This window comes from Phyllostomus discolor, chromosome 8 (genome assembly GCF_004126475.2).
Source record: "Phyllostomus discolor isolate MPI-MPIP mPhyDis1 chromosome 8, mPhyDis1.pri.v3, whole genome shotgun sequence".
Taxonomy (NCBI): Eukaryota; Metazoa; Chordata; class Mammalia; order Chiroptera; family Phyllostomidae; genus Phyllostomus; species Phyllostomus discolor.
Window position 1 is genome coordinate 102104895 of NC_040910.2, and position 69664 is coordinate 102174558.

The 69664-nt window shown below is 54.3% G+C and overlaps 1 protein-coding gene and 1 long non-coding RNA gene across 2 annotated transcripts; one reads left to right on the plus strand and one right to left on the minus strand.

Annotated features, from left to right (window-relative positions):
• Positions 1-18138: 18138 nt before the first annotated feature.
• Positions 18139-30160, minus strand: LOC118502319. The gene is made up of 3 exons (XR_004905029.1): positions 30043-30160; positions 20889-20897; positions 18139-18173 (listed from the first exon to the last, which is right to left on the minus strand). It is a non-coding gene; the product is annotated as an uncharacterized LOC118502319 (long non-coding RNA).
• A 4402-nt stretch (positions 30161-34562) lies between these two features.
• On the plus strand, positions 34563-44314 carry PHB (prohibitin). The gene is made up of 7 exons (XM_028521774.2): positions 34563-34641; positions 35785-35899; positions 37337-37498; positions 39898-40040; positions 40228-40344; positions 42512-42607; positions 43940-44314. The coding sequence occupies exons 2-7, from the start codon at positions 35812-35814 to the stop codon at positions 44150-44152; spliced, it is 819 nt and encodes a 272-aa protein (XP_028377575.1). The 5' UTR covers positions 34563-34641; positions 35785-35811; the 3' UTR covers positions 44153-44314.
• The last annotated feature ends 25350 nt before the right edge of the window (positions 44315-69664 follow it).

The following is a 69664-nucleotide window of genomic DNA, read 5'->3' on the forward strand; positions in this document are numbered from 1 at the left end:
GGAAGAAAGAAAGAAAGAAAGAAAGAAAGAGAGAAAGAAAGACCAAGGTGGAGGGAAGATGCAAGGGAGGTGGGAATCACTCTGTTGCGTGAATATGTTTGGTCACGTCACTCTCGGCTCAGAACCCTCCACCAGCGAGATGGAGGCTCGCCATCTCCCTTAGAGAAACACCAGAGGCCTTCCTCCCCGCCTTCGTCTCCTACCCTCCACCTGCCTGCCTGCCCCTGTTCAGCCACACCGGCCCCTCCCTGCCCTCAAACACACATTCCTTAGGCTGCCCCTCCTCCTGGAACCATTGTCCCTAGCCCCACAGTTCACCGCCACACCTCCTGGAAGTCTTTACTCAGGCGTCACTTTCTTGTCACTTTCTCAGCGACACCTCCCCTGGTGACGCTGTTTAAAACCACACCCCCCCACCCCAGCCCCACCCGGGCACTCCGAGTTCCCTTTACCTTGCTTTCCCCCTTCCCCGTAGTTCTCACAATCTTCTAACATACCCCCAAACCGGCTTATTCTCTCTCACAGGAAAGCATGCTCCACACAGCAAGAATAATTCTCGGTTTACTGATATGTCTTCAGCACCAGGGACAGTGACTGGCACATAGTAGGTGCTCGATAAGTATTGTTTGAAAAGCTGACTAAGAGGAGCAGAGGGTATAAGTGGGGCTGGGAACGGAGTGGGAAATCATTTTGGCCTCGGTCCGCTGGGGGTAAAGAGGACCAGGGCGGGCAGCGAGCCCACGAGCAGCCACCCAGCAGGCCGGGAACAGCACTGTCCCCCTTGCCACCCAGTCTGTCCCGGCTCTCCTCCTCCTCGCCTCCCAAGTCCTCTCTGGGTGACGGTGCTCCTGGCATCTGGCAGCCATCAGTCCCTTTCAGAAGTCCCTGGGAAACGAAGGGGGGTGGCTAAAGTGTTCCCAGATTGGGGGCAGGCAGGCATGTGCTGGCAAGCTGCCCTGGCCCCCAGCCCCCCCACCTCGGCCCTGCCCAGAGCTACCAGCCCACCGGCTTCACCACCCCCAACACCCTGCAGGCCTGGAGGCTGTCGTTGCCAACCACACACAACTCCCGGCTCCGGACTGGAGGGAGGGGGAGGGGAGCTGGCGGGAGGGAATGGGGCAGGCAAATGGGACCTGACAGGGGCCGGGCACCTCGGGCAAAGAATGTAAATAAAAATCAGTAAATATTTAGGGGAAGTGGAGCAGGAAGTGGGAGAGGGAGGGGTGGAGGGGACGTGTTGGATTTCCCACAACATCTGGAGGGCAGTCCCCTCCACCGCCTCCCCCACAGCCACCCCACCCCACGTGGGAGCCTGCAGTGTGAAAGAGGGTGCTGGCTCGTGGGCGGGCGTGTTTGTGCCGGGCTCTCTAGATGCACGTGTGCCCGGGGAGGACTCTGGCGGCCTGCAGTGTTTGCTCGGCCACATGCACACAAGGTCAGCCTCACCCAGGCCCAAACTGAGTGCTTCCCTCTGAGTCCCTAGTGTCCTCCCTGCCACAAGGCCCTGCTGTGAGCCAGGTGGTGGTCATTCTGAGATAAAAAGACCATGTCCTTACCCTCAAGGAGTTTCTAAGTGAACGGACGATGACAACATGTGAGGCGGGCCTGGACAGAAGTCAGCTCAGGGGGCTATACACCCAGGCCAGGCAGGGGGTAGTGACATGAGTGGAGGTCAGGGAAGGCTTCCTGGAGGAGGGGGATCATGGAAGCACAGGGAGATATGGATGAGAAAAGCATGCATGTGTTACAGAGGGAGGCTTGTCCAGGAGAAGCTGGAATATGGAACATCGATGGGCCAGACAATGACAGATGATGGAGCAGGGGGCCAAAGTGGACTGAGCTCTGTCTAGCCCTGGGATAGAGTCAAAACGCAGAGCCCAACTCTGCAGCTGAAGGGCATGAGAAGGGACAAGGCAGGACGGGCCAGCCTCCGTCTCACCATCCTTCTCTTCCGTAACTTACTGATGGACCTGGTCCTGGATGGGGATTAAGTCTCTTCCCTTCTCTACAGCTTCCCCGTCAGCCCCTGCCAACCCTGGGAGCACGGTACAGAACGGGGGAGCCCAGGGTGTCTCAGTCTCCTGAGTCCCACTCCATCAGGCTCGCAGGGGAGGACAAGGGGCCGGAGAAGGGAAGTGACCTGCCCACGGGCCCATGGCTGGCACTAACTGGTTCCAGTCAGGGCCAGAATCCGGGGTCCCTGACTCATGTAGGAGAAAGGGGGGGTGTGGAGAGTTCTGATCGCTCCCTGCCACTCCAGAGCCTGCCACGGGGACCCAGTCTATGCCTGGGCTGTTTGCAGATTACATGAAAGAACACACGTCCAGCCCACCCCTGCACACACTCCCCTACTCTGCTTGCTCCTTCAGCACGCACCGCTGATGTCCTTTGCTGTGGCCCTTCCCACCAGAGGACGTTGGGTAGCTCTGGCATAATTCAGAGGGAGCTCCGGAACTGGGAAGGGATGTGCCAGGATCCTGACTGCGCCCAGAGCAGAGGGGGGGTGGGAACAGGCCCAGGCCAGGCCAGACCCTGAAGAGAACTGAGCACAAAACCTCATAACGCATAGGTGAGGGGATGGAGGCATTCATTCATCATCTATCAACTAGGTTTTAAGCACTTAGAGGGGACTGGCCTCTGGATGCTTGGGGGGACAGCAAGAAGCAAAACCACCTAAAGCAGTGGTTTTCAAACTATGCTTTGTGATCCCCCCCCTTATATGCTGCCATGGGGGGGGAGGGATGGGGAAAGGGGCTTGAGGAAGTCTCTGCCTCTCACCCCACCATTCCCACCACCTCCGCCGAAGTAGCTCCCACCTTCCTTCTGCTTTACTGATCAGACTCCCAGGAAGATTTCACTTGCAGGCTCCCAATCCTATCGGGAACAAAGTTTGAAAACCACTACTTTCCTACAGCAGAGAAGACAAACTCTAACCACGCCTCATCCTCCCTCCAGACAGAGGTCGCTGGTGGAAAAAAGGAAAGCAGAGAGCGTTTGCACTTGCACTTAACTTCAGAGCAGCGGGCTTAGCGCCCCGGGACTGAGGTTAGACCCCAGGAAGGCCTTAGTAGATTTTCCAGGCTTTACCTCTGCCGTGCAAACTGGGTCAGCGGCCCCTCAGTGGGGCCCGCCACTCGGCGCTGGCCTGCCCGCCCTCACACCGAGGTCGCCCCGGACACAAGTGCAGGGTCTCAAAAGTGGGTCCCAGGACTGGAGTGTCATCCTCCCACCTCCTGCTTCCAAGCTGGGGAACAATTAGGACCTTTGTCCAGCAGGAGAATGCCCAATGGGTGAGGTCACCCCCAACATGGCTCTCTTTGTCCCAGAGCCAGGGAGACACCAAGGCTGAGTCCAGGCACCCTCCCCCTGCCCCCTGTCCCCAACCCCTGGCACCAACCTCCCACGAAGGACTTCCCTGGGGGCCCGGGGAGGAGTGCCGACAAGGAGGGAGGCTGGTGTGGCCAGCACCTGTGCAGGTGAGGAAGGTTCGAGATGGGTACACTCAGGGCAGGGGCTGAGGAAGAGTTCCGAGGTTAGAGGGCAGCCCCTCCTCACAAGGACCTCCAGCCAGGCTCTCATGCCGCTTGGCCTGCAAAGACAGTTCCACACCCAAAAGGAGAAAGCGGGGAGTCTGATCCCAGAGAGCCTGAGAGCTTTCCTCCGTTGTTGACCAACAGGCCTTTGGGAAAGGGGGGTGAACTGCAAGTCCCTGCAGGTACCGTCACAGGGACTCCCCCGGCCCCGGCAGTCCCCGCCTCCCACCGCAGAAGGAGAGTCCGGAGCGCAAAGGACAGGACGAGCTGGGGATGGAGGAGGCAGGAAAGGGTCCAGGCCTGGGAGGGCGGCGGAGCCGGCGTTGGACCCGAGTTCCTGAGAGGCTGAGACCGGAGGCTTTCAGGAGGCGCCGTAGGCAGAACAGACTGAAGGTGGGTAAGGGCGGCAAGAGGGGCGGGCCAGAGCGGTGGTCTGCATGGAGTGTGGAGACGTCACCGTGGTGTCACTAAGCACCAGGCTGGGAATCAGGACACTGGCTCCTGGCTCTGGCCCTGACTCGCCCAGGAACCCTGGCTTGTTTTCCTCTCTCTGGGCCGTAGCCTCCTTCACCTGGGCAATGAGATTCTTCTGGAGTCAAAACTCAAGTCGTCTGGACTAAGCGGTTCTAAGCAGCTTAGGGTACAGATCTGAGGCTCGGGATGAGGGGCCTTGGGGTAGTCGGACAAGACGTGGTGGACATGGTGGGGCAGGAAGGGCCCCCCTGAGAGCGTCAGCTGTGGGAGCAGCTGCCTCTGGGGAGCGGGGTGGGAGCAAAGCTACGCAGGAGCCAACCGCGATGCGGGCTGATGAGGAAGACAGTGGTGCCGTTTGTGGAGAGTACAGCCATCCAGAGGCCACCAACGCTGGGACAGTGGAGGGGTGGGTCCCCTCACAGGGCTGAATGGACAGCCGGAGAGCACCAAGAGCATTCTGGGAGCAGGGGGCAGTGACGGGACACTGAACGGTCTGACCAGGTCAGCCTCTAAATATGGATCCTCAGACTCTGGGAGCAGCGTGCCTCCCCCAACCCATTCATTCTGGACCAGGCCCCACCCCATCTTGGTGGAATGTTGTGTGAGCTGAGAATAGTCACTGCTGGGGTCAAGGAATGGAGGGTCACCAGGGACTAATTGCCCTAAATAAATGAGCAATTAAGGCTGTTACAGGAAGTATCCAGACCCCTTCTGCCCACCACCCTGAAAAATTACCATGGCAACCACTGCTGACTCTGCCCCAAGAAAGGCTGAGCCACTCGATTGGCTCACATGGCTGTCATTCAGACAGTGGAGAGGGTGTGGCTTCAGTCAAGAAGAGCAGAGAAGATACCAGAGTGGCTAAGGAGGGGAGGCAGAGGGGTAACGGGGGTGACATCTGGATGAGGATTCTGGGTGATTCCTCCTATTCAGTGAGGAAGAGAGGAAGAGTCTGGAGCACATTCCATGACGGCAGCCTGCAGGACAGCTGCCCCCGTGGTAGCGGGGAAGACAGTTGCCAGGAGAAGTAGACCTTGCCAGGTCCCCATCTCCTCTCAGCACCCCGGCCCCTCCCCCTACACTTCCTGTAATGGCGTCTCCAATGGGGAGGCCATTAGTCCTGCTCAGGGCAGCGCCTAAGTACTGTGGCTGATAAATATAACATGAGCCCATCGATTAGAATCCTCTAGTCCTGCAGCAACTCAGCTCCCTAATGGCTCCCCCTCCCCTCCGCACACTGACTACCCACCCACACCCCCCACCGGGGGCTGCTCTTCTTGCTTACTTGGGGCTGTGAGGCATATGTTTTAGAGGAACGGAGTGAAGTGATCCAGGCAACTCCCAGGGCCCGGTCAGAGGGGCCACCACTTGGGGTCAGGCTGGACCGGTCTGGGCCAGTCTGGGCCCCGCGGTGGCCCGGAAGCCCCTCTGTCAGTTGGGAGTAGGGAGGACAGGAGCAGCCCTGGCAGGGCACACAGGTCGTGAAGTGTAGAAGGCAAAGAGCTGTGCCCTCTAGAAACTGGACAGACAGCTCCCGCCTTTGGGACCCTCCTGGTGACTTAAAAAGTCTGTAGTGAAAGGAACGTAGACCCCGTCGTCACACCCTCTCCTCCCCCCGGGATGTCTCAGCACCCCCACAGCACCCGTCTAGCCCAGCCGAGCAGTCCCCTCCCCGTGTCCCCCAGCCCTGATGTTCCGGCCTTCGCTTCTCTCATCCCTGGGGTGTCCACACTCCTTCTCTAGACTGGGAGCCATGAACGCAGGGGCTGTGCCCCCCCATCAGCCTGGGGCCCCAGCGTGGTGGGGATCGTCTTCTCTGGATTCTGGGACTCTGGGAGTCATGAGCTCTCTCCTCAAAGCCCTAAATCTGGCCCAGAACAGCACAGGGTGGGGTGCGCCCTCCGTAAGATAATCAGACCAATTAGACCTTTAGACTTTGTTAAGCTCGGTGCTAAGAGCTGAGCCAGCAGAGCTGAGACAGCTCTGTGCAACTCCCCCCAGTCCGAGACCCCTCAAGGCTCTGACCGGCTGCTTGAAGACATCTGGAAGGGTCTTGGCAAGAGATGCAGGCACAGCTCCTGCCTGGGCGCCAGAGGGGGCTTTGATGGGTGGGGGTCGAGGCCTGGGAGGGGGCTGCGGTTTTGCAGAGCCACGTCTCTGGGCAGAGGCTGCCCACACAATCTTCTAACAGGAAGGCCGAGCCAAGCTGGCTGCAGCCAGGAAGTTAATCCTTAATGTGCCTCTGGCCTCGCTGCCGTGCAAACTCACCACTTAAACACTGCAAGTCGGTGGGGACGAGCCACAGAGCCCACACTGCTCGGGGTGGGGTTGGGTATCATCGTGGCAGGCTGAGCACCAGCGCAGCTGGGTGTCCTGCAGGGGTGCCTGGCCGCCCGAGTGGCTTTGTGTGAGAGGAGACGAAGTGAATGCTCGTAGGTTGGTGGTTTAAGCGCCATTCTTCTTTCCCATGTGCCTATTAATAGCAGCGGCTCTAGCGATGGTGGCTGAATTGCAAGAACTCCCTAATGCGCACTCAGTGGAAGACTGACGTGAGCATCCTTTGGGGGAGTGAAGGGTTACCCTGTGAAGAATCTCTGGAAAAGAAGTTGATTCTGGGAGAAATGGCTGAAAGCGCGGTAATGGGATGGGCAGATGGGTTATCCTTCTGAGACGTCTTAGCCAGCCTGGGTTGCCGTAATAAAATGTCCCAGACTAGGTGGCTTATACAGCAAAAATTTGTTTTCTCAGAGCTCTGGGGCTAGAAGTCCAAGACCAGGGTTCCAACCTTGTTGGTTTCTGGTGCAGCCTCTGTTCCTGGCCAGCACGTGGCCTTCCCTTTGGTGCATGTTTGCCAGTGGGGAGGGACAGGGTGAGCTCTCCAGGGGCTTTTTAAAATAGGGACACTAATCCTATGGGACCCGGGCCCCACCTGGATGACCTCATTTAACCTGGATGACTTTCTTACAAGCCAAATAGATATATCTCCAAATATGGTTACATTAGGGATTAAGGCTTCAAAATATGAATTTCTAAGAGGGACATAATTCAGTCCATAGCACAAAGTGAGAATTCTCTCTCCTTTTTTAAAAAAAATCTTTTAAATTTAATCTTTATTGCATTTTTTCCATTATCATTTAGTTCCCTTGTATCCTGCCCCCGCCAGCGGTCACCACACTGTTGTCCATGTCCATGAGTCCTTTTCCCTTTTTGCTCCATCCCTCCACCCCTCCCCTCCCTGCCCCTCTCAACGGTCAGCCTGCTCTCCATCTGTGAGTCTGTCCCCATGTTCCTTGTTCGTTCAGTTTGTTCATTAGGTTCCACCTATGAATGAGATCATATGGTATTTGTCTTTCTCTGTACTGGCTTATTTCACTTAGCATAATGTTCTCCAGGTCCATCCACACTGTCACAAAGGGTAAATTCTTCTCTTTTTTTGGCCCAGTAGTATTCCACTGGGTAAATGTCCCATAGTTGTTCTATGCATCCGTCTACTGATGGACACTTGGGCTGCGTCTGTATCTTGGTGATTGTAAATAATGCTGCAATGAACATAGGGGTCTTCTGCTTCTTTTGTACATTGTATGCCCATTTTTTAAAATAAGCTAACTTGGACTTCCCCTTCCAACTTGCCAAGCCAGCTCTTTTCTACCCCTCCCCACCTCCCCAGGAAGTGCCCACATATCTGATCCTCTCCCTACTCCCCTCTTTCGGAGCCTCCTCTTCTCCAGCTCTCTCCGGCCCGGTGGGCCTTGGGCAGAGCAGCTGAGAGCACGGCCCCTGAATGGCCTGGATTCAGCCCCCAGCCCAGGCTATATTTAGTCTGGTGCCTCCAACACTGGACAAAGCCACTTTGCAAGATGTGAGTGGGGACAGAGTTGAGAAGCAGCTGCCCTTCCTGCCCCTTCCTCTTCCCGATACGGGTACCCTTCAGTTGCCCTGCTGCGGTTACAGGGATACTGTTCCCAGGGCCGTGGGCTGAGACTCGGTGGGACTTGCATTCTATTTCTAGAGCATGCCCTGGGAAGTGAGTTCTGAACCCCCTGCCCCAGCCTGAATGGGGCCATCCTGGGCCAGTTTTTCTTTCATGCCCTCACTGTGAATCGGGATCATCTAGGGAGCTTTAAATCTGCGGATGCCCAAGCCCTACCCGAAACATTCTTATTTAATTGGTCTTGGGTGAGGCCCTGGAATACTTTTACTCTTTTTAAAGATCTCCCCAGGCGACTGTAATGTGCAGCCAGCATGGCAAACCACTGTTCTAGATCCTTGCCGCTCGAAGTGTGGTTCCCGCATCAGCAGCATGGAGGGACAAGGGAGGCCCGGTAGAAATGCAGATTCCTAGGCCCAGCCCCAGCCTGCTGGATCAGACTCTACATTTTTTAAAATATTTTATTTATTTATTTATTTCTAGAGAGGGAAGGGAAGGAGATAGAGAGAGAAAGAGAAACATCCATGTGCGGTTGCTGGGGGCCATGGCCTGCAACCCAGGCATGTGCCCTGACTGGGAATCGAACCTGCGACACTTTGGTTCGCAGCCCGTGCTCAATCCACTGAGCTACGCCAGCCAGGGCTCAGACTCTGCATTTTAACAAGATCCCCAGGGGATTCCAAGTCAGGTTCAAGTTTGAGAGGCACTACTTTAGAACTTTCCACTGCAGTGGCTAAGACTCCGGGTCTGTGCTTCCCAGGCGTGCGAGCAGCAGGGGGCTTCAGCCAGGCCCAAGCAGCAAGGGGTCCCTGTGCTCACCCTGCCTCTCTGCTGTACGCTTAGGAGAACGTTCTGGTTTGGTGGGAGGGTCCACCTCTCTCCCCCTGGCCCACAGAGTGGACTCACGGTGGTATGTGGGTCCTCCCTTCTCTCCTCCGCGTGTCCTCTCACTCACACATGCACACACACGCACATCCCAGATCTCAGTCTGTACCCGCACGGCAGACAGACTCTCCACCGCCCACAGGCCATGCTCAGAGCGGTTCGGGAATGCGTCTTGAGTCCCATCATGCAACGCCCAAATTGTTGGTGCTCAGCTCTCATCTCCACCCAAGAACCGTCCACTTGCTCTGTCGACATCAAATAAAAAGCCCCCCCCATGTTCCTTCCCCAACAAACCCCAAGAGTCCCCAGTCATCAGAAATTCTGTCTCACGTTCAGCCTGAATTCTCAGGACCCACTTCACAGAGAGCATCCCGTAGGCAGTTCTCGTCTTGCCTTCACTTAAAACCCTTCACTGGCTCTCCTCTGTCTATAAGACAAAGTGTAAAGTCCTCAGAGGAACATCAAGGCCCTGCAGGATGGCAAAGACCTTGCCCGCACCCCCACCCCCACACAGAGCTTCACTCCCTGCCACTGTCCCTACCCTGCACCCAACACTAGAGCCAGCAGGTTTCTGCTGGCCGCAGAGCACACAGGGCGGCCTGGGGGAGGCTTCCCCTGCCCTGCACCACGTTGCATTTGCTGTTCCCAGCGGGAATGGCTTTCGCCTCTTCTTCGCCCATCTCCCAGGCATGCTCCTATTTATCCTTCATGTCCCAGATCAGATCACCTCCTCCAGGCAGCTCTCCATAACCCTCCAGGCCCAGGAAGGGTTCCAGTGGCTATTTATAAGGCCCCTCTTCCAGCCCCTATCAGCAGTACATCCTGTCCATGTCTATCTTTGCCACTACTCTCCTCAAGGGAAAAAGCAGTTTGGTCCATCTCTGTAACTCCGGCGCCTTAGCCCGGCACCTGGCAAGGAGTAGGGCAACAATAGCTAACATTTACTGACCGCTCATTCCATGCTAGGCACCATGCAAACTACTTTCCAGGTATTTTATCATGTATTATTCACAACAACCCCACAAGACAGGTGCTTTAACCACCCCCATGTTATTGATGCGGAACCTGAGGCTCAGAACGGTGGAGCCGCTCACCCAGGGTCACACAGCGAGTCGCGGCAGATGGGGTCTGGACTCGGTCTGGCAGGCCCCAGGGCCCGCGGTTTCCACCACTGGCCTCCCCGGGGCTCGTTAGACAGCTGACAGAATCAACGTGATGGCTCCTCCTCAGCGGGCGTTGCTGGAATCCCCTCTTCATCAGCACCTTCTTCTTCTTCCTTGGGGTCAGTCTCATCTTTCTGTCTTCCTCATTCCGTTTGTCAGCAAGCATCCTTTGCAGGAGTCCGGCGACGATCGTCCCGGCACCGTTGGCCGGTCACGGGCGTTAGGCCGTTATTCCCGGGCTTCCGCTTTAGTTGAATGGGTTTGGGGGCGGTCAGACTGCCTGGGTCCAAGTCCTGGCTCTGCCACTTCCTACCTGTGTGACCTTGGACATGACACTTCACCTCTGGGAGACTCTGAGCAAGGGCTTCACCTCTCTAAACCTAAGTTTATATATTGGGGGTAGAAACGGTACCTGCCACCCAGGGCCGTGAGAGGGTACGGTGCGTCCTCCGTGCGAAGGCCTGGCCCGCAGCCATAGCCCAGCTTGTGTCCGCTGGTGAGCTGAGGCCCAAGGGGGGTCAGCGTTACTACAGGAAGATGGCGTTGTTGGTTCAGACTTCCCTTCATCCTTCCCGAGAGCAAGAGATGTGGCTGTTTGGTCACTGACCTAGACTTGGTCCCCGGAGTGGGAGAGGAGAGCTTTGAGAATGATGGAGATTGTGTCCAAGTGATGAGCCCGAGGGCTGAGGACTGAGGATGCAGGGAAGGTGGCGAGGGTGCCTGGGCCTGTGGGACCACCCCTGGGTGGCTGCCTGCCCCGGTCTCCATCCATTCCCACAGTGCCACGGCACTCTAGTAAAACCTGGAGGTGACCCCTGCGTCTCAGACTCATGCCTTCCTTCTTGGCCCCGGGACAGAGCCTTCTTGGCACCACTCCCCAGAGGGCTGGGGGGAGAGACAAGAAGACGGAGAGCGGGAAGAGGGGACCTTTGTCCAAGCCCCCAGGGACAACCCCGTCCCCGGGTCAAGGCCAGGCCGAGGAGCCAGCGAGAGCCCCCTCCCTCCGTCCTTCCCTGCCCCATGAGGAATGTGTCCTCTGAGGCTCACCAGCTTGGTGGTGGACTTCAGCTCACAGAGGGGGCTGTGTCCTGCCACCCATCCCCTCTGAAGCCGCCATTGTCAGGCTGGGGGTGGGGGCTCAGGGACAGGCTGGGAGCGTGTCTCAAAGGCCTAATGTTCTCAGAGGTGGGGAGGCTCAGGGGCCCCCAGAAGGCCTGGCCACGGGACACCTGGCTCTTCTCTGCCTCCCTGCCTGGAGGCCCAGTTGTGTTGGCGGGAAAGGAGGCCTCCCAGGAAGTGGGACGGTCATAGTGCATCCTCTGCGTTTGCCTGCCTGTGCTGCGCTGCTCCCTAGGCCTGGCAGACAGGCTTGAGAGGATCCAAAACCAGCAAGCAAGCAAGCAAAGCAGCAGGTGGATGCAACACTAAAGCTGGTTTTGTAAGGTCTCACTGAGGGCCAGCCACCATGCCATGGGTTTCCCAGGCATCACACCCACCCTGCGGTAGCCACAACCATCATTATCGTCTGTATACTGCAGACGAGGCCATGAGCTGACCTGCCCAGGAGACAAGGCAGTAAGGGGCAGAGCCCGATGAACCCAGGACAGTTAGACGCAGAGCTCGTGTCTGCAAGGACTGTGTGAACCAGAGACGGGAGGGCACTTAGGAGGCAGAGTGATGGGGAAGGTAGACAATACCCATGTGCACCCAGAAGCAGCTTCCAGGCACCTCCAGGACCCCACAGGCCTCCCAGTCACTGGTTTACATCTGCTCCCGGGATCCTGCCCTCAGTGGGGTCTCCAACCCACGGCTTTGACTGCTTCGGTGTGGGGCCCACTGGGCCGAAGCGCCATGTGCCCACCCATAGCACTGCACTGAGGCTCCACCGGCCTCCACCAGAGCCTCCTCCAAGCTGCGTGGAAAGTGCTGGTGCATTTTTCCCCTGGGGCACGAGGCCAGCAGTGCTGGAGGAAATAAAGGCCCTGGAAAGGAAGCACAAGATGTCACTGATGGTTTTGATAAAAGCACCAGGACTCACTCATGGAACCACATGTGGTCCTTTTCAAAGCAATCTTCCTTAGTAACCCCTCGCATTTTGTGAAAATCCTACCATGGGCCAGCTTTAGAACTAGCAGCTCAGGCCCCGGCTCTCCTGGACAAGGGCAACGCTTCCTGCTGTGAGCGGTGAACTAGAGTCTAGGGGACGGCCAGGAGTCACCTGAGTCCAGTGTGGTGAGTGAGGGATGCTTCCTCCGTTTGGGCAGGCGGGCATCACTCAGCACGCAGCCGGAAACCGGGCACTTACCCGGGCCGCGGTACCAGGCTGGATGGCAGCGGGGCTGGCCCAAAGACGGACAAGGGATCCAGGACACTCATCATCTGGTGGGGAGGAAAAAAACGATCCCTGGGGAGTCCAGGCTATGTGGACCACCCATGTGGGACCTCCCGCAGGGCAGGCCTTCTCCGTTTAGGGAGCTCTAGGACAGGGTGAAGTGTAGAGGGACCACCACAGGGTTCAAAAATCAAGTACACCCCAGAGATTATCTCCAGAGTGTGGGGAGCGGGTTACAAAATCCAGGGTGGCTTCCTGGAAGAGGCAGGCTTTGCTCTAGGCTTAAAAAAGGTGAGTAGGATTTGAACAGAGTTAAATAGGAAGGGGATTTCAGGTAGAGGGGACATGCTGGGTGGCGTTATTTTGGTTAAAATAAATCAATAAGTAAAACCAACCCCGGCCTGGAACAGTTATCACTGGAGGCCGGGCATTACTCTGCAGCCACATTTGAAGTTCTAGCTGGGACGTTCCACCTGAGTCTGCCTCCAGCCTCAGCCACCACTACCTGCGTGGCCTTGGGCAAGTGACTTAATGTCTCCTACCTCAGTTTTGTCGTCTAAAAAATGAAGATACTAATAGTGGCTTCTTCCTCACAAGATTATTCGAGCACGAAACAAGACGTTCTGAGAAGCAGACGCTCAGTGATTGGCCGGTGGGAGGGGCCCAGCCGAGGTCAGTTCACAGAACAATGGCACCAGCTTCTTCGGAGACTCCTGGAAAGACTGGAGAGAAGAGTTCTCCAGAAAGGGTCCCCCAACTACTGTGAGTCATGGGAGGCATGTGACGTGCCCCTCGTCCTGCTCCCCAGCAGGGCTGTTGAGAAAGGGGATGACCCTTTATGGGGCCCACCCTTAGCACACGGTCCCACCCACGGGCGCTCCTAACCAGTCACCCCCTCGTCTCCTCTCTCCGCCTCCCACACCAGAGCGGCAGCCCTGCCGTAGAAACTTCTTCGTACGAAAGCTGTGCTCACTGCCTTTCCCTCTGCCTAGAACAGCGGTCCCCAACCGTTTTGGCACCAGGGACCAGTTTCGCTCGAAGGCAATTATTTTCACGGACAGGGTAGGGGGGTGGGTACCAGTCTGTAGCCCGGGGGTTGGGGACCCCTGACCTAGCACACCCTTTCTTCCTTCTCTGATGGTTAAACCCTAGACATGCTTTAAGGTCCAGCTCAGACATCTCCTCCTCCCTGGAGCCCTCCCAGACTTGATTCCCCATCAGGGACTGTGGCCTGCTTAGGGCTGTGGCCCTTCTGTAGCTGGCTGTGAAGCGTGGTTGAAAGCTGGGGCCATACTTGGCAGCTGCTCAGGACTGTTGCAGAGTGCTCTGGGGGCAGAGGTCGCTGCTGGGAGACGCTTGACCCCACAGCCCCCTGGAATGGAGCAGGAGGGGGCTCCAAAAACCTCCACAGAGCCTGGCACGGATGCCAACCACCCGGATAGAGCCCAGGCGGCGGTGCTGGCACAGCTCCGCTGCCGGAGATGAGGGTGAGACAAACAGCAATTAGCCAGGCACAGGCTGGGCTCTCAAGGCTAATTACCAATTAGATGGGGCTGGGCGATTAGCGACATGAAAGACACAGTCAGCAAATAATCACTGGCGTGGCGAAGGGGAAGGTGGGGGTAGGAGGGGGGTGGTCTGTTTCTGCTAACAGGCCTGGCCTCCTCATGGTTAGCCCGGTCCTATTAGGGGGAAAGGGTTTCCAGCAACGGAGGGGCTGACCTCCTGGGGCGACTTGAGCAGATTTGCCGCCTTCTTTTTTGATTCCCAGAACCATCTTCAGAGTGGGACTCCCAGCCTCTGTTTCTAGGTGGCGTCAGGGTGGTGGCAGGGGGGTCGGTGGTGAGAGCCGTGTCGCCCTTGGCCAGGTGAGCCCGGAGGACCTGGGAGCAGCACGGAGCCTATACCCAAGGCGATGCCTCAGTGTCTGGAGCCTTGCCTGGCACTGCCGGGCTGGGGGGGGTGGGGTGGCTGAGAGCTTCCTTCCTCCTGTCTCTTGGCTCAGCACTTCTTGGGCTCTCAGTCTCCTCTGCCGCCCTCTCCCTCCCCCTCCCTCTGCTCGTTTGCTCTTTTTCTTTCTTTCCCCCTCCTTCTCATCCCCTCCATCCATCTCTCCATGGCACACCTCTTGGGCTTTCTGTCTCTGTGTGTGTGTGTCTGAGGGCCTCTCCCTCCCTCCCCGAACTCCGCACAGCCCCCTGCCCCTGCTTCACGTAAGGCGGGGCCCCCACCTCGCAGGAAGAGTTGGAGTTGGACAGATACAATGACTTCCCAACAACCAAGGCCAGGCCACTCCAGGGTGAGCTGTCCCTGGGCGGGAGAGAGTGGGAGCGGGGAGTGGGCCTCTCCCTTCAGACAGCTTGGGGTGGGGGCAGTGGGCAATAGTGATTTGTGTGAATGATCCTGCGAGGAGACTGCACGGGAGGGCCCCCCATCATACAGATTCAGGGCCAAAATCAAGTTCAACCCTGAGTGTGGTTACTAGACGACCTCCCAGCCATTCACTCCTCTCCAGCCCCCGTTCTGCTTGGAGCCCGGCAGGCCCTGCCAGGGCCAAGAGCTGCTGGTCGACCTGCTGAAATGGCTGGTGACCAACTGTGCCCACCTCACAGGCCCAGATGAGCCCTCTTAGGCTGGGCCCTGGGGTGGTGGTGATGGTGGTGATGTGTGTACTCCGTGTGTGTGCACGTGCATGTGAATGTGTGTTTGGGAGCTGGGCATGTGTAGACCAGTGAGTGCCACCTGTCTCGGCCCGTCATGGGGTCTGCCTTGTGGAGCCCACCCTCTGGGGCCCAAGGAGACAGAAAGGAAAGGACAGTGCTCTCCCAGAGAGGAGGTGGGCGAGGGATTCGGTGAGGAAAGAGGATTCAGCGAGGGAAGACTTTCCATAAGGCCAAGTGCTCAGCGAGGGGAAGAGGATTTCCTTAAGGGGAGGGGGGCTCGGATCTGGAAACTAGCTTAGGAATGCAGACCTGGCCAGGACACCTGGTTTGCACATCTCTGCTAATCTCGGCAGCCCCCACCCCTAGCACAGTCTGCACAGGACATCAGAGCATCCCGGGCTCTCATCCCAGCGTGGGTGGGGCTCCGGGGACTGCCCCTGCCCCTGGGGACAGGTGCCACGTCCCTGCTTCCCTTCGCTGTCACTGTGTCCGGAGCCTCCTCCCCCCCTTCCCCGGAAGGCGGGGAGATTCTGCCTCAGGAGCTCCAGGAAGGAGAGAGCGGAGCATCTGCTGGCAGGAACTCAGAAAGAGGCGAGGAGGGGCCGTCCCCCATTCCGCTGGGCTGTCGTGAGGGCAGGTGTGCGTGCTGGGTAGCCCTGGGAAGGTGTGGCCCTTCCAAGGATGGCTGTGTCTGGCTGGCTCTGTGCTCAGTCGTGTGTGCCAGCCCCTTCCTCCAACAAGCAGGCTGGCGGTTTTCCCTGAGTCCCTGCGGCTGTGGTCAGGAAGCTGGTGACCGGCCCGGCGGTCGACCTCTCTGGGCTCTGAACTCACCCCTCAGCTATGCCCCCCAGACAATGGGGCTTTTTCTGCGCACAACGGGCACGGGGGACCCTGTCATGGACTTGTGGCCTGAGGGACAGGGCTGCCCCCGGGGTCCCTCCCAGCCTCGGTCACACTTGTGGACACTGACTGGCCTCGAGCCAGGGTGGACTGAAGAGGAGAGGCCCTCCTTCTGGCCTGTCTCAGGAAGGCTCCTCGGGGGAGGGCCTGGCAGTCTCCCCAGCTCCCTGCTACACCCACGGCTGGGTTCTGGTGGGCATGGACTGGGCAGTCAGGAGCCCTTGGAGTGACCTGCTTCCCAGAGTGCCAACACCCAAGTGCCATCTGAGTCAGCACTAAGTGGAGGGCTGAGGGATTCAACTAGAGAAGGAATCAAATCCAGGTCTGATGGGAGACAGGCTTCCCCAGAGCTTAGGGAGCCCTAGTCTGCGGGGGGAGTGGGGGTTATGACCCCAGCCAGGCAGCTAATCCAATGAGAGACGCAGCCCCACTCCCTCCCTTGCTAAGTCCTCTCCTGCTGTCAGAACCCCAACCCCTCATGGAGGGAAGGGTCTGTCTGACCTGCCCCCCCAAAACAGGAACAGAAGCAAAGGCAACCTAAGGAGATAAGTGTGGGTGAAGAGCCATTGAGAGCAGGAGGGGCACTGGGGAGAAAAGGGTGCATTCCAGAGAGAAGACCAGGAGGGCTTGCCCCAGGCCCGGGTGGGGGTGAAGTTGGGCGGGGAACTCAGGCAGGAATGGTCTGGGTCTGGGGGGATACCTGGTGGGGGCTCAAAGGGGAGGTGAGGATGCAGGGAAGAGCTTCTGGGGCGACCCCATTCCCGCTATCAGGGACGCCCCAAAGACTGCCACGGAGAGGCCGGGTCTCGGCTCCAATATAGCACAGCACGTGAGGAGGAAAGGCACGGGATTTTACCCCAGGTTTCCGACTGTGGCCCAAAAAGCCTTTTCCCGTCCTCTTCCCCCTTCCCTCGCAGCCCACACCTTGGGCGCCCTGGAGAGATCAGTGGGGGGCAGGAAGCGAGGTTCCAGCGCTCCGCGCCCTCGGCCGGCCGGACAGCTGTTCTGCGCAGCTGTTGGGGGCTCTGGGGGCTGCGGCGGATTTGATTTGATTCAGGCCCCAAAATAGCCTTCGTAGCAGGAAGCGGCCCCCTCCCCCAGCCCCTCCAGGATTCCACATCCGGGGGCTGAATTGACACCTTAGAGGTTCTGCCCCCTCCCCGCCCCCACCCCACACCCGCGCGCGCACTCACCCCCTTGTCTCCGGTGACCCATTCCATTTTTCCTCCCTTTAGGCCGCAGCCATTCTCCTGGCACCTCCCCTCTGTCCAACTCATCTCCACACTCCCTTCCTCCAGGAAGCCTGCCCTGGTCACCCCCTCCCCCTAGCGCCTACGGCCGTTCTTTGCCCACACACGATCCCCAGCCCTTCCCCCATCCCTGCCCTGCTTGGTTCGGGGCCGGGGTGGGGAGGGGGCGGGCGCCGCAGGGGAGCCTAGGGCTGGGGGCCTGTGGCCCGGCACGGGCGGGCTGCGGAGGGCACACAAAGACGCGGGCTGCCCTGGCCTTTGATGAGTAATCGCCGTTCCCTGGAGCCACAATTCCACTCGGCCGCCTTGGCCCCCTGCCCCCACCCCCCTCCAACTCCTCAAATAAGACTCGTTTTTGTTCTGAGGACACAATGCGAGAAAATGTCACCCAGGGGGCGTGCCCCCTGGCCTCAGCCCTGACAACCGGAGCTCTTAATCACCCGGCCTTCTTCCTCCTCGGCTTCCCTCTCCAGCAGCTGGCTGAGCTGGGGGAGGGGTAAGAGGAGGGCTGCGGGGGACAGTTACCACCTTCGTGGGTTGATACTTCTTCCAGCTGGAAGTCTAAGGCGTTCGCCTTTTCTCCTCCCCGGGATGCAGCCCTGCAGCAGCCTCTCACGAAGGCCTGGACCTCTGCTCAGCCCTTGGATCTCTCCCCGTCAAAACCCGCCCAGGGTCCCTAAGGCAGGGGACATGGAGAGGAGCCTCCAAAGTGCACCAAAAGCTCAAAAGGGGGCCGCAGCAGATGACCACGCCGGGGCTTTGATAAGTGCTACAAAGAAACCAGGAATGTGGCAGACAGTGATGGGGATGAGGGGCAGGCGTCATCTCTCCAGCGAGGCTCCAACGGGACCCTTCCACGCGAAGGCCCTGTGGCCGGTGGTGGTGCTCAAGAGTGGTTTGGAAGGGCAAACCCTGCCCCTCCATTATCTCCCTACATATTCCTCTTCACCTGCCCACAAAGAAATGCAGTTTAGCCCTGGCTGCTGTGGCTCAGTGGATTGAGCACCCACCTGCGAACCAAAGGGTCGCCGGTTCGATTCCCAGTCTAGGGCACAAGCCTGGGTTGTAGGCCAGGTCCCCAGTTGGAGGCACGTGAGGGGCAACCACACACTGATGTTTCTCTCCCTCTCTTTCTGCCTCCCTCCCCCTCTCTAAAAGTAAATAAATAAAATCATAAAAAAATACAGTCTAAATTAGAACAGTAAATAAGAACAGTGTGCTTGCTATGCACGCAGCTTCTAGACAAGTCCCCTGCCCCCTCCCCCCTTCCAACCAAACAACTGCCCCCAAACCCTTCTATACAGGAATTCTGGAATCTTCGCTACTCAGGTATTCCACTACTCAGGTCTTTTTGTCTCTTGCCCGTCTTACACACTAGCCAGCGGTCCCCACTCCTTCTGAAACCCAGGCCCGCCTGCCCACTTTCTCTGTCTGCACTGCCACTGCCCCAGCTGACGCCATCCCTCGTTTGTGCCATTTCGGCAGCCTCTGTCTGTCTGGCCTCCCGGCTCCCCTCGGTCCCCTGCAGTGCGTTCTCCAGAGAGAAGACACAGCCATCTTTATAACATGAAAATCACATCATGTCACTCCCTCGCCTAAAAGCCTCCGAAGACTTCTCATTGCTTTCAAAACAAAACTTAAGTTCTTCTCCGCAAGTAAAAGCGGAGAGGGCAGGAGACTCACGGAAGTGTCTGTGGGCGCTCACTGTGTGTGAGGAGAGAGACCAGAAAAAACCACAACCCAGCCGGATGATGACACAGACGGGTGTGATAAGACTGCCTCACTCCGAGGAGTGTGAGCGCATCGATCACACTGGTGTATGTGAGATACAGTAAAGGAAAAAAATCCAGATTCCTTGTGTGGGTCCCCAAGATCCTGGCTGGTCTGGCCTCTGCCACCTCCCCCACTCCCTCTCCTCCCACTCCTGTCCTTCCTTTGCTCGATGGGCTCCAGCAGAGAGAAAGGGAAGGTTTCAATTCAGCATGCGATTTCCCAGACCATTCATAGATTTATTCATTCAGACTTGTGTATTGAATCAAGCATTGATTAGAAGCGGAGCTACAGTGCCAAAGAGGGGGCTTCCAGCCCAGTGGGGGTGGCAGGCAGGTAACAGAGGCATAAGAAGTGTGATGGGAACCCTGCCTGGGGTACTGGGGAAAGGCCTCACAGCCTTCACAGCCTTGAGCTCCAGGACGAGTCCAAGTTAACCAAGCAAAATCAGGGTCAACATTCTTGGCTGAGGGGACTCTGTTTGCCAGGGCAATAAAGGCCAGAACAACACGGGCTTATCAGGCAGTGGGGAGAAGTGGGGAGAACGGATGGATCAAGGAGCTAGGAAATGAACTTGGGCTGGAAAGCAAGGGTCGGACCATGAATGGACTTGGAAGCCTCATTAGAGCTTTGGATTTATCTTTAGGCCACAAGGCTCCTGCCAAGATTTTAAAGCAGAGATGTGCATAATCAGATTTGTGTTTTAGAAAGAGCTCTTTGGCAGCAGCGCAGATAGATGATAGATTAGAGAGAGGACAGACTGGAGTCAGAGAGACCAACTGGTTCCGGAAAGAAATAACGCAGGCCTGAACCAGGACAGCAGTGGGGAGAGAGCGAGAGAGGCGAGCCTGTCTGGGCGTTTGGGCCCCGTGGACACGGGCAAGGGGAGCGTGAGGAGAGAGGGGTTGAGGTCCATACCTAGACTTCAGGCTTGGGGGAGTGGGAGGGTGGTGGGGCCATTCCTGAGATGGACGGCCCAAAAGGGAGACCAGCCCGGAGTCGGGGGCAGGGTGGCCTAGGCTGGGGTGTGTCAGGGTGCAGGCGCCCTAGAGAGTGCAGGCGGAGAGGTCTGGCTGAGACTGGGAGCGCTGTCTGTGCGTGGGCGTGAGTTATGGAAAGAAAGAGAGGCATGGGTCTGGACAGAGATCCCCACCCACCCTCCCAAGGACTCTGCCTCCCTAGCCCCCTTGTCCCCCAGAGAAATGTTCCTGAACTGGGGGTAGGGGAAGAGAAAGCAGGGGCAGAAAACTTCGCGGTGGGAAGGGCTGAGAAAACGGGCAAGGACAATGCTAGGAACCGGGGGACTGCAGGGCCCTCGTGGTGGTGGGATCCTTGCTTTAACTGTAGCAGCAAGCCTCAGAAACCATCTTACCGATGGGGAAACTGGGGGTCAGGCATGGACAGTGCCCTGGCCAAAACTGCCCCTTAAGTTGCTCATGCTCTGGGCTGGGCAGGTGAGTGCGGACTTGCTTTAGATGGATGCACCATCTGCCTATTTCCATGGGAGCTGTCACCCACTCCCCACCACCACCATGGTTGTGACAGAGAAGGAGACAGCCCAGAGTCAAAGGGGAGGTGTCTGGGGAGACCTGGACCACCCCTCACACTCTCCCTTCCCACCTACTGAATGTTCCCTCTCCCTAGAGAGCACCACCCTGCAGTCCACTTGAGGACACTGGCTCCTTCTAGTGGTCATAAGGAGTATTGCTCTTGCTCCCAAATCAACTTAAAAGCCCAAGTCCCTGGAGCATAGATAGGACCTCAGTTTCCTCTGGCCAACCTCCAAAATGGGCCCAGTTCCAGTACCCAGACAAACCCTCCACCTGCCTGTGTGGGGGATATTTGCTCTTGCCACAGCTGAGGCCTAACCTCAACGAGATGCCCTCTCCTCCAGGCCAGACCCCGGGGCATGGCTGATGTGTTTCTATGGCTTACGATGAGGGTGGGGTCCACCTCCCACCCTGTCGTACCGGAGTGCTCTTCATCAGACTGAGAGCTCCTTGGGGGCAAGAGTCATGCTGACGTCACTTCGTCTCCTCAGGGTCTGACACAGCACCCTGCACGCATGTGCCGAGTGGTCAGTGAACATCTGTAGGGACTGACAGCCCATCACCGCTTGGCCATCCTGGGAGCTCAGTGGTCCCTTCCCCTGATTCACACACTGCCAGGACGGCGGGGGGCGGTGGGGGGGGCGGTCTATACTTCTTCAACCGCCCAGTCTCAGATCATCATTAAGTCCTCCTTTTTTAGGAACGCCCCCCCCGAATACTCTGTATGGCTGGTGCCAGGTCCTTCCAGGCTTCTGCTGAGATGAAGGAGCACCCCACAGAACCACCTGCAGATTTCTGTTGGGGTCTCTTCCCCAGCCCTCAGCCCCCCTGCTGCCAGCCTCCTCCCCACCTCCTTCTCTGCCCCTCCACCGGAGGGCAGAGGCGAGTCAGAGCCCTCCTCGGGGCTTCCTCCGCACACCCCCGAGACCAGCTGTTCCTTCTTCCACGTGGTCTTTTCGAAGCTGAAGGTTTTCGCTTACTCTTCAGTCCCGGAGCAGGGGAGTTGGGATAATTTTCATGACTTTTCCATTCTTTTTTATGTGAAGAGTTAGTGGTGTGTGGCATCTGTTGGGAGGTCAGCGATGTGGGCTGTGAAAGAATTCACACCGAGAAGGAAGTGCAGAGAGCAAAGTTTTCACTTTCACTTTCCCAAGGGAGGGAGAGGGCTGGGTGTGGAGCAAGGCACCAGCCCCAGGGGTCAAGGCCTTGGGCTTTTGTCGGCTGATGGGGCGGCTGTAGAGCAGGATGCTTCCGCTGGGCTACAACTTGTTTTGATGTTATCCTTGGGTGCAGGATCCTGTCTGGGTGGGTCCGGTGTGTCCTGTTTTGCGGGTTCCTGGAGCCTCTGAGCCTTCAGGGCGCTTCCAGTAATTTTCTAGTCCTGCGATAAAGGCTCATAAAACAATTAGGATCAGTCATGCTTGCTGGGGTCCAGGCAGCTCTGGGAAAGAGGGTGTGAAAAGGGGGCTCATGTCCTGTTAGCATCTGATTAGGGTGGAATGTTTCCCTCACTCCCGGGTGACTGCAGTTCTGAGGAAGCAAGATGACCAGGCTCCTGTGTGAGGAGCGCGTCCTCAGGCTGTCGTTGTAACAGCAAGTCTGGAGGGGCCTTTGTGCACCACTTTGAACTTGAGAGGTGTGTTCCTACAGCCCCACTTAGCAGTGGAGAAAACCGAAGCGAATGCCTTGCGGAAGGTCACGGAATTGGCAAGAGTAACAAAGTTGGGACTTAACACGGACCTCCTGATTCTCAAGTTCAGTGCTTCCCCTGCTACAGAAGTGCCCCCTTTACATGATCCATGGCCTTTCAGAGGCAGGTTTGGTGACCTGGAGAGAATGGGTTCACGGGACTGACCTAGACACAAGGCCGATCCCTCCCTCCCTCCCTCCCTTTCAAAAAATTCTGCTCTGTGTCAGGCGTTAGACCTTGAAGTCCAGGAGACCCTGGAAGGCAAGAACCATGCCCTTGTCACGTGTCTCTGAGCATTCTGCCAGCACTGGGCTGGGCACAAGGCCACCGGAACATAGCGGCATTGAAGCAAGAGAGGAGCCAACACATGAATGACTGGTCTTCCTAGGTCACTGCTAAGGTGGCCCCTGTGGGCTTAACCACAGGCCTGAGGCCCTGAGATGCCCAGGACAGTGTCCCCTCCACTGTGTGTGTTGGGTGGCGGGGCGGGGGGGGGGGGCACAGGGAGCACAGTTACCAAAGAGGAATGGACTTAGAGAGGCCACAGTCATACCGCTGCCAGAAACACAGCCCGAGGCAAGGGGGGAACGAGGAAGAAACTCTCCAACTTTTCTCCCATCCCATCTTCTACCAGTGCCTCCCATGGGCCCACCCACCTGGGAGGACCTGGCAAGTGAACCGGGTCGATGCAGGTCAAAAGGATGGGGCTCTCTGCCTACCGGGCAGGACAGAAAAGGGACCCGGGGACTGCAGGTCCAACCCAGACGGACCAGCGCATTCATACACAGTGAGAGTATTGCCAGGGTATAACGCAGCGCCAGATAACAGGGAGCACCCAAGGAATACTTATTAAATGAACACGTAGAATAAACTAGATTCCCAGGTCCATCCCGGCAATCCCGCTGCCCATCCCCGCTTGTCCCCTCTTTCTGTTGTCGTAAGTTGCCTGCAAATCCTGCCCCGCCCAGGAGCTGTCTGCCATATGCCTTTTCCAGGCCCGGCCAAGTAGCTGGCCGCAGCCAGAGAGGATCGCACCGCCGACCGGAGTCACTCGGTGTTCATGCTCACGAACCTCGCAGGGGCTGGACTCCGCTCAGCAGTCCTGCTGTGTTTCTCTGGTGGTCTTGCTTCCACTGCACAACACACCTGGAGCCTTCTCACAGTCCCTCCAACCTCCCGCCCCTCCCCCTCCGCCCTCCTCCCAGCTGAGGACCTCACCACCTCCTTCACCGGGGAGCCATCCGCGGGCTCCGCCATCCCCACCACCGAACCCTCACCCCCCCTGCGTGTGCACCGTCCCTCCCTCCTCCTCCTCTCCTCTCCCACGGCAATGCCTCCACTTCGCTCCAAAGCCCTCACCTTTCCAAAGGCTCTGCGCCTGCAGTGAACCCCCTCCCGGCCTTGAATGATCCAGATGGCCCCCAGCAGTTCGAGAACAGGATGGGGTCTCTCCCCTCTCTCCCCACATCCCCGGCCTTCGGCTCCCACCCCGTTCCTCCCCTGCCCTTCCCCAGCGAACGGTGGACCCACTTGATTTCCACTTCCTCGCTTCCCGGTCTCCTGCTCTTCCCCTGTGCTCACAAGGGAAATTTAAACACAGGACAATCCTCGCAAGAGAATGTGAAGTGAAAGATGACGTGAAAGATGGCAGGCTATAAAGCTGCAGGTTGCCTGATTCAGATTATTTGTACATTAAAAACGAAGGAAAGACCACATTTGATCATTCCTGAATGTTCGGTACAGGCGACGTTTATTTGCTTTCATGGGCTTTTCTTTCTTCCTATTTTCTACAGGGAGCACACTTTACATTTTTTTACAATCCAAAATTAAATAGGACACAAAGGAAATATCCCTTTAGCTAAAAGTCCGTGCTGTTTCACCGAAGAAGAATATATGTCTTCTCACACACCGGATTGTCCTGTCGTCCTCTGTGCTTATTTGTTAGCAGTTCGGGGGGCGGGGGGAGGGAAGATTTCTGTCAAATAGTCTTGTGCATGCTTTCTCCTTTGGATCCTTTTTCCTCCTCCTTTCATTGTTATTTGTAATCTAAAATAGATGTGTATGCAGTTAAAGAACTTGAGGAGCCCCGAGGTTCCTGAAGACGGAGAGAAGTCCCGTCCTGTCCCTCCTTCTTCACCCCAGTTCTGGGCCCCAGAGACCCGCCCTTTCAGTTCTTCCGTCTCCTCCTGCTAGGGTTTCCCTCCGCATTTCCAAACCAGATGCTGACACAACTACTCGCTGGGTTTTCAGCTGTAAGTGCTGCTTATTGTCTTCCTGCTACGGAGGGCGGAGATTTTCAGGGAAAATCTCCCTCATCTTCCCTGTAGAGCTGCTCACTCATAGTCTGAGATCATTCGGTGCTTTTACTGCTATGACTATGGACGTATTATTCCCAGACAAGCCAGCGTTGTCCACTGTGATATTGTTTCCTGTCTTGAATAACTTCATTTCCCCTGGAATTGAACTTGCTTCTTTAAAAAAAAAGGGGTTTTTTGCTTGGTTTTCTATATACTTATTGCTAATTAATTCCCACATATAACTGACAGAAATTAAAATCTTCTCTCAGTGTTTTTTAAAAATTTTATTTGTTTATTTTTAGAGAGAGGGGAAGGGAGGGAGAAAGAGAGGGGCAGAAACATCAATGTGTGGTTGCCTCTTGCATGCCCTCTACTGGGGACCTGGCCTGCAACCCGGGCATGTGCCCTGACTGGGAATCAAACCGGCGATTCTCTGATTCGCAGGCCAGTGCACAGTCCACTGAGCCACACCAGCCAGGGCTTCTCTCAGTATTTTCAAATCACTTTTTTTTTCTTCGCAGCACCCTTGTTGAGCCCCTGTTTCCTCCTGCTCCCATCTGGTCTAGGTGCTTTCTGGGCTCCTACAAACTCCTCTGACCACCATTCTAGAGATGCCTTCTGCGTCTCCTGGTGGGACCTCCGATTGCCTGAATACCACTATCTTTACTATTTTTTTCTTCTTCTTCTTCTTTTTTTTCCCTGCAGCTTATCCTTAAGCAGCTTCCTGAGAAGTGGCCCATGGGAGGCCAAGCGTTTGAGACCTTGTACTCTGAAAATGCCTTGATCCCAACATCTCGCTTGCTGGGTTGGCTGGGTGCAGAATCCTAGGGAGCACACCAGGCTCTGCTGGAATCTGAAAGCATCTCGCGTCGCCCTCTGAGCTCCAGTGGGGCTGCCGAGATGTGCGTGCCGCCCCGATTCCAGTTCTTTCCTCTCCGGGAGCAGTGAGCATCTTCTTTCGTCCTCATTGTTCTGAAAGTTCATGAAGACGTCTTCATGATGTCGGTCCTTTCCCTTCCTTACGCTCTCCTCAGTGCCATGCTTTGGGTTGAAACCCATGTCCTCCAGTTCATTGTTATTTATTTACTCAGACCTTCCTCCTCCGTGGGCTCCGTTTTTATTTTCTGCAGCTCCTGTTAGTAGGGTGTCAGACCCGGATTATTCTCTAGTCCTTTCTCTCCTCTTGTTCATCTCCTCATCCTTTTGTTTTATTTTCTGGGAGTGATTTTATCTCTCAGTCCCTCTGCAGAATGCTTTATTTTAAATTTTATCTCAAAATTTTCATCTCCAAGACCTTTTTTGTGTTTTCAATAATTTGTTCAATAAGCCCTGGCTGGTGTAGCTCAGTGGATTGAGCGCAGGCTGCAAACTAAAGCATCGCAGGTTCGATTCCCAGTCAGGGTACATGCCTGGGTTGTAGGCCACGGCCCCCAACAACCACACATTGATGTCTCTCTCTCTCTCTCTCTCTCTTTCTCCCTCCCTTCCCTCTCTAAAAATAAATAAATAAAATATTTTAAAAAAATAATTTGTTCAATAAATATTTACAGTGAATCTGCTGTATGCCAGGCACTGTTCTAGGTGATAGGGTAGGTGATAAGGATATGGCAGTGAATGAAGAAAAAAAAAATCTCTGCTTTCAGGAGCTTATTCTCTACTTCCTTTTTTAAAAATCAACTTTCCTGAGGTGTAGTTTTCATGGAACTAAATTAGATGTGCATTTAGACAAAATTTGATACACTGTTACACTCATGTAACAACCACCACAATCAAGATATAGAAAATTCTTTCCCCAGCCTGTGTGGCTCAGTTGGTTGGAGTGTCGTCCTGTAAACTGAAAGGCCGTGGGTTCGATTCCGGGTCAGGGCACGTACCTAGATTGTGCATTCAATCCTGGTTGGTGCACATACGGACACAACCGATGTTTCTCTCTCACATCATGGTGTCTCTCCCTCTCCCTCCCTCCCCCTGCCAAGATAAATGAGCATGTCCTCGAGTGAGAATTAAAAGATATGTCGAAAATTCTTATCACCCCCAAAATGCTCTTGAGCCCCTTTGCTGTCCATCACCACCTTCTCCTGGCCCCAAGTACTCTCCATTCTGCCTTCTGACACTGCAGATCAGATTTGTCTTTCCTCGAGTTTCACTTAAATCGAATCACAGAATGTTTCCTCTCTGTGCCTGGCTTCCTTCACTCCGAATAATGGCTTTCAGATTCTTTCACACTGCCGCTACGTCAGTCATTCCTCCTCGCTGCTGAGCAGTGTTCCATGGCACACCACAGGCCTCCCCCCGCCCCCCCGTTCCCCTCCTGATAGGCACTTGGGTTCCTCCCAACTTGGGGTTATCAGGAAGAAATCCAATAGGGACATTTGTATACAAGTCTCTGTACGGACATAGGTTTTTATTTTTCTGGGATAAATATCCAGGGATGAAGTTGCTGAATTGTAGAGTAAATATGTGTCCAATTTTATAAGAAACTGCCAAACAGCTTTACGAAGCGGCCGTGCCATTTTCCAGCGGAGTTCCAGGCTCTCCGCATTCCCACCGCATGTCGGCATCGCCAGGCTTTCCGTTCCCGTCACTGTCGTGGGTTTACAGTGGTATCTCATTATGGTTTTTGTCGGCATTCCCTTGCTGACTGGTGGCATCAAGCACCTTCTCATGTGTTAGCCAGTCTTTGCTGAAGTATCTACTCAAATCTATTGTCTATTTAAGTTTTTAAAATTAAGTTTGTATTCTTATGATGGAGTTGTAAGCTTTCTGTATGTACTGAATACAAGTTCTTTGTCATATAAATATACTGCAAATATTTTTTCCCATTTTGAGGGAGAATTGTTTTTCTTAACCATGTGTTTTGAACAGAAGTTTTAATTTTAATGAAATCCAAGTTATCATTTTTTCTTCTATGGTTCATGCTTTTCGTGTCCTGTGGAGAAATCCTTGCTGTGGTCAGGAAGATTTTTCTCCTGCTTTCCTTCCAAAAGTCTTACAGTTTTAGCTTTTATGTTTGGGCCTATGATCCATTTCAGGTTAATTTTTGTGTACGGAATAAGATAAGGGTCAAGTACTTTTGTTTTTCCATCAGTTGCTCTGGTGCTGTTTTTAGAAAAGATTATCTATTCGCCATTGAATAATATTGCCATCTTTGTAAAAAAAAAAAAAAAAAGCCAATTGACCACAGACACGTGAGCTTATTTCTGGATTCTTTATTCGTCCCGTTGAGAACCAACACCACACCTTCTGTGTTACTGTGTGCAGTTTACAGATAAGTAGACACTATGTGCTCCACGCACACCACACCTCCCAGCCTTGTCCTCCTTTTCGAAATTGTTTTTGCCAATTCTAGGTCCTTAGCAATTACATATAGATTTTAGAATTACTCTGTCAATTTCTACCAAAAAAAAAGCTTACTGGAATTTTATTTGGGATTGCTTTGAATCTGTAGATCAATGTGGGGAGAATAGATATTTTGACAATACTGAATTTTCATTGAGTGTGATATATCTCTCCATTTATTTAGGTCTTTCAAAATTTCTCATAGCAATGTTTGTGGTTTTTATCATACAGGTATTTTTAAATTTACCCCTCTCTGGCTGGCATAGCTCAGTGGATTGAGGGTGGGCTGCAAACCAAAGCATTGCAGGTTCGATTCCCAGTCAGGGTACATGCCTGGGTTGCAGGCCAGGTCCCCAGTGAGGGCCAATGTGACAGGCAACCACACATTGATATTCTCTCTCTCTTTCTCTTTTTCTCCCTCCCTTCCCCTCTCTAAAAATAAATAAATAAAATCTTTTTAAAAATTTACCCCTAAGTAGTTCATGTTTTTGACGCTATTATAAAAAGCTTTAAATTTCCAAATATTTATTGTAGATTTTTAAATATTGATCTTATGTCCTGTGTCCTTGTTAAACTCACACTGGTTCTAGGAGGGTTTTAAAGATATGTTTAAGGATTCTCCACAATAAACTAAGACAGTTTTACTTCTTTTCCAATCTGTATGCCTCCTATTTATTTTTCTGGCCTCTTGCAGACTGTCATACCGGCTTAGACCTCCTAATGTTAAACAGAAGTAATGAGAGTGGGCATCTTTGCATATTCTTTTTTTTAAGATTTTACTTATTTATTTTTAGAGAGGGAAAGGAGGGAGAAAGAGAGAGAGAGAAACATTAATGTGAGGTTGCTGGGGGCCATGGCCTGCAACCCAGGAGTGTGCCCTGACTGGGAATTGAACCTGCGACACTTTGGTTCGCAGCCCGCACTCAATCCACTGAGCTATGCCAGCCAGGGCTATATGTTCTTGATTTTAGGGGAAAGCATTTGATCTTTCATCTCTACCTATTTTTCTTAATGGTGTCTTGTTCCAGTTTCACGGATGATAGGACCTTTCTCTTTATTTGAGAACATCAATGACAGGATCGGTGGGTTTGTTCAGGTCTGCCATGCTTTTGCCTTGTCTGATTCCACCAAGTGTTTTACTTGTGTCGCCTTCATTTTGTTTTTGCTTTGCTTAGTTTTTATTTGACTTGTCTTTCTCTTTCACGTGATGGCTCTTCTCAAGCGAACTCCTGGGTCCCTCGTCTGACTGTTCATATGTGAGAGTGAGCTGCTGCCGACTGCCGGTTGGTCCCCACATTCTTTATGTGTGCCTACTCGGCTGCCCCGCTAAAGAATACATTCTCCAGCCTCCTTTGTGATTAGATGAGGTCATGCATGTAACCAAGTTTTAACCAATCAAATGGAATGGAATGTGTATGTGCTGCTTCTGCCTTGTTAGCTTAAAACAAAATTGCTGCCCTGGATTTTCTCTGCTTTCCCTTCCCGCAAGCTGGAGCGCAGATGGCCCTCTGGCTGCAGGAAGACAGTCTTTTCAGGGACGGCAAATCGATGAAGTGAAAGGAGAGTGGTCTGTAAATGACCTCGGGAACAAAGAGAAGTTAACTTCTGTCTGCTTTTCTATCTGTATTTGGGGGCCTTGGTACAGCCACTTAACTTTGCTCTAACTAATTTCCCAAGCAATGCGGGCCCTGAAAAGCTGGTTGGAAGCGTCGTGGGCCTGAGCCCTTGAGGGCTTCCCCTGTGGTGCGTTTTGCTCCAAGGTAGTAGCTCTCCACAGGTGGTCCAGGTCGTCCTGGGGGCCCTTGAGGCCACTTCTGGGGGTACTTGAAATCAAAATTATGTTAGTGGTATCACGAAATCATTACTGTCCTTATTCACTCTCGTTCCCTCCTGAGTGTGCGTGCGAGTCCTTCAGAGGCTGTGTGACCTGCGAGGGCACAACGGGAGGAACCGAGGACACTGAGATTTCCAGAAGGGTAAGACAACGCCACTCCTCTCACTAAATATTTATGTTTGGGGAACTCTAGTTATTTGTCGTAAAATCATGTTTACACATCATGAGTTTATTCTTGTTATGTCTAAATGAGTAAATGCCTTTTTAAAATTTCTCACTTTAATTGTGACTAGATAGGACCCATATTTTAAAAACTCTTTGGGGTACTTAATAACTTTTAAGAATATAAAGGGGGCCCTGGCTGGTGTGGCTCAGTGGATTGAGCAGGGGCCTGTGAGCCAGGCAGTTGCCAGTTCAATTCCCAGTCACAGCACATGCCTGGGTGTCGGGCCAGGTCTTCAGTGGGGGGCTCTCGAGAGGCAACCACACACTGATGTTTTTCTCCCTTTCTTTTTCATTTCATTTCCCTTTCTCTAAAAATAAACAAACGAAATCTTAAAAAAAAAGAAGAGGGGTCCTAAAATAAAAAATTTAAGAACCACTGCACTTGGGTGACCTTCTTGGGCTTCTGCATTGGGGATTTCCAACTACGAGGATCTGTAGGCTTTTCTCGGGGGCTGGTCATTTTCCCCATGGAGGAATTACGCACACTCGTGCTTAGGAGCACTCAGGGACTTCTCACTACACTTAAAACATTTGAGCAAAGCCTACGACATCTGGCACTTGCTTATTTCATGGTTGTGATCTTGTATGATTCTCTCATTCATACACTGCGCTTTGGCCACATTCATCTTCATTCAGTTTCTTCAATGGACCGAGCTCTGACCTGCCACAGCGTTCCTGCGCTGCAGGGAAACAGCGCCATCGTGGCACCTGGCAACCTTACACATCACCACACAGCCCATTAGGGCCAGACTGGAAACTCTGCTGAATCTAGGTCTTGGCAAAACACCTGTGCTCCTCCTGGACCACTAGGGGGGCTTGTGAGGAGCCGCTCAAGGCCATGTCCCCTTCATTTCCCTACCTACCAGGAAGCTGCTGCGAGAACCGTTTCTCACAGCTTCTGGGTTTTCTCAGGAAAAGCCTCTGTCCTCACCCCACTGAACCTCTATGGCTTTCTAGGGAAGAGTCCTCACCCAACTAAGAACTCCGCTGCAAACTATGACACTGCGCTAGCCGCCGTAGGGCCTTGGCTCCTACACGACAGGGCGTGCTAACGTCTGTGTTGCTGTCATCTGGCCCCATCCGTTCCAACTCTGCCCTAAACCAGGGCCCACAGGAGCTGGCACCTTCGGCTACTCTGCCTTTTTTCGGTGTCTGTGTAAGCGGCAAACTGTCTGACTCCAAGACAGGCTGCATTACTGGCCACATCTATCGGCCGTGCCTTGCCTGTGTCTGACATGCACGTGCTATTCCCTCCACTCGAGTGCTTGTCTCCCACCCACCCACACTTTGCCACCTCTCGCTTCTTTAGATCTCACCTTAAAAGTCATGTCCCCGTAGAGACCTCCCTGGTCAGCCGGTCCAAAATAGACCCTTTGTGGCAGACACCATTGGTTGCAATTCCAACACCCATTCTCTTTCCCATCCTGTTCCTTTTTTTTAAAAAAAAAAAAAAGATTTTTATTTATTTATAGAGAGGGAAGGGAGGGAGAAAGAGAGAGAGAGAGAAACATCAATGTGCGGTTGCTGGGGTTATGGCCTGCAACCCATGCATGTACCCTGACTGGGAATCAAACCTGCGACACTTTGGTTCGCAGCCTGCGCTCGATCCACTGAGCTACGCCAGCCAGGGCCATCCTGTTCCTTGCTAACAAGAACCTCCATTTTGATTTGTTATGGTTTAGGAAGTCATGTGGTTTAGGAGCAGCCAGGCCCCTCCCTGGACCCCGAGGCTGACTCTTGATTTGTTAAGTTCCAACGTGGCGATGCCATTCTTTCGCCAAGGACTAGTCCAGAAATGGGCAGATGCTAAAATTCCGCCCACCGACTCATGAGGGGATGTCTGGGGGGTGTTTCTGGGAAACCCCACCTCACTCTGATCAAGAGACCCAAAATGTAACATGCTCTCTTCCTGCCTTCTGGCCTTGGGGTAATGTGGTGTGAGGACATTAAGCCTGGCCCTTCTGCGGTCATCTTGTGACCTTGAGGGAGCAAGTACGAGGACAAAAGCCAACACCTGAAGATGACAGAGTTAAATATGGAAAGCTTCTGCATCACTGATGGCCTTGTCGAGCCACTAAGTTAACCAAAACCCCCAAACCGCCCTACCCTGCGATTTATTATTTGGTCTAATTTCCTTACTGCTCAAGCCATCTGAGTCTGTTATTTGCAGTCAAAACCTCCCTTACTGATTCATACAGATCTCCGATCATCTAAAATAGTGTCTGGGACGTGACAGGGCTCCAACATATGTGTGTTAAGTAAAGGAAGAAGAAAAGTTGTCATTCTATAACTGCTGGCTTTAGTTCCCACCCCTCCCACGTTGGCATTCGGATAGGAAGTAGAATCAACCTTTGTTTGCATATCATTTACATAGAGCCGCTTCCCCCAACTCGGAAATGTGCAGGCTATGGTGTCACCTATCTACCATTTATCAGCTGTGTGACTGTAAGCACTTTACTTGACTTCCCTGAATCTCCATGTCTTCATTTCAAAAATGGTGATATCACAATAAGGTTAAAATTATGTATTTATGAAGCCACTGGTCCAAAGTGTTCAAGATATATTTGTTCTTATACTCAGTCCGCACACCTGGCTGGGGAAGGGGCTGGAGGGTGAAATGCTCTGTGTGGCAATGAGTTGGACTCATTCCTAAAGCCGATGCAACAACGCTGTTCTATCCCTAATCTTCACCTTGTCACAATTACATTATGCCAAAATACCCGCCTCCGTGTCCTCCTCCATCCTCCCCACCTGTCCATCTACAACTAGCACAGGTCTACGCTTGCCCTCACGTCCCAGGGGCTCTCCCATCGCCACTGCTTCCCAGGGTACAATGTGGGGAAAGCGGAGCAGATACAGGGTTTAAACCTAGAAGAGCTATGTTCCAGTCAAGTCTAGCTCTAAGTAGACACGTGTCCAGGGGGAAGCCACTTAGCCTCTGAACCTCAACTTCCTTATCTGTAAAACAGGGACAATGGGTTGTCATGATGCTCAAGGAGGATACCCTAGATACACGAAGTTGACAATTGTAAAACATTATACAAAAATTGGTTTATTTTCATATTCTCAGCATTCCTGCTAGTGAGATTAGAATAGAAGCAAACAATACTAAGGCTAGTCTTGCGTGATTCCGGAGCATCCTGTCTGTGTTTCTTGGCCACAGCCTGCCCAACCAACCACTTCCACTCCCTTCATTATTCATTCATTCAACAAATACTCATTGAGTGCCCACTGCGTGCCAAGCAGTTTTCTATGTTCTGGGAATAGAATTAAACTTGCAGCTCTCATAGAGCTTGCATTCTAGCAGCAAGAGGAAGAAATGTGGCTGGGTAGGGCAAACCCGTATCACCTGAAGAATGCTGCCACGGACCACTCTGATTATTGGATTGTACCAAGTGGGAACAAGAAGGGGGACGGACAGGAGAGGAGAGAAATGCAGGAAAAAAGAAGTTGAAAGAATCCAATCCTACTAGAAATCCAGAAATGGACCAGGTTTCATCAGACCTAAGTGCCCCTACACCACTTAGTTAGTATTTCAGCTGAGAATGCAAAACCTGAATCTAATCACGAGAAAAGATCAGACAAACCCAAAAAGAAAAACCTCCCCCTCCTTCTTTTTAATATAATAAAAGACAGGAGGGCTGGGGGGAATTTTCAGATTAAAGGAGCCTAAAGAGACATGAGAAATGAATACAGTACCTAATCCTCGACTGTAACCTGTGTGTGGTAGGGGGTGCGATAAAGTTTATTACTGGGTCAACTGACAAAACCGGAATGCAGCATGTGGTTTAAAGTTACTCAGGTTATATAAAGGGATGTCCTTATTCTTAGAAGAGAGAGCGCAAATGAAAAAAGCAAATGGAGCAAATTGTTAGTAATTGATGAATTTGAGTAAAGGATATACACGAATTCTTTGTACTATTCTTGCAACTTTCCCAACTAAGACATTAAAAAAAAAATTTGTCCATGAGACCTGGACTTTAAGCCAAGCCTCTTTGCTAAATTAGTCGGTGACCCTGAATAAATTCCTTCCTTTCTCTGGGCCTTGTTCTCTAACCCAGATACTTTCTAAGTTTTTTTTTAAGACTTTATTTATTTATTTTTTTAGAAAGGGAACGGAGGGAGAAAGAGGGAGAGAGAAACATCAATGTGCAGTTGCTGGGGGTCATAGCCTGCAACCCAGGCATGTACCCTGACTGGGAATCGAACCTGCGACACTTTGGTTCGCAGCCCGCGCTCAACCCACTGAGCTACCCCAGCCAGGGCTAGGTTTGTTTTTTTTTATGGTTCTAGCAATCAATGTTCCAGACTCCGAGATTTCCTACAACGTCTCTCACCCCACCGGTTGTTTCACCGCAACTTTCTACGAAGTGCCCACCCGTGCTTTCATCGGCCATGTATTTGTCCCACCCCATCTCTGCCACTAGCGGCAGGTCCAGCCACTCTTTAGGAGAGCCCTAGGGCCCATCTTCAAGGAGGTTCTAGCATCGATTGGCACGTGCGTTCTCCTCCAACAAACTACAGCCCCCAAAAGGCTTTGCGGCAGCCTCTCTAGGCTTACCACCAAAGACAAAAGGCTTTTCAGCGCCGGTCTGCCTTTGCATGGCTTTTTGGGAATTGCAGTTCATCTGCGAATTGCCAAAGAGCCAGGGCAAGGTTGAAAGCCACCCTTCCCAGCATACCCAGCGCTATTTCTAGCCAATTGAAGGTGCGGATCTTGGGAGGAGGGCGGGGAAGAGGAGGAGCTGCCTGGCGCCTGCGCAGTATGTGTGGCTGGGGAATTCATGTGGAGGTCAGAGTGGAAGCAGGTGAGAATGCAGGGGTTTGGCTGTGGTCCGCTCTAGGGCAATTCTACAGTCCTTCTCTGCTCTCCCATTCTCAGTTTAGGCGAGTGTCTTGCATGCGTGGGTCCGCCTCCTCGGAAAGGGGGGACGGGGGTGAGCCCAGGACGAGCCCAGGGGTTGCGTAGAATAAGGGAGGTGTGTATGGGGGCAGGGTGAGGAATAATCCAGAAGCTATTAGAAATGGAAAGGCTGAGTGGTGAGGGCTGGGCGTCCTGGCCTTGGAAAGGGAATATTTAAATGCACGAGGACAGATCAAGGTAGTTCAGGAGTTGCCATCTGGGAGGCAAAGAGGTTGGATTTGAGGCTGAAGTGGACGACGACCATGGGGCGGGGCAGTGAAAAGTTAAGTACTGGAGTGGATTCCAGCCGTGCTCCCGCCCGTCCCGCCTCAGTCCCACCTTCCCACTTACTCTATTTTGTATTGGTCCCAGAATGTCGTCCAACTCTTGCTTCCATAAAACAGGCCATTATTAATATCTGTTGTTGAGAAGCGGTATGATGTGCCTTCTAGAATTAGACCTCGAGGTTCCGATTCTGGCTCTGCCACTTAATAACAGTGCGATTTTGGTCTCCTCATGCAACCTCACTGTGCCTCAGTTTCCTCACTGTAATAATCTGCTTCAGAGGGGTTGGTGTGATGATTAAATAAATTGTCATTGGAAGACTGTCCCATATAAAGGTTAGCTACTGTTATTTTTGCTGTGGGAATCACCATGTAGCACATTCGTTGAGTTACTTTTCCCAAACCAAAATGGCACAGAAGCAGCCGCCCAGCCTCCCTTGGGGTCTGCTTGTCGGGGAAAATGGGAGGGTGGTTTAGTGTGGTGCTCCCTGTGGGTACGGAGCCCATGCCTTGGGCCCGTTTTTGAACCAAGTGCTTCACACCCCTTTTCTTAAATGGTGGGAAAAGAAAAAAGAAATTGATACTACCATTTTTCAAGCTGTAGAATGCCACTTACTGTTTTTCAGTGGATGACTTCAAGCTTTCAGGAATGGCCAAGTAACTAGCCAGCTAGAGAATGAGTATCGTGGCAGAAGATGGCTTTCTCAGAGGATTTTGGGATCAAGTCGAGTTTGTTTTTTGTTTTTTGTTTTTTACTTTCTTAGGTGTGAGTGGGTCCAGCAGGAGGAGACATGGCCGCCAAAGTGTTCGAATCCATTGGCAAGTTCGGCCTGGCCTTGGCCGTTGCGGGAGGCGTGGTAAATTCCGCCTTGTATAATGGTGAGGCATCTTTGCTGGAGGGTTTCGGTGGGTCCGCACTCCTGATGGTAGCATGATCGTCTGTGAACATGTTTGTGATGGAGAGGGCTCCCCTGCTGCCTTCCCATCTCCTGTGGTCCCACTGTCCTCAGAGTCCCCGTCCGGCACATCCTCTCAGAGCCTTTGTTCACAAGGAGCCTCCTGACCTGGGGGTCGCTGGGGGGATGTTTCCAGCGGCTGCAGTTCATTCAAAGTGACGCTGCACGGCCCAGGTGCTGCAGCCCACTGTCAGGGTTCCACTGGCTAGCCGAATCAGAGATCTCGTTGGCTCTCTTCTGCCCGTGCTCGGAGTAACTCAGAAAGAGCTTCAGACCTGCAGTGACCTTGTCCTGAGCAGGAGCTTTTGCTCTGCTGCAGAGAAAATATCTTTAAGATGCATTGCCCAGCTATTAACAGTGCGGCAGGGGTTGAAGTGGGCTTTATTCCCCACTTGGCTAGCGACCTGAAGCGAGTCACAGCTTCCTCACTGGTCAGGTGGTGGGATTGAACTAGTTTGTCACTTAAGACGCCTTCCAAGAATGAAGGTACTTGGACCAACTATAGAGCCGTAAAGCAGCTGGTCAGAAAAGCCTGCTTGGCTTTGCTTACATGGCACAGCGTTTGCTCTGACCTTTTGGGCCTCCCCAGCATAACCAGGCAGTCATCACTGTCGCCAGTGTCTCTAGGAGTCAGCAGGGCGGCTCCACAGCCCCTCAAAACCCTGGGGGAGATCAACGGCTGGAAAGAAAGAGTGGGGCCTTCCATATTTTAGGACTTCGATAGTCGGGGAGCTGCTACTGGGAACGCTCGGTTAAATCGGAGCCAGGTTAACTGTGGTAGCAGCGAAGGCCTTGGGGTAATAGAAAGAAGCTTTGGGAGGTGGTTTCTGGAAATGCGTTAATGGGAGTTTGGGGATGGGGTGGTTAATCAGAAAATCAGCAGCCAGTTACTTCAGGGAGAAAGGATGCTGAGGAATAGATCCTATTACCGAAGTCCTTGGGAAGACACATGGGACAGGAAGTGATTGCTGAGTTTTGTAGCTGTTCAGAAGCCTCCAGAGGCCATAAGTGAGGGAAGACTGAGTGGGGAGACTTAATAAATGAACAGAAAGCTCCAAGGATCTTTCAAGGGCATGGTTCTTTTTTTTTTTTTTTAAGATTTTATTTATTTATTTTTAGAGGTAGTAAGGGAGGAAGAAGGAGATGGAGAGAATCATCAATGTCTGGTTGACTTTCAAGTGACCCTTTCTGGGACCTGACTCACAACCCAGGCATGTGCCCTGACCGGGAATGGAACTGGCAACCCTTTGGTTTGCAGTCCAGTGCTCAATCCACTGAGCCACACCAGCCAGGGCGGCATGGTTCTTTGGTTCCAGGGTGAGGAGGTTTTTTCTGACCCATCATTATCCTTTGCTCCTAGTGGATGCTGGGCACAGAGCTGTCATCTTTGACCGGTTCCGGGGAGTGCAGGACATCGTGGTCGGGGAAGGGACGCACTTTCTCATCCCCTGGGTACAGAAACCAATTATCTTTGACTGCCGCTCTCGACCACGTAATGTGCCGGTGATCACCGGCAGCAAAGGTGAGTCCTGCCCGTGGGTTAGGGAGAGAGAGCGGAATGGGCACTGTGCAACCCTGAAGAGGTTGACCTTCACGTTAAGAATTCCTCGCATGTTTTCCCTGGAGTGTTGTATGTGGATTCATGGAAAGATATATGCAGGGTCCGGCAAAAATAACACGCCATTTTTATCACAAAATCATAAGCATGTAATTCTGTAACATAACAATATCACACTCAAGCACATCATACAGCATTTTAGAGGAAATGTTCACATTAAGACTAAAAATTATTACACTCGTATCATTACCTTACCCACCATACTCAAGCAGGTGTTACTTCTGCCGGACCCTGTACACTTAAGGTGTACACACAAGCTGTACAAATTTAAAGAAATATTCAAAGATTTATTTTGAGGGTTACATAGTGACCCAATTTCAAAAATATGTAAGTTGCCTTTTTGCCCTCGGTCGACCCTTCCCATTGGTTCCTGTTCCCCAGAGTGACTATAAACCGGTCTCTACCGGCTCTTCATCACAGCTGTGGCGTACTCGCCAAGGCCTCTGCGTCCGGCAGTGCTGACTTCACGTTGTCACTCACAGCGTGAGGCCCGCATCCCTGGGAGCTGTTTCCTGGTGCCCTGCACACCACTGGATTTCCAGACGGCCTAAAGTGGATCGCTGTCACTGTTTCCCCCATCCCGTGCGCGGAGGTGCGCGGGCAGTGAATGGAGTAGCAGGTGCCAGCTCAGCGGTGACAGTTCCCCACAGTGAGCGGAGAGGTCGCTCCATTGTCTCATTGACACTCGATGCCCTCAGGACTGTGCCTCTGCAGAAGTCTGCTCACTGTGGCCGCCCGGCTGTGTGCTGGGGGAGGGTGGGTCAGAGGTGACTGAGCCGGGGCCTCCAGTCCAGCCAGGGAGGTAGAGACTCCAACAAACTGACACGATGTCATGTGGCGAGCACTGGAGCCAAGGTTGCAGGGTGTGTGGGGAGCAGAGGAGAGCAGCCAGCGCCCGCAGGTGGCTGGGCGGGCTCCCGAGGGGGCTTGTGTCTGAACTGGGGTTTCAGGGTGGGCAGCGTGTCGGGCGGGAGCAGGACGGGGAAGGGTACGTGGGTGTGGCGTAGCTGTCATGTAGCTCCCCTGCTGCGGACCCAGGAGGGAGCCCCCATGGAGGGTCTGGCTTGCCTGCTACGAGGGAGGAAATCACAGGGAGGGTGGGGTTCGTCGAGAAACCTCAGACTAACTTGAAAGCCCAGTTCTCAACTTCCCGCCTCTTTGGGATTTTTTTTCTCTAGTGTTTTGTAGTCGTCCTAAGGGTACGTTACGTTCCCACCTTCGAGAACTGTCGAGATCAGGGGCTTGCATGTGTACGTTTCCCACTTCTCTTGGCTCCTGGTTCAAGATTCTTATCTCATGGGTGCTTGGTCCGTATTCCTTTTTTTTTTTTTTTAAGTTGATGAATTAATTATTTTTATCCTTACCTGAGAACATCTTTTCATTGTTTCTATAAAGGCAGGAAGGAGGGAGAGAAGGAGAGGTACATTGATTGGTTGCCTCCTGTACACACCCCCACTGGAGGTCAAACCTGCAGCCTAGATATGTGCCCTGACCAAGGATTGAACCCTTGACCTTTCCGTTTACAGGACAATGCTCCAGCCAACTGAGCCACGCCGGCCAGGGCTTGGTCCGTATTCCTAATGGCTGTAAGGGAGCTGGGACGGTGCTGTAGCTGTGCGCAGGCCCGAGCCACCAGGGGGCGTTGTGTTTCGCTCCCCAGCCCTTTGGCTGGGCCAGGCAATGAGAAGAGGGCTTAGATGGTTCTGATGGCCTCTTACCATCTGTCGCACTGGACGGTGTTGTCCTCGGTCAGTTTCCCCGACCATGCCTGGCAGGCAGATGAAACCATCCCCGTTCTTGCAGAACCAAGTTGAGATTGGCTGGAGCTTTGTGAGGTCAGACAGTGAGTAAACAGCAGAGTGGGACTGCAGCCCAGGCCTTCGGACGGTCGCTTTGGTCCAAAGGGGACTGTGGCTGCTGAACCGCAGTAACCCCCCCAGAGCGTGCTCCCGACGGGGGCTGGTGTGCCAGGCCTTGAAAAGGCCTTGCCCTGGAGTCTCGGCGTTGCCCTGTTTCCGTAGTACGTTCCGTGTCCCAGCCGTCCCGGGGCACCTGCTGAACACCTCTGAATGGTGTGAATCAGGGGCCATTCAGGACACGCTGAAACCAAAACCTTTAAGAATCCAGCAAAGGTGCCCTGCTGGATTCTCTACCAAGGAAACCAGGCGTCCTTGCTCCTTGCCCTCCAGGATCTTACAAGTAGCAACTTTACTTACAAATTGCAGCACACTTGGGGTAGGAGGTCACGTCGAAGGCCACCGTGCATTTTGTTTTTAACTCCAGCGTCTGTCCCCTCTCCGAAGATTTGCAGAACGTCAACATCACCCTGCGCATCCTCTTCCGCCCGGTCGCCAGCCAGCTCCCGCGCATCTTCACCAGCATCGGCGAGGACTATGACGAGCGCGTGCTGCCGTCCATCACCACGGAGATCCTCAAGTCGGTGGTGGTGAGTGGGCAGGGCCGCGGCCTCGAGCAGTGTGCCCCCCTCCCCCGCCCCCCCCCCATCGCTAGGCGGCAGGAGGAGCTTGGCATTGCGGGGGTGGGGGGGGTTGGGAAGTGGCTGGGAGCTTCCTGGGTCCCTTCCTGCCTCCTCTTTCTCCTGACCGGCGCCTCCCCCCTCCCCTCGGAGCCAGGCTCGCTTCGATGCTGGAGAACTCATCACCCAGAGAGAGCTGGTCTCCAGACAGGTGAGCGACGACCTCACCGAGCGAGCTGCAACCTTCGGGCTCATCCTGGATGACGTGTCCTTGGTAAGGTCCTTGGGGGGCCTGCCGGGAGGGGCCTGCCTTCCCCTTTCCTGGAGGGGAGACTCGAAAGCGCGGAAACTTCTTGGCAGCGTGAGGCGTTCTCCTCGGGTTTGTTTTCAGTCTGGGGTTCTTTAATCTCACCCCTGCCACACATTTGTCTCTTGATTTCTGGGCCTGCCCAACCTAACTTGAGTTTTTCCACCATCCCCAAACTGTGACTGTGCCTGTGACCGTGCCCCCGAGCTTCCCAGGGAGTGACGGCTTGTTGGCCCTGTTGACGCAGGAAGAAACTGCCTGGTGGGACCAGAGAACCACCCGGGTAGCCGTGCTCCCTGGCGCAGGCCTCCCAGCCCCACCGTGGGAATTTTCTAGCACTTAAGTAGAAGCTCAGTGAAGTGAGCTCCGGGAACCCCCGGTGGGAGGGGTGGGCTGTACACGCCTGGTTCTGTTCCCCCAAGCCTGGCGTGGGGGGCGGGGGACGTCTCAGAGACCTGAGCTGTCCTCTTGACACGGCATATCTGTGCGTTTACGTGGCACTGATTGCCACGACTCAGACAGAAAGCAGCACAGGCCGGGATAGCATTTCAGACCGAGGAGGTGAGGGGAAGGGTCATGTTTCTGGATTCTGTGGGAAAATCGCTTGGAGGGATTTGTTCAGGCTGTGAGGTGGAGCGTGCCCTGTTGAGCTCTCCTGTGCATCGCTAGGGAAAGGCACCGTTTTCCCCTTGTCGTCCGCGCAGCTGTTTCAGCAGTCACACCCCGAGACACCCGGTGCTGGCTGCTGGTGCTGGCTGCTGGGCACGCGGCACCGCCTCCCGTGGAAGCGCCTGTGGGCTCCCTCTGCTGGCGAGACTCTGGGCTGCAGCCGTTTGGCTCCCCTGCCCGCGATTCCTCGGGCTCTCCCTCTTACTGCTGACCCGAACACCTCGGCAGTGAGAGAGGGCTAAGTAAAACCTGAGGAGACGGTTGGCGTTTTGCTAGACTTTAACCACATACTCCGTTCTGGGGGAGTGTGGGCTGACCACAAGAAACCATATCTAAGAGGTGTGAGAAGAAAATTAGATTTCCTGGGGAATTTGCTGCCCTCAGCCGGCCCTCTGAGAGAGGCATTTTATTCCTTAATGGCACGTTTCATTTTTCATCTCTCAGGATTGCGTTTTCTTCCCCAAACTCGGAATAAGAGCCCGGGTCTTAGAAGTGCAGCAGGCAGTGCAGAGCCGCTGCCGTCGAAGAGTGGGGAGTGCTAACAGTTCTGGAAGGCGTGGGACTCGGGCTTCCTCTTCCGGAGAAACTTGGAGCTGCTTCTCTTTTTCTTTAAAAACCAGAGGTGTGGAGAGTGGAGGAGGAATCCAGTAGCAAAACCAATGTTACTTTTCCCCTTAGCTCTTCCTTTGTAATAGAAAGCTGGTAAATAAGTAAATTACTCTAGACCCGGCAGTAGGCATTCCGAAGTCTGTTCCCCCTGTTTGCATGATGAGCGTTAGAGACTGTCGCCTCAGCCAAGTCTCGGTTGTTGATGTCACTGGGGAAGGTCTGGAGGACCGGGGTTTTAAAACCCTCGCCCGAAGCAATAGCTTTACCTGCCGCCTCTTGCTTTTAAGCCCTTCACCAGAAGCGCTCACACAGGGAGTACCACGGTTTGCGTCCCACGTCCTGTCCTCTTCCCGTTTGGTGGTGGGGGTGCCGCGAGAAAGAAGCGGCCTGGCTCATCTGTGAGCACAGAGCATCGGGCTCTTGCCTCCCTGGGGACCAGCTGCACCCTCACTCTCGGGGGCTCACTCTCCCTCTGGCCTCCCTGGGGGCTTGAAATAGGCCGTCAGGACCTTGGAAGAGCACCAGTCCCGGCAGGGATCCTGGAACCCACAGGTCTCCTTCCTTAGGGAGGTGCTCAGTCAAGTAGATGCCTTCAGTGTCTGTGGGCTGTTTTCTCCCCAATATCGTCTCCCTGAGGGCGACAATGCTGTGCAGGAGCAGTTTGGGCAGCCAGGGAGTCCGGGTGCAAACTCAGTTCGGACACAGACGGGGAGGTGGAAGGGTGATGTGGCCTCCTGCTGCCTCCCCGGGGCTAGAGCCGTTCCTGGCCTCTTCCCTCCGGCAGCTGTGGGGGCCTTGCAGCCACACTGTCTAAGCAATTACACTGCCTCATCTTGCGCTCACTCTGTCCCCCTAGACTCATCTGACCTTTGGGAAGGAGTTCACAGAAGCGGTAGAAGCCAAACAGGTGGCCCAGCAGGAAGCGGAGAGGGCCAGATTTGTGGTGGAAAAGGTGAGCGTTCAACCAGATGGCAAGAGCCCCCCCTTCCCTTCCTCCTGTGCTCTGCCTCCCATTTGCTGGGTGGCCTGGAAATTTATCATCTGTCATCTCTTCTTCCGGGATCACTGGAAGGGGGTTGCAGGGACTGTTCTCCTGCAATTGGTTCCAGAGTCTTTGGGGGCCCGTCAGGGATACGTGAAGTTATGTTCCTGAGTCACTGAAGGGTCATTCTTTTCCCCACTTCCCTAAGATCAAAACCACCCCTACAGATAAAAACGTTTCTCCGAGAACATTTGCAGCTTCGGTAAGAGGTCGTTTTTAACCATGGTTACGCAGTGAAAGCTGACAGCGCAGAGGATCAGATGTTGCGCCAGATGCGCCGTGGTCCCTGGGTTTTTTCAAACCCTAAATCTGTCCAGATGTTCGGAGTGCGGTGGGACACCGCATGTTTGCATCCCAGCCTGGTCTTCCGGGCTCTCTGAAGGTGTATTTATTTCTTGCTGTTCCCCGCCTCCCACCACTGCTCCTCTTGAGTTAGTATTCTCATTCAAGACCCGTTAGTACTTAAAGTCCCACATACAAGGGATATGTGGGCGGCCAGTGTTTCATTTTAGAGACTGTAAACTCGACGGCAGGAACTGTCTTTGCTTTATGTGAACTGCCTGCCTCTGGGGTCTGGCACGTGCCCGAGACTGTGCCTGGGGGTACTCGGTGCGCAGTAAACGTTTGTCGAGTGGACAGTCCCAGGGCCCAGCAGCCTCAGAACTGTGTTCATTTAACTCGCCTGTCACTGTGCTCCCACGCTTGGGAAGGCCACGCATTGCAGATGGATGTCGTCCTGTTGATACCAGTACAGGAAGCCTAGAAGGTCCCGTACTGGGTGCCTGGGTACATGGCCGGCGACCCCTGTAGCTCACAGGCAGCGCTCGGGAGCGTCACCTGGGCCTGCCGCCCCTGCTTGTTAGCTGCACTGGGTTTGGTGGTCATCTGACCCGGGACTGGTGGGGAAGATGAGTCTGAGGGTTGATGGCGCCTTCCTCTCCTGTTCTTCTTGCCCTGGGGTGCTCCTGCCTCAGAGTAGGGTGGCCAGACCAGATTGCTATTAGTGTTGATGAAGACTTTGAAATGAGACAGCTGTTCATGCAGCTGACAATGCATCCCTGCCATGATGAGGGGTGAGGGGGACAGGACCGGAGAGGACCGGGTGGATGGATGGTGCTCGTTGACCCCACCTAGAGGAGGAGGAGGCAGCGGAGATGTCTGACCCGGGCCCTTCGAGGCTGTGGCCTGCTCCCCAGTGCCCTGAGGTGTGACCTTGGTCTCTCTCCGCCTCCGCCGTCCTAGGCTGAGCAGCAGAAGAAGGCGGCCATCATCTCTGCCGAGGGCGACTCCAAGGCTGCCGAGCTGATCGCCAACTCGCTCGCCAGCGCAGGCGACGGCCTGATCGAGCTGCGCAAGCTGGAGGCCGCGGAGGACATCGCGTACCAGCTCTCGCGCTCCCGGAACATCACCTACCTGCCGTCCGGGCAGTCGGTGCTCCTCCAGCTGCCCCAGTGAGGCCTGCGCCGCCCTCGGCTGCCCGGGCCGTGTGGGCCACAGCCTCGAGGGTTCTCACCGTCGCCTCCTTCTGCCCGCACCCCAGAATCACTGTGAAATTTCGTGATTGGCTTCAAGTGAAGGAAATAAAAGTAAAATCAGTTCAGATCACTAATTACTCTTTATCAGATGAAACTCACTTCTTATTCTCATTTGCACCCACCTTTTTTACCCACCTCCCCACCCAAAATGCCAAGTGCCTACACAGGCCAGCTGGGCCCTGCCTTCGGGGCCGAGGCACTGGTGGTTGGCAGAAGGAAGGCAGCGTCCTGTCCCGCGTGCGAGCGGCTGGGGAGCACAGTTGTCAGCCCGAGCGGACTTGTGGCCTCTGACCCTGCAGTTACTCAAGATTTGAAGAAGGTGGCACACAGCACCACCGAGAACGCAGGCCTCCATGTTTTGCAGCAGCTCCTGCACAGACCCAGCTGAAGAGGGGCCGGGAGGGTCAGAGAGGAAGTGGTCTGTCTCTTACCATGAAGCTGATTGTCTGGCGGGGGTGCGGGGGGTGGGGGGCGGGTAGCAGAAGCAGGCGTGTACAAACGGCATAGATGGAAGAGTCTGCCCCTGTGAAGGTGGGTGGGCTTGATTTGCTGCCCCCTGAGGGTCCTGAGTCTGGGACGGACTTGGATAGTGAGAGTGTGGTCCTGGACTGAGATGTGAGTCCTGCGGAAGACTTCCTCCCCGCCCCCCGCCCCGGTGTCTCTCAAACACCCAGTGGAATTCCATCTTGAAGGATTGCATCCTGCCGGGGCCAAACATGCCTGCCAAAGCCATGCATCCTGCGTTCCTGGCCCCCGCTCGGAGACTGCCCTTCCAGAGGGCTCCGTGCCCGTGCTGGGAAGGGAACGCCCCGGGCAGAAAACAAGCGCGTGTAAACTGCTGTCAATAAAGGACACCCAGACCTTCCAGCTCCGTCCTGTGGGTTTGTGTGTGTGTGTGTGCGCGCGCACGTGGGAGCTGCACAGAGTGTTCCAGCAGTTCCTGTGTGCACACGTTTGTATCGCCAGTGGGACGGAACCTCTGGCAAGGCCGAAAACGCCTGAGTTTCAGAGAACACTTTGTGCTCTGCTCCAGATCCGTCCCTGGTTAGGTGGGGCCTGGCCTGAGGTGGGCGCTCAGTAGGTGTGGCCAAGTGGAGGGTCGTCAACTCTGTGGTTTTGGTGCCACTGGGAGCTGGGTGTTGTAGGCCTGCCCACCAGTGGTCAGCAACTCCCCCCTGAAGGGAGTGACTGGTTGTGTGTGTGTGTGTGTGTGTGTGTGAGAGAGAGAGAGACAGCCCGCAGTGCGCTCCAGTTGGATCTTTATATATGTGAGGGGGCTCTGCTGTGGATTCCTGCTGCTTATTCTGCTTCGCTTTGATGCAGAGATGACATTTGAGAGGGCCGAGCTGATGCATTTGGGGTGGCGGGGGTGGGGGGAGTGGAACTAGGAGTGCGAGCCATGTCCATCACCCACCTCACCCTTCTAGGAGCAAAGTGGGACCGACCCTGTGCAGTGAGCGCTCACGTTGCTTCAGCCTCTGCTGTCAGTTTAATCCCTGGGCCCAGCACCTGGCCAAGGCAAGGCGTCCTCTGACCTCAGTTCTGCATTTCTTCTCCCAAGCGGCAGGCCAGCTGTCAGCTGAGAAAGGCAGGGATAATGCAGAGATTTGGGGTGGGGCTGGGGACTGAGTTTCCCATCCCTACACCCTGCTGTCCCCCCAGGGCCTCCCCAAAGGGAGTGAAGCTCTTCCCATACTGCACCCCCCACCCCAGAAATGTGTGCTGGTCTGACCCTCGGCTGAACCTCAAACCCCCCCCCAAAGCTTCATTCTTCTGGATACTCCCACCAGCCTCTATCTAGTCCGGCTCCCTACCCTGTCCTGGGGTTGTTCATTTGAGGGTCTCTTTCGTTTTTGTGAAGAATAGCAAGGCCTGTAAATGATGAGTTTTCTGGACTTGAAACACATCTAAGACCGGAGCAGAAGCGGCATGATTCCTACGTAGGTTCCAGGCCGCTCCCACTCCACAGCCGTCCTCCTGTCCTGCCGTTCATGGCTTTGGACACCCTTGGTGGCGCAGTGTGGGGGAGGGGGTGCAGGAGGCCCCTCTCTTCCCCGGGGACCATTTCAGAAGAGCAGCTGTGTTCCTTGCATTTGACTGGGAGGCTGGGTTTCCCACCCCAGGTGTCTGTTGGCAGGGGCGCCCTCCCAGCCTCTGGTCTCCGCCTCAGGTCTGTCCTTTCTCAGTCGGGGGCTCCTGCTGGTTTTGCCCGTCAGTCCCCCTGCCACAGCTTGTGCCCGTGGCGGCCTCGTTCTGCCTTGACTTCCGGCAAGCTGTAATTCTTTTCACAAATGTGCGAGGGCTGTTAACTGGCTGCTGTGCCCCAGAGTTCCCCTAATGGCCTCTGGGTTTCTCCAGAAGCTGCCACAATGGGCCTTTCTTCATCAGCCTGGGATTCTCCGGGCCGTGGATCAAAAGCCGTGTCCTGTCCTGGCCAGGGGAGGGGCAGAGCAGGGAGTGTCTTCCTCTCCGCTTGGGTAGGGCTGAATAGTTCCCTTGTTCAGGCATCCAGGGTCTCTCGCTAAGAAGGCAGTGGATCCTGGACAGGGAGGGGAGGGAAAACCCTGACAGGGTTGCCCTTCTGCCTTCTAGTTTTACACAAATTCTGCCCAGGCCTGGGGGGCGGGGGGACCAATGAGGGAGGAATTGTACTGTGGGCGCACCCAGGTGGGTTGATCCAAAAGAGGAGAGACAAAGGAATGGGAGTCAGACCCTGATGTAGCAAATGGTGCTCTAATAGGACATCCCAGCAATCAGCAGGAATATGCAGATAGGACCTCCCTTGACCTTTGCCATCCGCCAGTAATTGTGGGTAAAGCCGCCCACCCTGGTGGAAAACAACCTGGGTGAGCCGTTGCAGGAGGCTGGAGCTGACTCCTCCGCCTTGCCTCAGCCTTCCATTCGTCCTGCTCCAGACTTCGTTTTTCTAAAGCAGATCACGTTCTCGCCTTCCCGAACCATCTTCAGTGGACACTGCCTGCTTGACAAAGTGCAGATGCCTTGTCCTGGCACTTGAGGCCCTCTGTGGTGTGGCCGCTGATTCTCTAGTCCGACTGGATGTCTCACTGCTTGCTGTCCCAGACCTAGGTACCTAGGTAATGGTTCCCACAGAGTGGGGAGTGCTGTTGGAAAACGCAGGTGGGAACAGCCAGAGGCGGTGGCGGGGATGCTATGAGAGCTCCTTTGCACGGCGCAGACTCACACAATGAAAAATTACCCCCAAGCGATGCCAGTAACCTTCCCACTGAAAACACGCACCAAGACGACCTGCTCCTGGCTGCACACCCCCCTGTGCTCTCACCGCACCCCCGGTGCCTAGCGTCACTTTGTCCTGGGCGGCCCTTCCCCCACATTTCACAGGGTCGGCTGTCCCCTGTCCTTTGCGTCCCAGCTCAAATTCTTTCTCCCCCATGGAGCTGGCACTGACGTCCCCTGCTCCCCCGTCTGTTCCCTCCCGCTCGCCCAGCTCCTGGTTCACACTCCCGTGAGGCATTTAGCACTCTCTTCATCTGAATCCTTCTCCAGCTCTACAGCTCTGGAGTGCAAGGAAGGCACTCAGATGACCCAACGTCCGTTCCCCTTTCCTCGTCTTTCTCTTAACAAGCCAGACACGCCTGGCTCCTCCTGATGGGAGTTACTGAATGCCTGTCGAATGAACGGATGCAGGAATACAGCGTGCAGGACCGAGGCTAGAAACGAAGGCTGGGCGTGAAGGCGCCCCGTGTTCTCCCTCCATGCCATCACGGTAAGTCACCTCAAGCCACTCGGACGTGGGGTTCTCGGGGTCTCGCAGGCCAGCCCTCTACTAGTGTCCCACCCTGACCCCAGTCTCTCTCTTCACGTGGCCTCTGTGTGTGGACTGTCCCCTCGCTGCCACCGGCACACAGCTCGCTCTCTCTTGCTTCTGTCTGGAACACCTCCCCCCCACTCTTTTGTTAAATTATCTTTCAGTTACAGTTAACATACCGTGTTAGTTTCAGGTGCACAAAATAGTGACCAGACGCTCATACACCTTACGAAGTGATCACCCCCTAAATCGGGCACCTACCTGGCACCAAACACAGCGAGTACAATCACTCCCCCTTTTTCAGCCCCCGCCCCCTCCCTGTCCCAAGCCCAACATAAAATCCCTCCTCTGCAGGAACTTACCTCGGGCTGAACTCTTCCCAGCTTTCCTTGCGCGTGTCGCCCAGTAAAAAGGACGCTGGCTAGGAGCTCCGGCAACACGGGGGCCGAGGATGGACAAAAAAGGAGCGATGCGGCCCATCTAGCCAGTGGGAGCTGGGACACATGGGCCGCAGCAGATGCACCCGGCCAGGAGAGAAAGGATGGAAATGTACTGGGTCTGGGGAAACCAGTTTCTAGTTGGAAGAATGCCTTTGCATAGGACACCGGGTGGCTAGGGAGGAGGGCGTCTTTCCAGCACCTTCCGATTGAGCTACTTCGGAACAGAAGTGAAGTGAAAGTGCACAGCTACTCTGGGGGAGCTTAGAGCTGGCGTCATCTTTGGGGGATGCGGCAACCGCCTGGATGAGCCAGAAAAGCCAGGGTTGAGGGGCGGCTTAAAGACTGTCTGAGTTTGGCTGGATGAGCTGCAGACACTCAGGTGAGGGATTGCAAACTACAGGACCTGCAGGCAAGTGCACCTGCCTACTTTTCTTTTATATCTTCACTAGAGGATATGCTTATTGATTTTAGAGAGAGAGGAAAGGAGACAGAAAGAAAGAGAGAGAAACATGGACCGATTGCCTCCTATACCTGCTCCAACCAGGGAGTGATCCCACAACCTAGGCATATGCCCTGACTAGGGATCGAACCCTCAACCTTTTGGTGTATGGGGTGACATTCCAACCAACTGAGCTACCCGGCCAGGGCTCCCACCACTTGTTTCTATATAGCTCCCAAGCTAACAATGGTTTTTACCCCTTGAAATGGTTGGGAAAATATCAAAAAAAGAATAACATTTCATGACACGTGACAGTGATATGAAATTCAAACTTCAGTGCCCGTAAGGAAAGTTTATTGGAACAGAGCTATGCCCTTCGCGCCACAGCGGCAGAGCTGACCGGTTCCGACAGAGACCCCGCGGCCTGCAAAGCCGAGTATGCGCTGCCTGTGCCTTCGCAGGAGAGCTCGCTGACCCCAACCTGGGGGACCGGGTGGCCTCGGAGAAGAAGGGGAAGAGCGCTGGGACTCAGAAGTCTCGAACACCCAGCGGGGCGGGAAGCTTTAAAGTCAGACACGGTGTCCCCAGAGTCCTTGGTGGTGTCTGAGGCTGGGGTGGCCTGGAAGCGGGGCCACCCTGACCGAGGGCCTGGATTTATAACGGATCCGTGAGAGCTGCTGTCCTCCGTGGCTCATACACGCTGCTGAACTAGGCAGAAGGCAGGGATGGAGGCAGCAGAAAGGTGGGAATCACAAAGGAAGGACCCTATGGTCCCTCAGGTCTGGGGGTCTCCAGGCCTGGGGTAAAATGGCTCCCCCACCCACCACTCCTCTGCTCTCCAGGAAGGGATGGCTGCCGGGCTGCCCCTCCAATGCCAGGGGAGGCCACAGCCAAGAAGGGGAGCCCAGTACAGTGATGACTCCAGAAATGGGGGCCTCTGGGAGCTTCAGTCTCCAGGCTGAGCAGTCTCTTGGTTAAGACCACATCTATCCTGCAGATGACCAGAGACCCCAAAGGAACCTACAGATGCTCCTCACTGTGGGCTGGGCCAAAACCTGCTCTGTACCAAGCACCTGAGAACAGACGAGCTTGCCGTCGTTGGCTAGTGGCTGCTTCCTGTCCTTGCTTGCCCGTGTCAGCCTCTCAGTGTGAAACGCCACTTCTGTCTTCTGTGTCCACAACCCTGCCCTCCGCGAGATCCCGCCCAACACTCACTGCCTTCAGGGCTCCTTGCCTGTCCCGCCCCACCCCCGCCGAAACCGCGGCAGCGCAGGACTGAGCGGCAGGCTTTCGGGTCCTCAGGAGTAACCTCCCTCCACTTGGGTGAGGAGGGCAAGGAGACGTGCCCAACATGGCACAGGATGCGGGTGACAAAGCCGGGGTGTCATTCTGGTCTCCAGACTCCCTGTACTGGGCTGCTTCTGTCCCATCTCTCAGCTTCTGAGTGCTCTGCATCGGGGCTCCTGGTCCTGGGCACCCTCCCTTGGCACACCCAGGTGGGCGGGCGCCTGTGTAACCTCCATTCCTCCCCTGAGCCTGCTGTCATCCCCAGCTAGACTGTACAGGTGGGAGGCAGAGACAGCGCCTCCTCTTCCATAAGGTCCTTCACACCAGTGAATCCAGGGCTCCTTGCTGACGTGGTGAAACTCCAAGTTGGGCTGGACTTCCCAGGTTTCTCACTCCATAACGCAACTCAGTTTAGTGGGAAGGACATGAGTTCTAGAATTAGAAAGACTTGGATTTGGCCCTTGCAGGTGTGGCTCAGTGGATTGAGCACCGGCCCGCAAACTGAAAGGTTGCAAGTTCGATTCCCAGTCAGGGCACACGCCTGGGTTGTGGGCCGGGTCCCTGGTGGGGGCGTGCAAGAGGCAACCGATTGATGTATCTCTGGCACATCGATGTTTTTTTTTTTTTCTCTCTCTCCCCCTCACTTCTCCTCTCTCTAAAAATAAATTAATAAAGTCTTAAAAACAAAAAAAGAAACACTTGGGTTTGGATTCTGACTCTGCCCCCTGCCACTTACTAGCTGAGGAGACCTTGAATTACCCAAATACTTCAAACATCTTTTTTTTCCCTCTCAAAAAAGCGAAGGGCATGAATGACCCCATTGCAGTGTTGTTGAGAGTCAATGAGATGACACATGTGACAGTGCTGGGCACAGGGCTCAGCCCACAGGTGCTCTGAATACTCTCCGCCCTCCCCCAGTGCGTCCTGGGGGCTGCCGGCCTCTCCCCGGTGTCAGGGACCAGGAAGGATCTTGGGTCTCCTGAGGTGGCAGTGGGCTTCTGTCTGCCCCTGGTACAGAGCCAGCCATTGAGAAGGGGCATAGGGACCATCAGAGGTCGAACTTGATTTGATTCCTACAAGAAGATGCAGGAGGGGGTGTGCTCCGGGGTCCTGCCCTCTGCTGGAGCCCAGATGTCTCGAAGCAGGTGGCCTGACCTGGCATTCAGTAAGCGGTGTTGGATCATTATTTGAGGTGGAGGGAACAGATTGGCTAGACACATTCCAAGGTGTTTTTTGTACAAGAGATTTGTGCCTTAGCCTCTGTTATGTCACTGTTTCCACAAGTCTCTTTACAGCTCTAGGTCCCCAGTTCCCCATTCTTTCACGGAGGGTAAGTCCATCAGCTGTTTGCCAGCTGAGCTTAGAGAGGCTCGGGGCATGTCCGGTGGGGAGTCCCTCCTTCCCCTGCTCCAGCCGGGGCAGTGTGCGTTCATCAGTCTTACGTGAGGGCCTTAGTCACAGCTGCCCTCTGACGGAGGATTCCCATGGCTGCAAAAGTTTGACACCCACGGTCCTGGGAGCTGTTCTCAACATCTCGTATCATTTCTCTCTCGAGTCTGTTTCACACCCAGCCCTGCGAGGCTGTGTCCTCTCTCCTCCACCAGATGGCAGCAACCTGCCTGCGGCGGCAGGTGCCAGGCTGTGTCAACAAATACAGAATGTTCAGAAAAAGATCCCGGAGAAGGGACAAGCAGGACGTGAGTGCCAAGTCTGAGGATCTTAGGTCGAGGTGACCCCCTGCAGATGACTTTCTGATACAGAACCCCTTGGGCGTCTGGGGCTGTAAACACACCAGCTGTCCCGTCCCAAGCACCAGCCGGACGGGCACCCCCCCTGCCCTTGCCCAGGAGATCGCCCCTCCACTCAGCTTTAACTCTTCCTTAGTGCAGCGCACTGGATACTCCGCCTTAGCGGCCTGAGGCCAGTCTGTGGAGCTCACCCCCTTGTTCTTGAATCACTAAACACAGAGGGGACTTCAGATTCTGTCTCTGAAGCCCCAGGAGTTTTCTTCCAATGTCTTAAAACACTCAGGAGGAGCAAAGGTAGATGTAAGAGGCTGACAAGCATTTGGGGGAGGCTTGACCTTGCACCTTGTGGATGCTCTTGACGAATGAACAGACCTAAGAGGACAAGCGTAGTCCACGCAGGTTGCTCCATTCACTCTTGCAACGATGACTGAGTACCTACTGGGTGCAGTCCTGGGCTACATGCTCCAGGGGCTTAAGAGCTGAATCAGACACAGGTCCTTTATAAAAAGACTGACCCAGCTCAGTCCAAGTGACAGGTGATGAGGCCATGCGTACTGGGGTACATTATGTTTTTCTTCTGTCAGATTTCTGTTCCTTATTCTTTGATCCAAGTCTAAGCTTTAACAACGAGGCTGTGAAATGGAGGAAGAAACAGAGAGAGGAGTGGTTGGGAGGAAGCCAGAGGCAGCTCCAATGTTTACCATCAGGACCCCACAAAGCGAAGTCTAGGACTGGTTACTCTCTCTGCTGCCAGTGAGTACCGGTCTTAAAGCAAAGCGTTTTTCCCACCTCCTCCCGTCAGTCTTCCTGGAGAACTCGTGATCCTCACTACCCTGTTTCATTTTGCAAATGCATGCTGCCTGATTCTTTAAATTGCCTTCAAAATAATACTTACCGACCCAACACTTTTTTTCTTGTAAATAACAGAGCCATGTAAAGAATGGAACAGAATGAACTATAATGTCATTGCCCACAGGTAACATTTTAAAAATAGAGAAACATCACTAAGGAATGCAAACAGTACAGAAAGATAAGTGATGAAAAGTGAAAGCCTTCTCACCACTTTCTCAAACGCCCCCAAATTAACCACGGTCAGGTCGCCTGAATTCCCTTCCAGGAGAAGGGCATGCACTCAGCAGCCCACACACTTCTGAGCCTCTGCGAACACGTGTTCTGCTGTTCTGACTATTGATACAACAGAGCTCACAGTCCCCTGTGCCTTGCTCTTTTCACTGCTCCAGATTTCTGGGACGTGTCACCGCAGTGGAACATACAAACCCACCCCGTTCTTTTCAGGGGCCATATCCTCTTTCCTGCTCTGGATCTATCATATTTTGTTGTCACCAGCAGGCTCTTGCAGACTTGGTGGTTTTCGTGTATTTTGCTGTTGCAAACAAAACCACAATGCACGCTGCCCGATTGTTGAAAGGGCCCACTGATCTCTGCACGAGATTTTCCTGCAGGGCGAACCGGTTGGGCCCAGGGGTCTAGGAAATAACTTGTGGGGGTGGGGAGCTGGCAACGCGTGAGCCCCCAGAGCTGCACAGAGGTTTCCGTTTTCGAACGTGTGACTCTGAGTTCTTTGGGGAAGTCCTTATTCCACCTCCTGTCCCTGCCCAGCTGGCGTGGCTGTTACCAGGCTAGCCACCCGAGTGCGGTGGCCCTGAGGTGCAGTTCCTGTATCTCCCAGCTAGTTAAGGGCTCGCTGGGTTGGTGGGCAGGCTCCCTGTGGCTCTTGCCTCAGACCAGGGTTGCTCTGATTAGCTGCTGTTCACGGCCGGCCACAGGGTGCTGCTCTGAGATTCACAAACAAACAGGAAGCCAGTCCACTTCCGCCTCGCTCGCGCTGGTCCCCGTCCTCGTAGCCCAGACAGCCCGGGACGCACACGGCGGCTTCCTGGCCGAGGTGGGGGGGCAATTCTGGGTCCCGCAGCCAGGATAGGCTCCCCAGCTCTGCACCCCTATTTGCCTAGCAGGGGCAGCCTTCCTGACCATCAAATTTAGGTACAGATCTCTCCTCCTGGGGAAACCTGTTCTAATAAACCCCACCCTGGGTGGAGCCCCCTTCCTCCTTCGGTTCTGAGATGGGGTTCTGAACTCGTACGCAGCTTTCTAGGTGTTTGTGGTGGGAGATTGTTTTCTCCTGCCTTTTCCCAGTACCCACCCAGCAGGGTGCTCTTATTGGGGTGCCCTCCCTGCCCCATCTCTCCATTGGCCTCACGCCTACAGGATAAAGTCAGAACTCTTAACTGAGCGTTGTAAGGCTGGGCCCTGCTGACCTTTCCAAAGTAGCCACCCCCAGCCAGCCAAGACATATCTGTAGGCTGAATGCCTGACCAACTCCAGAGGAGTGCCAGGGGATAGGGGAGATGGAGCAGGGCTGCAGCCACAGCTCACCGTGGGGCCACGGTGCAGCTGAACAGGGAGGGAGCGGTGGTGGGGACAGTTATGGGTGTGAAGCAGAGGTGTGTCTGGGGCGGAGGCTGGAGATGAGAGTTGCACCTATTCTGTCTAGTCAACAGGTCCTGGCGGTGCCCCGGGCCCCATGGGAAATCAGGTCCTTGCTTTTCGATCAGTAACCAGGTAGCTACTATATGCACTGTGCAGGGGGGTGACCGTTTTTAAGGAAGTAGGTTTTTAAAAAACACAGTCAACTTAAAAACAATGCTGAGTGTATGTAACCCCTTTCGATGACTCAGAGCGTGCACGCAGCAGGAGACCTGGTGCCTGGGGCACTCATTAGGACTATCAATTAATTTGAAGAGCAGGAGCCCTGGGCCCAGCAGCCTGCTGTGAGTCACTGTCAGTTGCTCGGAAAAAAACAACAACAAAACTCTTACATCGGCTTGTTTAGTTGTCTCTCTTCTCTTTTTAAAGAAGGCTGGGCAGAGAAACCAAACTTAAAAACAAATAGTTCTAAATCCCAAACCCTAAAAGTCCAGTTATCTCTCCTTTGCGGTGGTTTGGGCTTCAAACAAAAGTTTCTCTGTTAAGCCCCTGGGGGCAGAGGAGCGTGGGCCTCCTGGGGGTCAGATGTCAACAGGTGGGGCAGAGCAGAGAGCCCACAGGCCGGGCTGGGGGCTGAGGAGGCGGCCCATGAGCAGAAAGGGCTTCCTGGTAGCAGAGACCTTGGGGAAGGTCAGGAGGGCGGGGAGTGGGTGCTGAGCTCTCTGAGCTGCATTTCCAAAGCCCAGAGAAGACAGTGCAGACCAGCAGACCAGCAAACAGCAGCTCTGTGAGTCCCCCAGTGCTCCAAAGGGCACCCATGATGTGGGCTGCACGTGGACCGAGGGCTGGCCCTGGTGGCTGTTCACGGATGTGTGAGGTTCCAGTGCTCCTTGATCTTCACTGAGTTCCAGTCTTCATAGCATCGCTCGGTGGGGGCTGGGGGGTTCCGCTCCCTGTGTGCCCTGTGCAGTTTCCAAAGCTTCAGCCCACAGCTGCTGTAGGGTATTTACTCCAGAAGCAGACAGGGGACAGCTTAGCAGAGACGGGACAGCTTAGCAGAGACTGGTAAGGGTGAGGGCAAGGCTGGGCCCGGCAGTGAGAGACACAAATTGCAGCCTCCACGGCCGGCCCGACACTCCCAGCCCCGCCAGCCCCGCCAGCCCCGCCAGCACACAAGCAGCCCCACCCAGTACCAACTGGACAGTGAGAGGTGAGTGGAAACCTCAGGTTAAAAATACCCAGTTTAGTTGTCAAGAGAAAGAACAGGAAGGAAGTGTGGGGAGGCAAGGCACAGCAGACAAAAAGCCCCACACGAGGAGGCTGAGATGCTATTAATGGCTGGGAGCTGATCAGGTAGAACAGGTAGGGAGCGTCCTCAGGTGCCCGAGGGGCTGGAGGGCATGGGGTCACAGACACGGTTCAGGCAGGCCCTCCCAGAGAAATAAATGACTTGGGCCCGCAGAGACCAGCATTCTGGTCCCCCCAATGAACTTTGGCCCAGGAATGCAGTGGACAGTCAGAGGGCCTCCCCCGAGGACAGTGGGGCCCGAGTGACCAGAGGGGAGCCTGCCGTGCCTGTCATTCCTTCTGGGGGAACAGAGCCTCCTGAGCCAGCAGACCCCCAGCCCTGGGCAGGGGCTGAGGGTGTTCGGCTGGTCCCGGGAACAGCAGTCGCACTGCTTATGGAGAGGGAGAACAGGGAGAAGGCTGAGCGAGGCGGCACAGCACCGGCTCTCCACTGCGGAGGCTGCCATCAGGGCCCCGGACTCAGGATGCTGAGTGTGACTCCTGACCCTGTCCCTGACTGGTCCCATGACCCTGGACCAGCACATAACTTCTCTGTGCTTTAGTTTCCTCGTCTGTAAGATGGAGATGCCAGTGGCGCTGACCTCACGGTGTTGTGGCGAGGGCCTCGCCACCGCTCTTTAAGTGTTAGCCCCTGGGGGCGGAGCAGGGGGCAGAGCAGGTGATGAGGGGGAGGGAAGTTCCTGACACCTCGTGTCAACGGAACGGCCCTTCACAGAGAGCCTGCCACCACGCCAGACTAGGCGGGCGCAGAGGAAGGAGGGTATGGAGACAGATAAAATATGGGCTCGCGAGTTTAGGGACCAATATCTTCTGCAGGATGCCAACAACTAAACAATCACAACTCAGCCCAATGGGAGAGGGTTTCATACCACGTGCCAGGGTGCAGACAGATGGAGTGACTTTCTCTGCCTTTAGTGTTTGGAAGGGGCCAGGCAAACTGGTCTCGGGGTCCAGCCGTGTAATTCAGCAGGCCGAGAAGAGAAATCATGGAAAGCTCTCCAAGTGAGAGGGAGCGAGGTGCTCAAGGGGGCGGCCCCTGGGGGGCTGGCTGGGCGTGGCCAGTTTGGACAGGTCAGCAGGCCCCGGCCTTGCAACCCTCGGTCAAGAGTTCTGACGTTATCCTGTAGGCATGAGGCCAATGGAGAGACCGGGCAGGGGGAGACCCAAGTTAGACACGTGTGCATGAAAGATTTATCAGGCAAAAGGTGGAAGGGAAATGAGAGTGGGAGAGATTGCTGGCAGGGAGCCCAACTGGTTATAGGGCCCGGCAAGGTCAGGGCCGGAGACAACAGGAGGAGCCTGAGGAAGTGGACTAATTGGAAAAATGACAGGGAGGAAGGTGCGAGACTGAGTCTGTGGTGTCTAGTTTGGGTGACTGAGCACTCCACGGTGTCTTTAATGGAAACAGGGAATGCAGGGGGAGAAGCGGGCTTTCCCAACCAGGTTTTAGAGGTGAGCTGTAGGTGGATGACACAGCCAGGAGGTCTGAGAAAGGTGCAGTGATGGAAATGAGGGGGCATAGCAGGGGAGTCAAGAAAGCTTTCTATTATTTTTTTAAATTTTATTTATTTAATTTTAGCGATGGGAAGGGAGGGAGAAAGAGAAGGAGAGAAACATCAATGTGTGGTTGCCTCTCACGCACCCCCTACTGGGGACCTGGCCCTAAACCCAGGCCTGTGCCCGGACTGGGAATCGAACCGGTGACCCTTTGGTTTGCAGGCTGGTGCTCAATGCACTGAGCCACTCCAGCCAGGGAGCTTTCTATTACTTTAACATGTGGATGGACACTGCGTGGTGGGCCACATGTGACCTGCGGCGCCCCTTGGGGGAAGCACTTAAGAGGAGCAGAGGGGCCAACAGGGCACCCTCACTCCTCTGTTTATGGCTAGAAAATCACACAGTGGCGCAGGGTCCATGGCCCAGTGAGAGGGCATTACGGACTGTGTTATCTAACTTGACCTGAGTTCACCTTCACAAAAGGGACGAGGGGGTTAAGAAGATTCCTGCAGAGAAAACTGCAGATAAAGTTCGCCCAGGTTCAGCAAGCACGAGCGCACGTGAAAACGGCAAAGCTGGTGCTTCTCACAGGAGCTCTTCGTCAGCCCATCTTGAGGTTAAAGCAGTGACAGTCTGATCAGATCTCACATGAAGAGGGCCACACACGCTGTTGTTTTTTTAAGATTTTATTTATTTATTTTTAGAGTGGGAAGAGAGGGAGAAAGAGAGAGAGAGAGAGAAACATCAATGTGCGGTTGCTGGGGGCCGTGGCCTGCAACCCAGGCATGTACCCTGACTGGGAATCGAACCTGCGACACTTGGGTTCGCAGCCCGCGCTCAATCCACTGAGCTACGCCGCCACACATGTTTTTTGCCATTTGTAACGATCAAAGTGACTGCCTGAGACGTGAATTCACACTGCTCTCACTCCTGAACCTCCCCCGGGGTGTACGTTGTGCTTGAGACACAAACGGCAGTAGGTCGTGCGCACAACTTGTGAATAATCGGACATAAGTCAAGGGTGTGTGCTCAAGTTTTACGACGGATGAGATGTAACCGCTCAGCATGGGAGTTTCCATCTCACCCAGGATTTGATTTGGGCAACAATTCTTTACTCACAGGTTTTGGGTCCCAGAGAAGGAACTGGTTTTTGCTTTATCGTGTCTACGCATCTGAAATACCACGTATTGCATTTACCTCTTAGAACAAAGGATGCTTTTATTCCAGAGCGTGGCCTTAATGGCTCGCTTCTGTTTCATCGCCTTGGTTCTTCTCCTCCTTCTGGAAATGAGGAAGTGACTAGCCGGGCTCCCTGGAGAAAAGTTTTAAGTAAATACACGGCGTTGCCGAAGCTATTGTTACTATTATTAAAAACACTCTGAGGCAGCAGTGGCGAACGCTGCTCCAAGGGGTTCCCATAAGGAACCAAGGGAGAGGTTTCTATGTGCATCCAACCATTCATCTCTTCTCCCACAGGAGCCCAGGGGCCTTCCGGGGGGTGAGTCCCATGGGGCATGGAGGCTGCTGGGGCTGACACACACGGAAGCCCCCACAGGGCGGGACCACCACTCTCTGAGGAGGACGGAGCCCGCCCCTGCTAGACAGAGCCCAGGATCAGACGGGATCAGTGGGGGGTCGAGGAGAGTATTCTGGGCGTCAGCAGGAAACAGCGCCGCGGGGCTGACACCTTCCCTGGACACTTTGCTACTTTTGCCTGCTACAGAGGAAGCTGGGGAGCACATGCACACGTAAAATAACATTTGACAGTAAAATAATTAATTTTACCTCCTCAAAGCACATTTGTGTGGAGAAGTTACTAGGATGGGGAGGACTATTTGCTACAGTGTAGGTCCAACACTTACTTACTGAGCACGTGCCCTGTGCACAAGGTGCTGTCCTGGGTACCGTGGGCCCACAGAGACGAGCGTGACTCACAACACGTGGGTGGCGCGCGGGCCAGTTGAGATAAGCACGGAACCACCGTGCGGGGTGGACACAGGGGCTTGAGAGGTCCGGACAACGAAGCCGATGTTCCAAGGTGGGGTGAGGGTCAGGAGGTGATGACCTCCGGCCTAAGCCTCCGTAAGCCTGGGAGAGTGTGGCCAGGTGGCGATGCAGGGAATGGCGTTCCAGGAGAAGGACTGAAGCCCGGACACGTATGGGAGGGGACACGTATGGCCACCGGGGAGCGGGCACGTCCAGCTGGCATCGGGAAGGTAAAGGAGAAGAGTGGGGCCAGAAAGCTAGGTTAGAAACAGACTTTCAACAGCCACAGGCTGGACTCTGAGGTCCAGAGTGAGTCTTCGGTGAGTGACAGGGAGCGTTGGAGAGTGTGGGGGCAGGCGAGGCAGGGAACCGGAGCGGTTGAAAACCAAACTCGCTCAGGGCGCTGAGATGAGTTAGTCTGTGGCCCCGCCAGGACCTGAATTCCGATCTGCACAGGCACAGGCAAAGCCCCCGGACCACCCGCTGGCCACACAGACGTGGGTCTGTGGGAAAGCGCTCCAGGCCAGGGGCGGGCAGCCTGCTTCCCTGGGAAAGCCTGGAGCCCCAGTCAGCAGGTCGCCGGGTGTCCCGTCCTGCTGCTGGCTTGGGCCTTGTTGAGCTGCATCTTCCCATGGAACCTGGGTGGCGGATGGACTGCAGTCCTTGGAAGCCCAAATGGGTTGGGCTGGGAATGGCAGAGTGTGGGATCGCAGCAATAAAAGGAAGGGAGAGGAGCCCTCGCCGTGTCCCGGGGTGTGAGGCGCGCAGGGCGTGGGGCCCTTGCATTCCCGGACGGTTAAGACGCCGAGGCTGATGATTATCATCATTACTCCCGCTCTGGCTTCGCTGAGCTTTCATCCTGCAGGACCCTGCCTTGCTGGCCCAGCGTCACCAACCAGCAAGGCCTCCTGGGGTGGGGCGGGGCGGGGCGGCGGCTCCTGGCTGCGAGGGAACACTACATGACTGGGTTTCTCCCCCAGTTTGCTCAGGGAACTTTCCAGCGCTGAGCAACTTTCTAACCCTGGAAGCGTGGGCAGAATTTCTCAAGGGGCAAACTGAGCAAGGGCCTGTAAGAGAGAACCCTCTCCCTCCCCCGCCACCCCTTATTCGCAAGGCCATGCTTCTCCTCCCCCAACTGGGGCAGATCTCGTCGGCCTGGAGGGGAGCCAGGGAAGGTGTGGATTCTAGAAGAGAGACCTGGGCTGGGGCCAGGGCGGCACAACTGGTCCCCTCTTTGCCAGCCGCTGTGGGCACCATGAGGGTAGGCTCCCGGGTCCTTGTCTCTCTGGAGGGTCCCGCCTTCTGGGATGATCTCCCACAAGCCCCTGAGGGAGGCCGATGTTGTGAACATGCCGAGGGCCTGCTTGCCGGCCTCAGAGGCCACGCTCAGCATCCCCGGAGAGAAGGAGCCCGGGCCTTGCAAAGACGGGCCAGGCCCAGGGACAGAGGGCCAGACAATGGCTCAGAGACAGGGAAAGGCGTGTGTGTGCACAACTGCTAACACCAGCCTTCCAGCGGTGACACGTCTCCGCCTGCCGAGACGAGATCAAAGAGAGGAAGACCAGAAGGGAAGGTGAACGGCAACCTGACGACTGGGTCGGGGGCTCAGTGGAACCCCACAAAACGCATGGGTCCTGCCCGGCAGTGGGCACCCCAGGGAGGAAGGAGGGAGTTGGCCTGACAGGCTGCAGGCTGAGACCCAGCCAGCAGGTGCTGGAGTCACCTTCCCCACTCTGGCTGTCCACCTAGACAGCAGCAATCTTTGGGAACGTCTTTGGTAGGAAGCAGAGGTGGGAAGACACAGAAGAGTAGGCTGAGGAGGTTGAAGCAGACAAAGAAGTAAACAGAACTCAGGGGCCTCCGTAAGCTCTCACAGCCTCGGTAGCTCCCAGAGCCTGCTGAGCATCCGTTTATCAAGCGTTTATTGAGCAGCTACTATGTGCAAGGCACTCTGCTTGGAGCTGTGGGTATAGATGCCTAGGACCTGGCCTCTGCTCTCAGGAGAAAAACAGACTTTCCTTTTTTGTTTCACCTTTGCTCCATGCAATATCCCCCCGGAATCCTGAGGCATCTTCTTCCTCTCTGGACATGTCCCGTCCCGGCTTCTGTTCCCATCACCAGCTGTCTGAATTCACACAGAAGCCACACACACTGGAATTCTTGCCGCTTTCTTGAAGTCCACCTGGCTGACACACTCAGCCTTCAGCCCCACAGTCATTGCTCGAGCTTACTTCTGTGATCCGGCTGCTCCAGGACTCACTGTTCTTCAGTGCCCCCACCATCTTCTGAATCCAGGACAGCCTGTAAGGCCTCTGTTTGTTTGCCTTCTCTTAAAAAACAACAACAACAAAAAGATTTTATTTATTTTTAGACAGGGGAAGGGAGGGAGAAAGAGAGGGAGAGAAACATCAATGTGTGGTTGCCTCTCGCATGTCCCCAACTGGAGACCTGGCCCCTGACTGGGAATCGAACCAATGACTCTTTGTTTCGCAGGCCAGTGCTCAGCCCACTGAGCCACAGCAGCCAGGGCTGCCTTCTCTTACTGGTGACCTGAAGAACCTGCAGTGGCTCCCTGCTGCTTATCAGATAGCACTTAAACTTTTGAGCTATCTTCCAGGGCCTTCCCCCTGCGTTTCTAGCTCTTATTGTTACTACCCAAAGATGTCCCTTCCCCTCCCCAGCATACCAATGTTTATAATGTAATCCTACATCTGAACAAGAGTGAAGAGCTCTTTTAAGGGGATCACTTCTACATTTATAGTTGATTTATTCGACAAATATTTGATGAACAGCTGCTTGTGTACCTGGTACCGGGGCAGGTACTGAGCTCGCTCTCATGGTGACTAGAACAGACCCCCCCCTCCCCCCGCTCCAGGCAGAGCAGACCCTAATCACAGAACTAGAATGAGGGGCGTGGCCAGGCTGGAGGACCATCCAGGGTGTCTGAGAGCCTGGGCACTTCCACTGAAGCCACATAGATCTCTTTCACTTCCTGTCTGCATTCTTCACCGAGCAAGGCGCGCCTTGCCAGGGAGGAACGGAGAACGTGCCAATAGGATGTCCACCCAAAAGGCACCAGCCCCCCCCTGTTCTCCCTGGATGAGGCCCCTCCCTTGTCAAATTCAGTCTCCTAGGGAAGTGACGCAGGAAGCAGGCATGGCCTCCAGAGCCGAAGAATCCCACATACAAACAAACCCTTTGGGCGACGATATTGAGGAAGGGCACTTCACCGTCTCGCTGGGCTGGAAAAAGCAGGTCTTGCAGCCTCGCCAGGGGCAGCCGCCATGGTGGGCATGACATCCACTTCTCTGTTCTCCGACGGCAGTGGCCACGCACAACAGGTTCCTCCTCCACCGTGTCTCCTTTTGAAACCTGTCCGTGAACGAAGCCTCTAACACCTCATGCTGCTGTGGGACATTGAGCCAGTGTTCAACCACTAGAATTGGTAGAAAGCTCTTCCAACTGTCTAACCAAGACGAGACGCTGCAAATTTCACCCTCTGGCTTGTCCACCGCCCTCCGCAGAAAAATGATCGATTATAATCTGCTTGGAATGCTCCGGAAAGACTTCTATAAAAACCTAAATAAGAAAAGGCCTTTGGATCTGATGCCCTCATTCTCTCTAAATGTCAACATCCCATATGGACATTTTTTGAGAGAATGTGACGCAGGAGAGGGCAGGAGAGCTCCGACGGGCTGGAATGCAGCCTCCTGGGCGGGGAGGGGCGGGGGGGGGGGTTGGTTCGTGGCTATGGGATGAAAATGGCTCCCGAGAATGCTCGGGTGGGGGTCTGGGGGCGGTTCAAGTGCCCCTTTCTAGCTGTGCCTGGTGGAAGCGAAAGCGGCCTGAGCTCTACAATGAGAAAGGCATTAGAGAAATAAAATTCTCAAAGGCTGCTGCCCTAAGTTTGTGGGAGTTTCCTCTGTCCAGAGGGAAATCCCTACATCAGACAGGAAGAGTTTCTCTTCTTTTCTGTTTTCCTCCCTCCGACCTCCTTTCTTCCTTTCCTTCCTTCCTTCCTCCCTCCCCCCACCCCCATCTCCAGAATCTAAAACAGTGAGTCTGTATGGAAAGATGGCTTTGTCCCTGCTGTACAGCCACCTCCTGGACATCTCTCTCTTCTCTCTTCCAAGCTCAATTCTACCGTCCTTCCAAGTTAAGCTAAAGTCCAACATCTTTCATGAGCCCCTCCCCATCTGGTCAATCTCTGGTTGAACCCTCCTGTCTCTTAACTCCGTTAAACTCTGTGGCTTGGTGTGGCTACATGGTGTCTCCTGTTCCCCAATGGCTTCATGCGTATGCATCTCGTGTCCTCAACCAGGTTGCAAACTGCTAGAGGGCAGAGACCATTCCCCGTATGTTGGGATCCCTGTGCACACTGAACACAGGGCTGACTACATAATAGGCCTTTATAGAGACCTTTATTGGCCTTTCACTTCTCATTAAACATCAGAGAATTCACACAGGAAAAAAAACATTCATAAGTGCAATAAACGTGAGCAAGCCTTTATTTGGGTGGAGTAACCTTCTTGTACAACATCAGATAATTCCTACGGGAAAGAACCCTGAATCTGAGGTGTCCGTGGGAGAGCCCTCGGGGTGAGTTGGGAGCGTGGAAGGCACCTCTGACTCAGCATCATGGAATTCCATTACGCAAGCGCAGTGACTGTGCGGGAACCTTCCACCAAGACGCTCCCGACATCAGTGTGCACGCCAGAGAAAAACCATGTGTCTGGAGAATGTGGAAAAACCTCCCCCAAGCTCTTCATCAACAACACCGAAGAATTCACCCTGAAGAGCAGTGTAGACGCAGGGACACAATGGGGCGTGAGGAGGGGACAGGGCTCCTGTGTTTGTGAAGCACGTGAAATAGATTCCCAGTTGGAAAACGGAGACTCGGAGAGGAAGCATCATATACTATGGGCACAACTGGAATACCGTAGGACTCTGATTCGTGCCTTTTTCTTTTTTGCACTTGGGACACTTCCATGTCTGATTTCCTCTGTCGCCATCTCTCACTGAGGAAGGGAAGGGAAGGGAAGGGAAGGGAGGGGAGGGAAAAGGAAGGCAAGGCCAGGCTCCCCCAGTGCTTGTTGTGGATGGAGAAATGGGCTGGGGGGCCTGTGTCGGCGGCGGAAGGCACACTGGCAGTCAGAATAAGAGCTCTGGTCTCTCGGGCCCTTTATTTGGTGGGCCAGGGACCACGGACTGCTGAGACCGGAGGTCTGAAGAGAGGTTCTGTGCCTGCAAATGGCTTGTAGCTCAGGGAGGAAACAGACGGGTCCTTAAAATACGGAGTTCCTTTAATAGGAGTGCAAATGAAATGAAGCAGAGGCCCGGGAAAGGCGCCCTGAGTTCCCTGGGAGAAAGCAGGAAAGACTTCACAGAGGAGGTATTGTTTGAGCCGAGATGTAAAGAGGTTGAGGACTTTTGCCAGACAGACAAGTGAGGAGAGGGTGTTCAGGTGGAAGGAACAGCACGTGCAAAGGTGTGGAAATGAGAGAGGGCGTGACTTGTTGAGGATCCTGGAGTTGCTCAGCTGGCCGAGCGTCGGGGGGAGGGGCAGTTAAGCAGAGAGCACGAGGCCCTGAATGCCTTGCAAAGAGGTCCACGTTTCCCTGCAGGCAACGGGGATTTAGTTTCCCAATGCTGCTGTAACAAATGGCCACAAACTCAGTGGCTTAAAACAACACAGATTTATGTTCCTGTAGTTCTGGAGGTCAGGAGTTTCCCTGAGCCGTAATCAAGGAGTCAGCCGGCTGTGTTCGCTGCGGAGGCTCTAGGGGAGGGGCACTTCTCTGCCCGTTCCGGGTTCCAGAGGCTGCCCGCATGCCCTGGCTCCTGTGCCCCTCCCCGCGTCAAAGCCAGCAATCGGGTCGTTCTGATCTCCGCCAGTGTTTCTGCCTCCTTCTTCTCCTTCTTCTGAGGGCCTCTGTGATCGCACAGGACCCTTCACATAATCCAGGACAGGGCCCGAATCTCAAGATCCTCAATCCCATCTGCAAAGTCCCTTTTGCCATGTCCAGTAACACAGCCACAGGTTGCAGGGACGGGTGGTATAGCATTTGTGCTGTACCGGAGGCATATAGCACATCTTCGGAGGTGGCCATTATTCTGCCTGCCACAGGAGCCCCTCTGAATTCTGCCCAGGAGAGTGGGGGGACAGAATTGGAGTGCTGGGTGGTAGAGCATTTGTGGCTTAAAGAGCAGGTTTAGGAGCCTCACTGCCTGCGTTCCATCCTGAGTCTGCCATGGGACGGTTATGTGACCTTGCGTTGTTTCCTCCTTCCACTTTCTCCGCCTTGGTTTTCTCACCTGTAAAAGGGGAATGTCTACTTCAAGGCATAGTTGTGATGGGTCCTATGAGACAATAGAGGTGAAATACTTAGGATAGCAAAAGCACTCCATCGGTTGGAAACATCCTGGTGCCCGGTGCCTGACAAGAACAGTGAGCTGGTCGGGGAAAAAGACATTCACAGCCAATGGCATGCAAAGCGGAACCTAGCTCCTCAGTGGACCAGTCTCCTAATGACCTTCTGCACGACAGGGCGAAGTGCCCCGCGCCGGAGGACTCTGGCGCAGAGGACACATGCACCCCTCTGAATGGCACCACGTTGCTCAGCGAAGCGCTCCCCTTCTTCCTCTCTGTTGGGCTAAAGAAATAAGGGATAGAAGAGCCCCCATCTTTTCCCATGTTGTGGTGGGATTCTCTCGGGGTGTTGGGTGAAGAGTAGCTGATGTTCTGTCTTCAGCTTTCTTCCCTGAAATCTCTGAAACAACCGTGTAGTTTGACATGGAGCCGGGAAAGGCTCGGTGACACCTCACCCATGCATCCAGTGTGATGACAAACGTGTTCACCAGAGGCGGTGGCATCTGGGTCTGGGTCTCTTGCTTCCCTAACATGTCTTCTCTAACATGTTGCATCCTTATGTCAGGAACTCCCAAGGAATCTCCTAGTGGTGGACTTGCAAGTGGTGTTGCCAGAGAAAATACAGGACGCCCAGTTACACTGGAATTTCACATAAATAACGAGTAACTTTAGGAGGTCTCAAATGTTATGATATGTTTAGTACTACTTTGTTATCTAGCTTGTTTGATTAACCAGAACACTCCATGCCCCGACCTTGCCGTATGAACTTGACTGTGTCTTCCCTGATGTAATCTATGAGGCAGATTGGCATTCAAGACCTGAAAATTCCAGTACCTTCTCACAGGTAACTTTCTTTGTGTAGTAGTAACACAGGGAAGGAAGGAAGGCTATGGTTCTAGAGAGGTGACGAGGGTCACAAAACGGAGGATGGGTCCCTCTTATTTTGCTGTCATGAGTGGTGATGGCTCTTCAGCTGTGACACGGATTTTTCTGCTGCCCAGCTCTAAAGTTCGGAAAAGCTCAGTTCCTGCTCTGGCTCTCACCTGCGCCCTTCATCAATGGGGACTGTCATCCCTGCTACTCTGTGACTTCAGGACCATTAGGGTACCCATCTGTTTAAGTATATTGATTTTTTTTAAGAAAAGAAGGTGCTATACAATGCATGATGCTCTATTTGCTGCCTTTGAGCTTGACTAGGATAATGATGAAGATTTTCATCATCTTTGGGATGCACATGACAGTGTGATTTTGGACTGAATGTGTAAAATTTGTAGTAACCACTGTTACAGGAAACACACATGAAAGAATAGTTGAAATCTGCAAGGCTAGTAACTATTGGCACTAAGGTTCACCCGAGATTTCTGCCTGGCTGGTGTGGCTCAGTTGGTTGGAGCAGTGCCCCATAAACCAAAAGGTTGCAGGTTTGAGCCCCAGGCAGGGCACCTGCCTGGGTTGTGGGTTTGGTGTCTGGTCAGGGAACATGTGGGAGGCAACGGATTGATCTTTCTGATTGATGTTTTGCTCCTGCATCAATGTTTCCCTCCCTCTCTCTCTCCCGTCCTTTCCCTCTCTCTCAAACCATTAAGCATGTGCTCAGGTGAAGATTAAAAAAAAAAAAAGACTTTGGTTTCCAGGCTCCATCCCATCTGACTCCCCCATTCCAGAATGATCCTCCTCTTTTTACTTCCCTGGAGCCCTCCTCCTAAATGTCTCTCCTTGGTGTATGGAAGGTAGAGAGATACCCGAAGTCCTCCGATTCACCTTGTTTGCAGGCCCAGGCTCACTTCTTCCGGTCAGAGCTCTGTGAAGACCATTACTTCCAGGTCCGCTCACGGCCGTCTCCGGGCCACTCTGTGATGCAGCGTATTGTTCAGTCTGGTGCTTCAGGTAGGACTCGAGTGTTCACATCAAAGTTCCTTAGATATCTTGAGGTGGCCCCTTTCCACATTTCTGAATTTACCCCTTTTAAGCACCATTTCAGACACTCTAAATACAAAAGATTTTAACCGTTTATGAAGCCCTAAGCAGGGGCGTCCAACCTGCGGCCCTCGGGCTGCGTGTAGCCCAGTCTGGCTGTGAGTGCAGCCCAACACAAAAGCGTACATTTCCTTAAAACACTATGAGATTTTTTTGTGATTGCGTGTCGCAGTGTATTTAATGTGTGGCCCAAGACAACTCTTCTTCCAGTGTGGTACAGAGATGCCAAAAGGCTGGACACCCCTCAGTTTAGGGCCTAAAGGACCCCTGGACTTGATCACTCTGTAAGTCAACTACACTGCCCACCCAACGGCAGCAGGCGGAGCTGCTCCAGGGTTGCCTGTGTCCTCTCGCACTTCCATTGCTTCTAGAAAAAACGTGGCCCTCGGGGGCCAGGGGAGTTAATGACTTAATGCCTACATAGCTCTAGAACAACTTAACTGCAGATAAGGTCTCATTATGGTTAATTGTTATTGTTGTTGTTGTTGTTCTTAACCCAACTCCCATGAAAAGCTGCCACAGCTCTGTTAACGACCTCAGGTCAGGGTTTAATTAATACCTTCTCTGAATGCCAGGGCCCCAGGCACCGTGTTGCCGCCCCCACACCGTGCGCCATTTCCTCCGAGCTCCTCCCACAGGGTCCTCTCCACCTCGGAACCTTCTCAACTTCTTCCCAGAGGCTCTGTCGTTCTTCACTCCTGGGACTAGCTCTCCCTGCAGTTACAGACCCCAGCTCTGCGCCTTCCTCCTCCCTTTGCGGCCCCTCCCCCACGATCTCACTTACCTCCTTTGACTCCGCCTTCCCTTTTCTGCAGTTTCCTAGGCCCCCAACACCCGTCTTTTGGTGTCCAAACAGTTCATAAGAGCCAAGTCTTTGCGGGGTCATGAAAGCTAAGAGAGGGTTCTGTGGACCCCGCCCTTTTCCCTTTCAGTCCTCACTCCCTGTACCGCATCCCAGGTCTCCCATCCCACCTCCGAGAGAACTTTAGGATTGTTCCTGAGGTGGCAAGGCCGGTTGGGTGGGTTGGCTGGCTTAGGGTTTCAAAGTTTGGCACTAACACACAGCCCCGTGCAACTGCCTTCTTTAATTAATTAATTCCAACTTTTACAAAACCATCTTTTCAATTGGACCTCAGTCCATGCCTCGGGGGCATATGTCACATCAATTACAAACAACCATTAAGCGTGCTGCCTCACAGAACCTGTGAGCCCCTTTAAAGAGTCAGACACAATCTGGGCCTGACTGCCTTAGAGCAAGCACTCTGCTGCAGACAGACCCTGAGGTGGAACCCCCCAGGCGAGGAATCGGGCTGCAATCCTCCACTTAGAGATAGGAGGCTGTTCACCTGCTGGGTCCCCGCCCTCGGCAGCCCACGCCCCTTAACCCCAGCGTTCCTATGCCTTTGCTTAGGTATGCAGGAAGCTAAACTGTCGCTGGTGCTGTGGCGGCCTGCCTCTCTTTGCTAGTCCCGATGTCCCTCAAATGTGAAAGCCCACCTCTCCACTGTCCTAACTGGGCATCTTATATGGATAAAGATGAACCTCAGGCCCTGTAACAACAGGACGGGGACCAAGTTGATCTTTTATCCATCAGTAGAGATGGTATACCCAGGGTTAACGGATGCTTTTGCAGTGGCTCGAATTAGGAAAATGGTTGAAGACATTTCTTAATGGTCTTTGATTCCTACCTCACGTGACACCTGACAGATGCTTCAGGTCAGCTGACAGAACGTTGAAGGTGAAGAGGGGAGAGGGCGTGCAGCACAACTCCAGATACCTCCCCACGTGCAGAGCGAGCAGGCAGAGACGGGACTGGCCTCACACACGAGCCTCAGTAACATTATCCTCTCTGCCCAAGTGGAATTAGAAAACATTTGTGGGCCAGGTGAACATGGATTTCCTTATTTATTTAACTCATTTATGTATTAGCCTGTGTTGACTAGGAATCGCTTTGTCCTTTTACGTTTGCTAGAATCGTGGCGGTCCGTTGGAGTCCAGACCTCCAGGGAGCAGAGACCACCTCTGTGCACTTCGCTTTGTATGGCGTCCAGCGAAGGGCTGCAGTAAGGTGTCACAGAGAAGTCCTGGACTTGGACCCTGGAGATCCAGGTTTTAGTTCTGGCCATGCGACCCTCAAAATCCAGA

Excerpts from the sequence above, each read along its gene's own strand:
- PHB (XM_028521774.2), top strand. The coding sequence starts at position 35,812 with ATGGCCGCCAAAGTGTTCGAATCCATTGGCAAGTTCGGCCTGGCCTTG. Across the intron at positions 37,499-39,897 it reads GGTGATCACCGGCAGCAAAG|ATTTGCAGAACGTCAACATC; the intron begins GTGAGTCCTGCC and ends CCCTCTCCGAAG. Across the intron at positions 40,345-42,511 it reads TCCTGGATGACGTGTCCTTG|ACTCATCTGACCTTTGGGAA; the intron begins GTAAGGTCCTTG and ends CTGTCCCCCTAG.